Source organism: Pristiophorus japonicus, chromosome 17 (genome assembly GCF_044704955.1).
Source record: "Pristiophorus japonicus isolate sPriJap1 chromosome 17, sPriJap1.hap1, whole genome shotgun sequence".
Taxonomy (NCBI): domain Eukaryota; kingdom Metazoa; phylum Chordata; class Chondrichthyes; family Pristiophoridae; genus Pristiophorus; species Pristiophorus japonicus.
This window is the reverse complement of record NC_091993.1, coordinates 51,348,994-51,421,082: the sequence shown is the minus strand read 5'-3', so window position 1 is coordinate 51,421,082 and position 72,089 is coordinate 51,348,994.

Genomic DNA, 72,089 nt, shown 5'->3' with positions numbered 1-72,089 from the left:
CCCTTAGTGCCTTTAATACCCTTAATGCCCTTAATGCCCTTAATACCCTTAATGCCCTTAATCCCTTTAATGCCCTTCATACCCTTATTGCCCTTAATGCCCTTAATACCCTTAATGCCTTTAATACCCTTAATGCCCTTAATACCCTTAATGCCCTTATTGCCCTTAATGCCCTTAATACCCTTAATGCCTTTAATACCCTTAATACCCTCAATGCCCTTAATGCCCATCATACCCTTTATACCCTTAATACCCTGAATGCCCTTAATACCCTTAATGCCCTTATTGCCCTTAATGCCCTTAATACCCTTAATGCCTTTAATACCCTTAATACCTTCAATGCCCTTAATAACCGTAATGTCCTTAATACCCTTAATGCCCTTAATCCCCGTAATACCCTTAATGCCTTTAATGCCATTAATTTCCTTAATACCCTTAATACCCTTAATGCCCTTAATACCCTTAATGACTTTAATACCCTTAATACCCTTAATACCCTTAATGCACTTAATACCCTTAATACCCTTAATACCCTTAAAGCCCTTAATTCCCTTAATACCCTTAATGCCCTTAATACCGTTCATGCCTTTAATGCACTTAATACCCTTAATGCCCTTAATACCCTTAATACAATTAATAGCCTTAACACCGTTAATGCCCTTAACAACGTTAATGGCCTTAAAACCCTTAATACCCTTAATGACCTTAATGCCTTTAATGCCCTTAATACCCTTAATTCCCATAATATCCTTAATACCCTCAATGCCTTTAATGCCCATCATACACTTTATACCCTTAATACCCTTAATGCCCTTAATATCCTTAATGCCTTTAATGACCTTAATACCATTAATGCCCTTAATGCCCTTAATGCCCTAATTACCCTTAATGCCCTTAATAACCTTAAAGCCCTTAATGCCTTTAATACCCTTAATGCCCTTAATACCCTTAATACCCTCAATGTCCTTAATACCCTTAATGCCTTTAATACCCCTAATGCCCTTAATGCCCTTAATACCCTTAATGCCCTGAATGCCCTTAATACCCTTAATGCCCTTAATACCCTTAATGCTCTTAATGCCTTTAATACCCCTAATGCCCTTAATGCCCTTAATACCCTTAATGCCCTGAATGCCCTTAATACCCTTAATGCCCTTAATACCCTTAATGCTCTTAATGCCTTTAATACCCTTAATGCACTTAATACCCTTATTGACCTTAATGCCCTTAATACTCTTAATGCCCTGAATACCCTTAGTGCCTTTAATACCCTTAATGCCCTTAATGCCCTTAATACCCTTAATGCCCTTAATCCCTTTAATGCCCTTCATACCCTTATTGCCCTTAATGCCCTTAATACCCTTAATGCCTTTAATACCCTTAATGCCCTTAATACCCTTAATGCCCTTATTGCCCTTAATGCCCTTAATACCCTTAATGCCTTTAATACCCTTAATACCCTCAATGCCCTTAATGCCCATCATACCCTTTATACCCTTAATACCCTGAATGCCCTTAATACCCTTAATGCCCTTATTGCCCTTAATGCCCTTAATACCCTTAATGCCTTTAATACCCTTAATACCTTCAATGCCCTTAATGCCCATCATACCCTTTATACCCTTAATACCCTGAATGCCCTTAATGCGCTTAATACCCTTAATGCCCTTAATAACCTTAATGTCTTCAATACCCTTAATGCCCTTAATACCCTTAATGCCCTTAATACCCTTAATGCCTTTAATGCCTTTAATGCCCTTAATACCGTTAATGCCCTTAATACCCTTAATACAATTAATAGCCTTAACACCGTTAATGTCCTTAATACCGTTAATGCCCTTAATGCCCTTAACATCCCTTCATATCCTTAATGCCTTTAATACTCTTAATGCCTTTAATACCCTTAATACCCTTAACACCTCTAATACTCTTAATGCCCTTAATGCCCTTAATGACCTTAACAACTTCAATGCCCATAATATCTTTAATACCCTTAACACATTTAATTCCCTTAATATCCTTAATACCCTTAATGCCCTTAATACCCTTAATGCCCTTAACACCTTTAATGCCCTTAATACCCTGAATACCCTTAATGCCCTTAATGCCCATTATATCCTTAATAACCTTAATGTCCTTAATGCCCTAAATATCCTTAATGCCCTTAATACCCTTAATATCCTTAATGCCTTTAATGCCCTTAATACCCTTAATACCCTTAACACCGTTAATGCCCTTAATACCCTGAATGCCCTTAATGCCCTTAATACCCTGAATGTCCTTAATGCCCTTAATACCCTTAATACCCTTAATGCCCTTAATGCACTTAATACCCTTAATACCCTTAATACCCTTAATGCCCTTAATGCCCTTAATGCGCTTAATACCCTTAATGCCTTTAATGACCTTAATACCATTAATGCCCTTAATGCCCTTAATGCCCTAATTACCCTTAATGCCCTTAATAACCTTAATGCCCTTAATGCCCTTAATAACCGTAATGTCCTTAATACCCTTAATGCCCTTAATCCCCGTAATACCCTTAATGCCTTTAATGCCATTAATTTCCTTAATACCCTTAAGACCCTTAATGCCCTTAATACCCTTAATGACTTTAATACCCTTAATGCCCTTAATACCCTTAATGCACTTAATACCCTTAATACCCTTAATACCCTTAAAGCCCTTAATTCCCTTAATACCCTTAATGCCCTTAATACCGTTCATGCCTTTAATGCACTTAATACCCTTAATGCCCTTAATACCCTTAATACAATTAATAGCCTTAACACCGTTAATGCCCTTAACACCGTTAATGGCCTTAATACCCTTAATACCCTTAATGACCTTAATGCCTTTAATGCCCTTAATACCCTTAATTCCCATAATATCCTTAATACCCTCAATGCCTTTAATGCCCATCATACCCTTTATACCCTTAATACCCTTAATGCCCTTAATATGCTTAATGCCTTTAATGACCTTAATACCATTAATGCCCTTAATGCCCTTAATGCCCTAATTACCCTTAATGCCCTTAATAACCTTAAAGCCCTTAATGCCTTTAATACCCTTAATGCCCTTAATACCCTTAATACCCTCAATGTCCTTAATACCCTTAATGCCCTTAATGCCCTTAATACCCTTAATGCCCTTATACCATTAATGCCCTTAATACCTTTAATACCCCTAATGCCCTTAATGCCCTTAATACCCTTAATGCCCTGAATGCCCTTAATACCCTTAATGCCCTTAATACCCTTAATGCTCTTAATGCCTTTAATACCCCTAATGCCCTTAATGCCCTTAATACCCTTAATGCCCTGAATGCCCTTAATACCCTTAATGCCCTTAATACCCTTAATGCTCTTAATGCCTTTAATACCCTTAATGCCCTTAATACCCTTATTGACCTTAATGCCCTTAATACTCTTAATGCCCTGAATACCCTTAGTGCCTTTAATACCCTTAATGCCCTTAATGCCCTTAATACCCTTAATGCCCTTAATCCCTTTAATGCCCTTCATACCCTTATTGCCCTTAATGCCCTTAATACCCTTAATGCCTTTAATACCCTTAATGCCCTTAATACCCTTAATGCCCTTATTGCCCTTAATGCCCTTAATACCCTTAATGCCTTTAATACCCTTAATACCCTCAATGCCCTTAATGCCCATCATACCCTTAATACCCTGAATGCCCTTAATACCCTTAATGCCCTTATTGCCCTTAATGCCCTTATTGCCCTTAATGCCCTTAATACCCTTAATGCCCTCAATGCCCTTAATGCCCATCATACCCTTTATACCCTTAATACCCTGAATGCCCTTAATGCGCTTAGTACCCTTAATGCCCTTAATAACCTTAATGTCTTCAATACCCTTAATGCCCTTAATACCCTTAATGCCCTTAATACCCTTAATGCCTTTAATGCCTTTAATGCCATTAATACCCTTAATGCCCTTAATATCCTGAATGCCCTTAATACCCTTATTGCCCTTAATACCCTTAATGCTTTTAATGCCCTTAATACCCTTAATGTCCTTAATACCCTTAATGCCCTTAATGCCCTTATTACCCCTAATGCCCTTAATGCCCTTAATACCCTTAATGCTCTTAATGCCCTTAATACCCTTAATGCCCTTAATACCCTTAATGCCCTTAATACCCTTAATGCTCTTAATGCCTTTAATACCCTTAATGCCCTTAATACCCTTATTGCCCTTAATATCTTTAATGCCCTTCATGCATTTAATGCCCTTAATACCCTTAATTCCCTTAATACCCTTAATGCCTTTAATACTCTTAATGCCTTTAATACCCTTAATGCCCTCAATGCCCTTAATGCCCATCATACCCTTTATACCCTTAATACCCTGAATGCCCTTAATGCGCTTAGTACCCTTAATGCCCTTAATGCCCTTAATGCCCTTAATGCGCTTAATACCCTTAATGCCCTTAATAACCTTAATGCCCTTAATGCCTTCAATACCCTTAATGCCCTTAATACCCTTAAGGTCCTTAATACCCTTAATGCCCTTAATGCCCTTATTACCGCTAATGCCCTTAATGCCCTTAATACCCTTAATGCTCTTAATGCCCTTAATACCCTTAATGCCCTTAATACCCTTAATGCCCTTAATACCCTTAATGCTCTTAATGCCTTTAATACCCTTAATGCCCTTAATACCCTTATTGCCCTTAATATCTTTAATGCCCTTCATGCCTTTAATGCCCTTAATACCCTTAATATCCTTAATACCCTCAATGCCTTTAATGCCCATCATACTCTTCATACCCTTAATACCCTTAATGCCATTAATGCCCTTAATGCCCTTAATACCCTTAATGCCTTTAATGCCTTTAATGCCATTAATACCCTTAATGCCCTTAATATCCTGAATGCCCTTAATACCCTTATTGCCCTTAATAGCCTTAATACCCTTAATGCTCTTAATGCCATTAATACCCTTCATGCCTTTAATGCCATTAATGCCCTTAATACCCTTAACACCCTTAATACACTTAACACCTTTAATGCCCTTAATGTCCTTAATGCCTTTAATGCCCTGAATATCCTTAATATCCTTAATGCCCTTAATACTCTTAATACCCTTAATGCCTTTAATACCCTTCATGCCCTTAATACCCTTAATGCCCTTAATGCCATTAATGCCCTTAATACCCTAAATGCCCTTAACACCCTTAATACCCTTCACACCTTTAATGCCCTTAATATCCTTAATATCCTTAATGCCCTTAATACGCTTAATACCCTTAATGCCCTTAATACCCTTAATGCCCTTAATGCCCTTAATACCCCTAATGTCCTTAATGCCCTTAATACCCTTAATGCCCTTAATGCCCTTAATACCCTTAATGCCCTGAATACCCTTAATGCCTTCAATACCCTTAATGCCCTTAATGTCCTTAATGCCCTTAATGCCCTTAATGACCTTATTACCCCTAATGCCCTTAATGCCCTTAATACCCTTAATACCCTTAATGCCCTTAATACCCTTAATGCCCTTAATACCCTTATTGCCCTTAATGCCCTTAATGCCCTTAATACCCTTAATGCCCTTAATACCCTTAATTCCCTTAATATCCTTAATACCCTAAATGCCCTTATTACCCTTAATGCCCTTCATACCCTTAATTCCCTTAATATCCTTAATACCCTCAATGCCTTTAATTCCCATCATACCCTTTATACCCTTAATGTCCTTAATACCCTGAATGCCCTTAATGCCCTTATTACCCCTAATGCCCTTAATGCCCTTAATACCCTTAATACCCTTAATGCCCTTAATACCCTTAATGCCCTTAATACCCTTAATGCCCTTAATACCCTTAATGCTCTTAATGCCTTTAATACCCTTAATGCCCTTAATACCCTTATTGCCCTTAATGCCCTTAATACCCTTAATGCCCTTAATACCCTTAATTCCCTTAATATCCTTAATACCCTCAATGCCTTTAATGCCCATCATACCCTTTATACCCTTAATACCCTGAATGCCCTTAATGTGCTTAATACCCTTAATGCCCTTAATAACCTTAATGCCCTTAATGCCTTCAATACCCTTAATGCCCTTAATGTCCTTAACACCCTTAATGCCCATAATGCCCTTAATACCCTTAATGTCCTTAATATCATTAATGCTCTTAATGCCTATAATACCCTTAATGCCCTTAATACCCTTATTGCCCTTAATGCCCTTAATACCCTTAATGCCCTTAATACCCTTAATGCCCTTAATACCCTTAATGCCCTTAATGCCTTTAATGCCCTTAATACCCTTAATTCCCTTAATATCCTGAACACCCTCAATGCCTTTAATGCCCATCATACTCTTCATACCCTTAATACCCTTAATGCCATTAATGCCCTTAATGCCCTTAATACCCTTAATGCCTTTAATGCCTTTAATGCCATTAATACCCTTAATGCCCTTAATATCCTGACTGCCCTTAATACCCTTATTGCCCTTAATACCCTTAATACCCTTAATGCTCTTAATGCCATTAATACCCTTAATGCCTTTAATGCCATTAATGCCCTTAATACCCTTAATACCCTTAATGCCCTTAACACCCTTAATACCCTTAACACCTTTAATGCCCTTAATGTCCTTAATGCCTTTAATGCCCTGAATATCCTTAATATCCTTAATGCCCTTAATACTCTTAATACCCTTAATGCCTTTAATACCCTTAATGCCCTTAATGTCCTTAATACCCTTAATGCCCTTAATGCCATTAATGCCCTTAATACCCTTAATACCCTTAATGCCCTTAACACCCTTAATACCCTTAACACCCTTAATGCCCTTAATACCCTTAATGCCCTTAATGCCCTTAATACCCCTAATGCCCTTAATGCCCTTAATACCCTTAATGCCCTTAATGCCCTTAATACCCTTAATGCCCTTAGTACCCTTAATGCCCTTAATACCCTTAATGCTCTTAATGCTTTGAATACCCTTAATGCCCTTAATAGCCTTATTGCCCTTAATGCCCTTAATACCCCTAATATCCTTAATATCCTTAATGCCCTTAATATCGTTAATGCCCTTAATTCCCTTAATGCACTTAATGCCTTTAATGCACTTAATACCCTTATTGCCCTTAATGCCCTTAATACCCTAAATGCCCTTAATACCCTTAATGCCCTTAATACCCTTAATTCCCTTAATATCCTTAATACCCTCAATGCCTTTAATGCCCATCATACCCTTTATACCCTTAATACCCTGAATGCCCTTAATACCCTTAATGCCCTTAATATCCTTAATGCTCTTAATGCCTTGAATACCCTTAATGCCCTTAATAGCCTTATTGCCCTTAATGCCCTTAATACCCTTAATATCCTTAATACCCTTAATGCCCTTAATATTGTTAATGCCCTTAATTCCCTTAATGCCCTTAATGCCTTTAATGCCCTTAATACCCTTATTGCCCTTAATGCCCTTAATACCCTAAATGGCCTTAATGCCCTTAATACCCTTAATGTCCTTAATATCATTAATGCTCTTAATGCCTATAATACCCTTAATGCCCTTAATACCCTTATTGCCCTTAATGCCCTTAATACCCTTAATGCCCTTAATACCCTTAATGCCCTTAATACCCTTAATGCCCTTAATATCCTGAACACCCTCAATGCCTTTAATGCCCATCATACTCTTCATACCCTTAATACCCTTAATGCCATTAATGCCCTTAATGTCCTTAATACCCTTAATGCCTTTAATGCCTTTAATGCCATTAATACCCTTAATGCCCTTAATATCCTGAATGCCCTTAATACCCTTATTGCCGTTAATACCCTTAATACCCTTAATGCTCTTAATGCCATTAATACCCTTAATGCCTTTAATGCCATTAATGCCCTTAATACCCTTAATACCCTTAATGCCCTTAACACCCTTAATGCCTTTAATGTCCTTAATGCCTTTAATGCCCTGAATATCCTTAATATCGTTAATGCCCTTAATTCCCTTAATGCCCTTAATGCCTTTAATGCCCTTAATACCCTTATTGCCCTTAATGCCCTTAATACCCTAAATGCCCTTAATGCCTTTAATACCCTTAATGCCTTTAATACCCTTAATGCCCTTAATACCCTTAATGCCCTTAATGCGCTTAATACCCTGAATGCCCGTAATAACCTTAATGCCCTTAATGCCTTCAATAGCCTTAATGCCCTTAATACCCTTATTACCCCTAATGCCCTTAATACCCTTAATGCCCTTAATACCCTTAATGCCCTTAATACCCTTAATTCCCTTAATATCCTTAATACCCTCAATGCCTTTAATGCCCATCATACCCTTTATACCCTTAATACCCTGAATGCCCTTAATGCACTTAATACCCTTAATGCCCTTAATGCCTTCAATACCCTTAATGCCCTTAATACCCTTAATGTCCTTAATACCCTTAATGCCCTTAATGCCCTTATTACCCCTAATGCCCTTAATGCCCTTAATGCCCTTAATGCCCTTAATACCCTTAATACCCTCAATGCCTTTAATCCCCATCATACTCTTCATACCCTTAATACCCTTAATACCATTAATGCCCTTAATGCCTTTAATACCCTTAATGCCTTTAATGCCTTTAATGCCATTAATACCCTTAATGCCCTTAATATCCTGACTGCCCTTAATACCCTTATTGCCCTTAATACCCTTAATACCCTTATTGCCCTTAATACCCTTAATACCCTTAATGCTCTTAATGCCATTAATACCCTTAATGCCTTTAATGCCATTAATGCCCTTAATACCCTTAATACCCTTAATGCCCTTAACACCCTTAATACCCTTAATACCCTTAATGCCCTTAATGCCCTTAATGCCTTTAATGCCCTTAATACCCTTATTGCCCTTAATGCCCTTAATACCCTAAATGCCCTTAATACCCTTAATGCCCTTAATGCCCTTAATTCCCTTAATATCCTTAATACCCTCAATGCCTTTAATGCCCATCATACCCTTTATACCCTTAATACCCTGAATGCCCTTAATGCGCTTAATACCCTTAATGCCCTGAATAACCTTAATGCCCTTAATGCCTTCAATACCCTTAATGCCCTTAATGTCCTTAACACCCTTAATGCCCTTAATGCCCTTAATCCCCTTAATGCCCTTAATATCATTAATGCTCTTAATGCCTATAATACGCTTAATGCCCTTAATACCCTTATTGCCCTTAAATGCCCTTAATACCCTTAATGCCCTTAATACCCTTAATGCCCTTAATACCCTTAATGCCCCTAACACCCTTAATACCCTTAACACCTTTAATGCCCTTAATATCCTTAATATCCTTAATGCCCTTAATACGCTTAATACCCTTAATGCCCTTAATGCCCTTAATACCCCTAATGCCGTTAATGCCCTTAATACCCTTAATGCCCTTAATAGCCTTATTGCCCTTAATGCCCTTAATACCCTTAATATCCTTAATACCCTTAATGCCCTTAATATCGTTAATGCCCTTAATTCCCTTACTGCCCTTAATGCCTTTAATGCCCTTAATGCCCTTAATATCGTTAATGCCCTTAATTCCCTTAATGCCCTTAATGCCTTTAATGCCCTTAATACCCTTATTGCCCTTAATGCCCTTAATACCCTAAATGCCCTTAATGCCCTTAATACCCTTAATGCCCTTAATGCCCTTAATTCCCTTAATATCCTTAATACCCTCAATGCCTTTAATGCCTATCATACCCTTTATACCCTTAATACCCTGAATGCCCTTAATGCGCTTAATACCCTTAATGCCCTTAATAACCTTAATGCCCTTAATGCCCTTAATGCCCTTATTACCCCTAATGCACTTAATACCCTTAATGCCCTTAATACCCTTAATGCCCTTAATACCCTTAATGCCCTTAATACCCTTAATACCCTAAATGCCCTCAATGCCCTTAATACGCTTAATGCCCTTAATACCCTTAATTCCCTTAATATCCTTAATACCCTAAATGCCCTTAATACCCTCAATGCCCTTAATACCCTTAATTTCCTTAATATCCTTAATACCCTCAATGCCTTTAATGCCCATCATACCGTTTATACACTTAATGTCCTTAATACCCTTAATGCCCTTAATGCCCGTAATGCCCCCTAATGCCCTCAATGCCCTTAATACCCTTAATGCCCTTAATGTCCTTAATACCCTTAATGCCCTTAATACCCTTAATGCTCTTAATGCCTTTAATACCCTTAATGCCCTTAATACCCTTATTGCCCTTAATGCCCTTAATACCCTTAATGCCCTTAATACCCTTAATTCCCTTAATATCCTTAATACCCTCAATGCCTTTAATGCCCATCATACCCTTTATACCCTTAATATCCTGAATGCCCTTAATGCGCTTAATACCCTTAATGCCCTTAATCAACGTTAATGCCCTTCATGCCTTCAATACCCTTAATGCCAATGTCCTTAACACCCTTAATGCCCTTAATGCCCTTAATAACCTTAATGCCCTTAATATCATTAATGCTCTTAATGCCTATAATACGCTTAATGCCCTTAATACCCTTATTGCCCTTAATGCCCTTAATACCCTTAATGCCCTTAATACCCTTAATGCCCTTAATACCCTTAATGCCCTTAATGCCTTTAATGCCCTTAATACCCTTAATTCCCTTAATATCCTTAACACCCTCAATGCCTTTAATGCCCATCATACTCTTCATACCCTTAATACCCTTAATGCCATTAATGCCCTTAATGCCCTTAATACCCTTAATGCCTTTAATGCCTTTAATGCCATTAATACCCTTAATGCCCTTAATACCCTTATTGCCCTTAATACCCTTAATACCCTTAATGCTCTTAATGCCATTAATACCCTTAATGCCTTTAATGCCATTAATGCCCTTAATACCCTTAATACCCTTAATGCCCTTAACACCCTTAATACCGTTAACACCTTTAATGCCCTTAATGTCCTCAATGCCTTTAATGCCCATCATACTCTTCATACCCTTAATACCCTTAATACCCTTAATGCCCTTAATGCCCTTAATACCCTTAATGCCCTTAATACCCTTAATGCTCTTAATGCCTTTAATACCCTTAATGCCCTTAATACCCTTATTGCCCTTAATGCCCTTAATACCCTTAATGCCCTTAATACCCTTAATTCCCTTAATATCCTTAATACCCTCAATACCTTTAATGCCCATCATACCCTTTATACCCTTAATACCCTGAATGCCCTTAATGCGCTTAATACCCTTAATGCCCTTAATAACCTTAATGCCCTTAATGCCTTCAATACCCTTAATGCCCTTAATGTCCTTAACACCCTTAATGCCCTTAATGCCCTTAATACCCTTAATGCCCTTAATATCATTAATGCTCTTAATGCCTATAATACGCTTAATGCCCTTAATACCCTTATTGCCCTTAATGCCCTTAATACCCTTAATGCCCTTAATACCCTTAATGCCCTTAATACCCTTAATGCCCTTAATGCCCTTAATGCCCTTAATACCCTTAATTCCCTTAATATCCTTAACACCCTCAATGCCTTTAATGCCCATCATACTCTTCATACCCTTAATACCCTTAATGCAATTAATGCCCTTAATGCCCTTAATGCCCTTAATACCCTTAATGCCTTTAATGCCTTTAATGCCATTAATACCCTTAATGCCCTTAATATCCTGAATGCCCTTAATACCCTTATTGCCCTTAATACCCTTAATACCCTTAATGCTCTTAATGCAATTAATACCCTTAATGCCTTTAATGCCATTAATGCCCTTAATACCCTTAATACCCTTAATGCCCTTAACACCCTTAATACCCTTAACACCTTTAATGCCCTTAATGTCCTCAATGCCTTTAATGCCCATCATACTCTTCATACCCTTAATACCCTTAATACCCTTAATGCCCTTAATGCCCTTAATACCCTTAATGCCCTTAATACCCTTAATGCTCTTAATGCCTTTAATACCCTTAATGCCCTTAATACCCTTATTGCCCCTAATGCACTTAATACCCTTAATGCCCTTAATACCCTTAATGCCCTTAATACCCTTAATGCCCTTAATACCCTTAATACCCTAAATGCCCTTAATGCCCTTAATACCCTTAATGCCCTTAATACCCTTAATTCCCTTAATATCCTTAATACCCTAAATGCCCTTAATACCCTTAATGCCCTTAATACCCTTAATTCCCTTAATATCCTTAATACCCTCAATGCCTTTAATGCCCATCATACCGTTTATACACTTAATGTCCTTAATACCCTTAATGCCCTTAATGCCCGTAATGCCCCCTAATGCCCTTAATGCCCTTAATACCCTTAATGCCCTTAATGCCCTTAATACCCTTAATGCCCTTAATACCCTTAATGCCCTTAATACCCTTAATGCTCTTAATGCCTTTAATACCCTTAATGCCCTTAATACGCTTATTGCCCTTAATGCCCTTAATACCCTTAATGCCCTTAATACCCTTAATTCCCTTAATATCCTTAATACCCTCAATGCCTTTAATGCCCATCATACCCTTTATACCCTTAATATCCTGAATGCCCTTAATGCGCTTAATACCCTTAATGCCCTTAATAACCTTAATGCCCTTCATGCCTTCAATACCCTTAATGCCAATGTCCTTAACACCCTTAATGCCCTTAACACCCTTAATGCCTTTAATGTCCTTAATGCCTTTAATGCCCTGAATATCCTTAATATCGTTAATGCCCTTAATTCCCTTAATGCCCTTAATGCCTTTAATGCCCTTAATACCCTTATTGCCCTTAATGCCCTTAATACCCTAAATGCCCTTAATGCCTTTAATACCCTTAATGCCCTTAATACCCTTAATGCCCTTAATGCGCTTAATACCCTGAATGCCCGTAATAACCTTAATGCCCTTAATGCCTTCAATAGCCTTAATGCCCTTAATACCCTTATTACCCCTAATGCCCTTAATACCCTTAATGCCCTTAATACCCTTAATGCCCTTAATACCCTTAATTCCCTTAATATCCTTAATACCCTCAATGCCTTTAATGCCCATCATACCCTTTATACCCTTAATACCCTGAATGCCCTTAATGCACTTAATACCCTTAATGCCCTTAATGCCTTCAATACCCTTAATGCCCTTAATACCCTTAATGTCCTTAATACCCTTAATGCCCTTAATGCCCTTATTACCCCTAATGCCCTTAATGCCCTTAATGCCCTTAATGCCCTTAATACCCTTAATACCCTCAATGCCTTTAATCCCCATCATACTCTTCATACCCTTAATACCCTTAATACCATTAATGCCCTTAATGCCTTTAATACCCTTAATGCCTTTAATGCCTTTAATGCCATTAATACCCTTAATGCCCTTAATATCCTGACTGCCCTTAATACCCTTATTGCCCTTAATACCCTTAATACCCTTATTGCCCTTAATACCCTTAATACCCTTAATGCTCTTAATGCCATTAATACCCTTAATGCCTTTAATGCCATTAATGCCCTTAATACCCTTAATACCCTTAATGCCCTTAACACCCTTAATACCCTTAATACCCTTAATGCCCTTAATGCCCTTAATGCCTTTAATGCCCTTAATACCCTTATTGCCCTTAATGCCCTTAATACCCTAAATGCCCTTAATACCCTTAATGCCCTTAATGCCCTTAATTCCCTTAATATCCTTAATACCCTCAATGCCTTTAATGCCCATCATACCCTTTATACCCTTAATACCCTGAATGCCCTTAATGCGCTTAATACCCTTAATGCCCTGAATAACCTTAATGCCCTTAATGCCTTCAATACCCTTAATGCCCTTAATGTCCTTAACACCCTTAATGCCCTTAATGCCCTTAATCCCCTTAATGCCCTTAATATCATTAATGCTCTTAATGCCTATAATACGCTTAATGCCCTTAATACCCTTATTGCCCTTAAATGCCCTTAATACCCTTAATGCCCTTAATACCCTTAATGCCCTTAATACCCTTAATGCCCCTAACACCCTTAATACCCTTAACACCTTTAATGCCCTTAATATCCTTAATATCCTTAATGCCCTTAATACGCTTAATACCCTTAATGCCCTTAATGCCCTTAATACCCCTAATGCCGTTAATGCCCTTAATACCCTTAATGCCCTTAATAGCCTTATTGCCCTTAATGCCCTTAATACCCTTAATATCCTTAATACCCTTAATGCCCTTAATATCGTTAATGCCCTTAATTCCCTTACTGCCCTTAATGCCTTTAATGCCCTTAATGCCCTTAATATCGTTAATGCCCTTAATTCCCTTAATGCCCTTAATGCCTTTAATGCCCTTAATACCCTTATTGCCCTTAATGCCCTTAATACCCTAAATGCCCTTAATGCCCTTAATACCCTTAATGCCCTTAATGCCCTTAATTCCCTTAATATCCTTAATACCCTCAATGCCTTTAATGCCTATCATACCCTTTATACCCTTAATACCCTGAATGCCCTTAATGCGCTTAATACCCTTAATGCCCTTAATAACCTTAATGCCCTTAATGCCCTTAATGCCCTTATTACCCCTAATGCACTTAATACCCTTAATGCCCTTAATACCCTTAATGCCCTTAATACCCTTAATGCCCTTAATACCCTTAATACCCTAAATGCCCTCAATGCCCTTAATACGCTTAATGCCCTTAATACCCTTAATTCCCTTAATATCCTTAATACCCTAAATGCCCTTAATACCCTCAATGCCCTTAATACCCTTAATTTCCTTAATATCCTTAATACCCTCAATGCCTTTAATGCCCATCATACCGTTTATACACTTAATGTCCTTAATACCCTTAATGCCCTTAATGCCCGTAATGCCCCCTAATGCCCTCAATGCCCTTAATACCCTTAATGCCCTTAATGCCCTTAATACCCTTAATGCCCTTAATACCCTTAATGCTCTTAATGCCTTTAATACCCTTAATGCCCTTAATACCCTTATTGCCCTTAATGCCCTTAATACCCTTAATGCCCTTAATACCCTTAATTCCCTTAATATCCTTAATACCCTCAATGCCTTTAATGCCCATCATACCCTTTATACCCTTAATATCCTGAATGCCCTTAATGCGCTTAATACCCTTAATGCCCTTAATCAACGTTAATGCCCTTCATGCCTTCAATACCCTTAATGCCAATGTCCTTAACACCCTTAATGCCCTTAATGCCCTTAATAACCTTAATGCCCTTAATATCATTAATGCTCTTAATGCCTATAATACGCTTAATGCCCTTAATACCCTTATTGCCCTTAATGCCCTTAATACCCTTAATGCCCTTAATACCCTTAATGCCCTTAATACCCTTAATGCCCTTAATGCCTTTAATGCCCTTAATACCCTTAATTCCCTTAATATCCTTAACACCCTCAATGCCTTTAATGCCCATCATACTCTTCATACCCTTAATACCCTTAATGCCATTAATGCCCTTAATGCCCTTAATACCCTTAATGCCTTTAATGCCTTTAATGCCATTAATACCCTTAATGCCCTTAATACCCTTATTGCCCTTAATACCCTTAATACCCTTAATGCTCTTAATGCCATTAATACCCTTAATGCCTTTAATGCCATTAATGCCCTTAATACCCTTAATACCCTTAATGCCCTTAACACCCTTAATACCGTTAACACCTTTAATGCCCTTAATGTCCTCAATGCCTTTAATGCCCATCATACTCTTCATACCCTTAATACCCTTAATACCCTTAATGCCCTTAATGCCCTTAATACCCTTAATGCCCTTAATACCCTTAATGCTCTTAATGCCTTTAATACCCTTAATGCCCTTAATACCCTTATTGCCCTTAATGCCCTTAATACCCTTAATGCCCTTAATACCCTTAATTCCCTTAATATCCTTAATACCCTCAATACCTTTAATGCCCATCATACCCTTTATACCCTTAATACCCTGAATGCCCTTAATGCGCTTAATACCCTTAATGCCCTTAATAACCTTAATGCCCTTAATGCCTTCAATACCCTTAATGCCCTTAATGTCCTTAACACCCTTAATGCCCTTAATGCCCTTAATACCCTTAATGCCCTTAATATCATTAATGCTCTTAATGCCTATAATACGCTTAATGCCCTTAATACCCTTATTGCCCTTAATGCCCTTAATACCCTTAATGCCCTTAATACCCTTAATGCCCTTAATACCCTTAATGCCCTTAATGCCCTTAATGCCCTTAATACCCTTAATTCCCTTAATATCCTTAACACCCTCAATGCCTTTAATGCCCATCATACTCTTCATACCCTTAATACCCTTAATGCAATTAATGCCCTTAATGCCCTTAATGCCCTTAATACCCTTAATGCCTTTAATGCCTTTAATGCCATTAATACCCTTAATGCCCTTAATATCCTGAATGCCCTTAATACCCTTATTGCCCTTAATACCCTTAATACCCTTAATGCTCTTAATGCAATTAATACCCTTAATGCCTTTAATGCCATTAATGCCCTTAATACCCTTAATACCCTTAATGCCCTTAACACCCTTAATACCCTTAACACCTTTAATGCCCTTAATGTCCTCAATGCCTTTAATGCCCATCATACTCTTCATACCCTTAATACCCTTAATACCCTTAATGCCCTTAATGCCCTTAATACCCTTAATGCCCTTAATACCCTTAATGCTCTTAATGCCTTTAATACCCTTAATGCCCTTAATACCCTTATTGCCCCTAATGCACTTAATACCCTTAATGCCCTTAATACCCTTAATGCCCTTAATACCCTTAATGCCCTTAATACCCTTAATACCCTAAATGCCCTTAATGCCCTTAATACCCTTAATGCCCTTAATACCCTTAATTCCCTTAATATCCTTAATACCCTAAATGCCCTTAATACCCTTAATGCCCTTAATACCCTTAATTCCCTTAATATCCTTAATACCCTCAATGCCTTTAATGCCCATCATACCGTTTATACACTTAATGTCCTTAATACCCTTAATGCCCTTAATGCCCGTAATGCCCCCTAATGCCCTTAATGCCCTTAATACCCTTAATGCCCTTAATGCCCTTAATACCCTTAATGCCCTTAATACCCTTAATGCCCTTAATACCCTTAATGCTCTTAATGCCTTTAATACCCTTAATGCCCTTAATACGCTTATTGCCCTTAATGCCCTTAATACCCTTAATGCCCTTAATACCCTTAATTCCCTTAATATCCTTAATACCCTCAATGCCTTTAATGCCCATCATACCCTTTATACCCTTAATATCCTGAATGCCCTTAATGCGCTTAATACCCTTAATGCCCTTAATAACCTTAATGCCCTTCATGCCTTCAATACCCTTAATGCCAATGTCCTTAACACCCTTAATGCCCTTAATGCCCTTAATACCCTTAATGCCCTTAATATCATTAATGCTCTTAATGCCTATAATACGCTTAATGCCCTTAATACCCTTATTGCCCTTAATGCCCTTAATACCCTTAATGCCCTTAATACCCTTAATGCCCTTAATACCCTTAATGCCCTTAATGCCTTTAATGCCCTTAATACCCTTAATTCCCTTAATATCCTTAACACCCTCAATGCCTTTAATGCCCATCATACTCTTCATACCCTTAATACCCTTAATGCCATTAATGCCCTTAATGCCCTTAATACCCTTAATGCCTTTAATGCCTTTAATGCCATTAATACCCTTAATGCCCTTAATACCCTTATTGCCCTTAATACCCTTAATACCCTTAATGCTCTTAATGCCATTAATACACTTCATGCCTTTAATGCCATTAATGCCCTTAATACCCTTAATACCCTTAATGCCCTTAACACCCTTAATACCGTTAACACCTTTAATGCCCTTAATGTCCTCAATGCCTTTAATGCCCATCATACTCTTCATACCCTTAATACCCTTAATACCCTTAATGCCCTTAATGCCCTTAATACCCTTAATGCCCTTAATACCCTTAATGCTCTTAATGCCTTTAATACCCTTAATGCCCTTAATACCCTTATTGCCCTTAATGCCCTTAATACCCTTAATGCCCTTAATACCCTTAATTCCCTTAATATCCTTAATACCCTCAATACCTTTAATGCCCATCATACCCTTTATACCCTTAATAGCCTGAATGCCCTTAATGCGCTTAATACCCTTAATGCCCTTAATAACCTTAATGCCCTTAATGCCTTCAATACCCTTAATGCCCTTAATGTCCTTAACACCCTTAATGCCCTTAATGCCCTTAATACCCTTAATGCCCTTAATATCATTAATGCTCTTAATGCCTATAATACGCTTAATGCCCTTAATACCCTTATTGCCCTTAATGCCCTTAATACCCTTAATGCCCTTAATACCCTTAATGCCCTTAATACCCTTAATGCCCTTAATGCCCTTAATGCCCTTAATACCCTTAATTCCCTTAATATCCTTAACACCCTCAATGCCTTTAATGCCCATCATACTCTTCATACCCTTAATACCCTTAATGCCATTAATGCCCTTAATGCCCTTAATGCCCTTAATACCCTTAATGCCTTTAATGCCTTTAATGCCATTAATACCCTTAATGCCCTTAATATCCTGAATGCCCTTAATACCCTTATTGCCCTTAATACCCTTAATACCCTTAATGCTCTTAATGCAATTAATACCCTTAATGCCTTTAATGCCATTAATGCCCTTAATACCCTTAATACCCTTAATGCCCTTAACACCCTTAATACCCTTAACACCTTTAATGCCCTTAATGTCCTCAATGCCTTTAATGCCCATCATACTCTTCATACCCTTAATACCCTTAATACCCTTAATGCCCTTAATGCCCTTAATGCTCTTAATGCCTTTAATACCCTTAATGCCCTTAATACCCTTATTGCCCTTAATGCCCTTAATACCCTTAATGCCCTTAATACCCTTAATTCCCTTAATATCCTTAATACCCTCAATGCCTTTAATGCCCATCATACCCTTTATACCCTTAATACCCTGAATGCCCTTAATGCGCTTAATACCCTTAATGCCCTTAATAACCTTAATGCCCTTAATGCCTTCAATACCCTTAATGCCCTTAATGTCCTTAACACCCTTAATGCCCTTAATGCCCTTAATACCCTTAATGCCCGTAATATCATTAATGCTCTTAATGCCTATAATACGCTTAATGCCCTTAATACCCTTATTGCCCTTAATGCCCTTAATACCCTTAATGCCCTTAATACCCTTAATGCCCTTAATACCCTTAATGCCTTTAATGCCCTTAATACCCTTAATTCCCTTAATATCCTTAACACCCTCAATGCCTTTAATGCCCATCATACTCTTCATACCCTTAATACCCTGAATGCCATTAATGCCCTTAATGCCCTTAACACCCTTAATACCGTTAACACCTTTAATGCCCTTAATGTCCTCAATGCCTTTAATGCCCATCATACTCTTCATACCCTTAATACCCTTAATGCCATTAATGCCCTTAATGCCCTTAATACCCTTAATGCCCTTAATACCCTTAATGCTCTTAATGCCTTTAATACCCTTAATGCCCTTAATACCCTTATTGCCCTTAATGCCCTTAATACCCTTAATGCCCTTAATACCCTTAATTCCCTTAATATCCTTAATACCCTCAATACCTTTAATGCCCATCATACCCTTTATACCCTTAATACCCTGAATGCCCTTAATGCGCTTAATACCCTTAATGCCCTTAATAACCTTAATGCCCTTAATGCCTTCAATACCCTTAATGCCCTTAATGTCCTTAACACCCTTAATGCCCTTAATGCCCTTAATCCCCTTAATGCCCTTAATATCATTAATGCTCTTAATGCCTATAATACGCTTAATGCCCTTAATACCCTTATTGCCCTTAAATGCCCTTAATACCCTTAATGCCCTTAATACCCTTAATGCCCTTAATACCCTTAATGCCCCTAACACCCTTAATACCCTTAACACCTTTAATGCCCTTAATATCCTTAATATCCTTAATGCCCTTAATACGCTTAATACCCTTAATGCCCTTAATGCCCTTAATACCCCTAATGCCCTTAATGCCCTTAATACCCTTAATGCCCTTAATAGCCTTATTGCCCTTAATGCCCTTAATACCCTTAATATCCTTAACACCCTCAATGCCTTTAATGCCCATCATACTCTTCATACCCTTAATACCCTTAATACCCTTAATGCCCTTAATGCCCTTAATACCCTTAATACCCTTAATACCCTTAATGCCCTTAATACCCTTAATGCCCTTAATGCCCTTAATGCCCTTAATACCCTTAATTCCCTTAATATCCTTAACACCCTCAATGCCTTTAATGCCCATCATACTCTTCATACCCTTAATACCCTTAATGCCATTAATGCCCTTAATGCCCTTAATACCCTTAATGCCTTTAATGCCTTTAATGCCATTAATACCCTTAATGCCCTTAATATCCTGAATGCCCTTAATACCCTTATTGCCCTTAATACCCTTAATACCCTTAATACCCTTAATGCTCTTAATGCAATTAATACCCTTAATGCCTTTAATGCCATTAATGCCCTTAATACCCTTAATACCCTTAATGCCCTTAACACCCTTAATACCCTTAACACCTTTAATGCCCTTAATGTCCTCAATGCCTTTAATGCCCATCATACTCTTCATACCCTTAATACCCTTAATACCCTTAATGCCCTTAATGCCCTTAATACCCTTAATGCCCTTAATACCCTTAATGCTCTTAATGCCTTTAATACCCTTAATGCCCTTAATACCCTTATTGCCCCTAATGCACTTAATACCCTTAATGCCCTTAATACCCTTAATGCCCTTAATACCCTTAATGCCCTTAATACCCTTAATACCCTAAATGCCCTTAATGCCCTTAATACCCTTAATGCCCTTAATACCCTTAATTCCCTTAATATCCTTAATACCCTAAATGCCCTTAATACCCTTAATGCCCTTAATACCCTTAATTCCCTTAATATCCTTAATACCCTCAATGCCTTTAATGCCCATCATACCGTTTATACACTTAATGTCCTTAATACCCTTAATGCCCTTAATGCCCGTAATGCCCCCTAATGCCCTTAATGCCCTTAATACCCTTAATGCCCTTAATGCCCTTAATGCCCTTAATACCCTTAATGCCCTTAATACCCTTAATGCTCTTAATGCCTTTAATACCCTTAATGCCCTTAATACCCTTATTGCCCTTAATGCCCTTAATACCCTTAATTCCCTTAATATCCTTAATACCCTAAATGCCCTTAATACCCTTAATGCCCTTAATACCCTTAATTCCCTTAATATCCTTTACCCTCAATGCCTTTAATGCCCATCATACCGTTTATACACTTAATGTCCTTAATACCCTTAATGCCCTTAATGCCCGTAATGCCCCCTAATGCCCTTAATGCCCTTAATACCCTTAATGCCCTTAATGCCCTTAATGCCCTTAATACCCTTAATGCCCTTAATACCCTTAATGCTCTTAATGCCTTTAATACCCTTAATGCCCTTAATACCCTTATTGCCCTTAATGCCCTTAATACCCTTAATGCCCTTAATACCCTTAATTCCCTTAATATCCTTAATACCCTCAATGCCTTTAATGCCCATCATATCCTTTATACCCTTAATACCCTGAATGCCCTTAATGCGCTTAATACCCTTAATGCCCTTAATAACCTTAATGCCCTTAATGCCTTCAATACCCTTAATGCCCTTAATGTCCTTAACACCCTTAATGCCCTTAATGCCCTTAATACCCTTAATGCCCTTAATATAATTAATGCTCTTAATGCCTATAATACGCTTAATGCCCTTAATACCCTTATTGCCCTTAATGCCCTTAATACCCTTAATGCCCTTAATATCATTAATGCTCTTAATGCCTATAATACGCTTAATGCCCTTAATACCCTTATTGCCCTTAATGCCCTTAATACCCTTAATGCCCTTAATACCCTTAATGCCCTTAATACCCTTAATGCCCTTAATGCCTTTAATGCCCTTAATACCCTTAATTCCCTTAATATCCTTAACACCCTCAATGCCTTTAATGCCCATCATACTCTTCATACCCTTAATACCCTTAATGCCATTAATGCCCTTAATGCCCTTAATACCCTTAATGCCCTTAATGCCTTTAATGCCATTAATACCCTTAATGCCCTTAATATCCTGAATGCCCTTAATACCCTTATTGCCCTTAATACCCTTAATACCCTTAATGCTCTTAATGCCATTAATACCCTTAATGCCTTTAATGCCATTAATGCCCTTAATACCCTTAATACCCTTAATGCCCTTAACACCCTTAATACCCTGAACACCTTTAATGCCCTTAATGTTCTCAATGCCTTTAATGCCCATCATACTCTTCATACCCTTAATACCCTTAATGTCCTTAATGCCTTTAATGCCCTGAATATCCTTAATATCCTTAATGCCCTTAATACTCTTAATACCCTTAATGCCTTTAATACCCTTAATGCCCTTAATGTCCTTAATACCCTTAATGACCTTAATATCATTAATGCTGTTAATGCCTATAATACGCTTAATGCCCTTAATACCCTTATTGCCCTTAAATGCCCTTAATACCCTTAATGCCCTTAATACCCTTAATGCCCTTAATACCCTTAATGCCCCTAACACCCTTAATACCCTTAACACCTTTAATGCCCTTAATATCCTTAATATCCTTAATGCCCTTAATACGCTTAATACCCTTAATGCCCTTAATGCCCTTAATACCCCTAATGCCCTTAATGCCCTTAATACCCTTAATGCCCTTAATAGCCTTATTGCCCTTAATGCCCTTAATACCCTTAATATCCTTAACACCCTCAATGCCTTTAATGCCCATCATACTCTTCATACCCTTAATACCCTTAATACCCTTAATGCCCTTAATGCCCTTAATACCCTTAATACCCTTAATGCCCTTAATACCCTTAATGCCCTTAATGCCCTTAATGCCCTTAATACCCTTAATTCCCTTAATATCCTTAACACCCTCAATGCCTTTAATGCCCATCATACTCTTCATACCCTTAATACCCTTAATGCCATTAATGCCCTTAATGCCCTTAATACCCTTAATGCCTTTAATGCCTTTAATGCCATTAATACCCTTAATGCCCTTAATATCCTGAATGCCCTTAATACCCTTATTGCCCTTAATACCCTTAATACCCTTAATGCTCTTAATGCAATTAATACCCTTAATGCCTTTAATGCCATTAATGCCCTTAATACCCTTAATACCCTTAATGCCCTTAACACCCTTAATACCCTTAACACCTTTAATGCCCTTAATGTCCTCAATGCCTTTAATGCCCATCATACTCTTCATACCCTTAATACCCTTAATACCCTTAATGCCCTTAATGCCCTTAATGCCCTTAATACCCTTAATGCCCTTAATACCCTTAATGCTCTTAATGCCTTTAATACCCTTAATGCCCTTAATACCCTTATTGCCCCTAATGCACTTAATACCCTTAATGCCCTTAATACCCTTAATGCCCTTAATACCCTTAATGCCCTTAATACCCTTAATACCCTAAATGCCCTTAATGCCCTTAATACCCTTAATGCCCTTAATACCCTTAATTCCCTTAATATCCTTAATACCCTAAATGCCCTTAATACCCTTAATGCCCTTAATACCCTTAATTCCCTTAATATCCTTAATACCCTCAATGCCTTTAATGCCCATCATACCGTTTATACACTTAATGTCCTTAATACCCTTAATGCCCTTAATGCCCGTAATGCCCCCTAATGCCCTTAATGCCCTTAATACCCTTAATGCCCTTAATGCCCTTAATGCCCTTAATACCCTTAATGCCCTTAATACCCTTAATGCTCTTAATGCCTTTAATACCCTTAATGCCCTTAATACCCTTATTGCCCTTAATGCCCTTAATACCCTTAATTCCCTTAATATCCTTAATACCCTAAATGCCCTTAATACCCTTAATGCCCTTAATACCCTTAATTCCCTTAATATCCTTAATACCCTCAATGCCTTTAATGCCCATCATACCGTTTATACACTTAATGTCCTTAATTCCCTTAATGCCCTTAATGCCCGTAATGCCCCCTAATGCCCTTAATGCCCTTAATACCCTTAATGCCCTTAATGCCCTTAATGCCCTTAATACCCTTAATGCCCTTAATACCCTTAATGCTCTTAATGCCTTTAATACCCTTAATGCCCTTAATACCCTTATTGCCCTTAATGCCCTTAATACCCTTAATGCCCTTAATACCCTTAATTCCCTTAATATCCTTAATACCCTCAATGCCTTTAATGCCCATCATATCCTTTATACCCTTAATACCCTGAATGCCCTTAATGCGCTTAATACCCTTAATGCCCTTAATAACCTTAATGCCCTTAATGCCTTCAATACCCTTAATGCCCTTAATGTCCTTAACACCCTTAATGCCCTTAATGCCCTTAATACCCTTAATGCCCTTAATATCATTAATGCTCTTAATGCCTATAATACGCTTAATGCCCTTAATACCCTTATTGCCCTTAATGCCCTTAATACCCTTAATGCCCTTAATATCATTAATGCTCTTAATGCCTATAATACGCTTAATGCCCTTAATACCCTTATTGCCCTTAATGCCCTTAATACCCTTAATGCCCTTAATACCCTTAATGCCCTTAATACCCTTAATGCCCTTAATGCCTTTAATGCCCTTAATACCCTTAATTCCCTTAATATCCTTAACACCCTCAATGCCTTTAATGCCCATCATACTCTTCATACCCTTAATACCCTTAATGCCATTAATGCCCTTAATGCCCTTAATACCCTTAATGCCCTTAATGCCTTTAATGCCATTAATACCCTTAATGCCCTTAATATCCTGAATGCCCTTAATACCCTTATTGCCCTTAATACCCTTAATACCCTTAATGCTCTTAATGCCATTAATACCCTTAATGCCTTTAATGCCATTAATGCCCTTAATACCCTTAATACCCTTAATGCCCTTAACACCCTTAATACCCTGAACACCTTTAATGCCCTTAATGTTCTCAATGCCTTTAATGCCCATCATACTCTTCATACCCTTAATACCCTTAATGTCCTTAATGCCTTTAATGCCCTGAATATCCTTAATATCCTTAATGCCCTTAATACTCTTAATACCCTTAATGCCTTTAATACCCTTAATGCCCTTAATGTCCTTAATATCCTTAATGACCTTAATGCCATTAATGCCCTTAATACCCTTAATACCCTTAATGCCCTTATCACCCTTAATACCTTAACACCTTTAATGCCCTTAATATCCTTAATATCCTTAATGCCCTTAATACTCTTAATACCCTGAATGCCCTTAATACCCTTAATGCCCTTAATACCCCTAATGCCCTTAATGCCCTTAATACCCTTAATGCCCTTAATGCCCTTAATACCCTTAATGCCCTTAATACCCTTAATGCTCTTAATGCCTTGAATACTCTTAATACCCTTAATAGCCTTATTGCCCTTAATGCCCTTAATACCCTTAATATCCTTAATACCCTTAATGCCCATAATATCGTTAATGCCCTTCATTCCCTTAATGCCCTTAATGCCCTTAATGCCCTTAATACCCTTAATGCCCTTAATACCCTTAATGCTCTTAATGCCTTTAATACCCTCAATGCCCTTAATACCCTTATTGCCCTTAATGCCCTTAATACCCTTAATGCCCTTAATACCCTTAATTCCCTTAATATCCTTAATACCCTCAATACCTTTAATGCCCATCATACCCTTTATACCCTTAATACCCTGAATGCCCTTAATGCGCTTAATACCCTTAATGCCCTTAATAACCTTAATGCCCTTAATGCCTTCAATACCCTTAATGCCCTTAATGTCCTTAACACCCTTAATGCCCTTAATGCCCTTAATCCCCTTAATGCCCTTAATATCATTAATGCTCTTAATGCCTATAATACGCTTAATGCCCTTAATACCCTTATTGCCCTTAAATGCCCTTAATACCCTTAATGCCCTTAATACCCTTAATGCCCTTAATACCCTTAATGCCCCTAACACCCTTAATACCCTTAACACCTTTAATGCCCTTAATATCCTTAATATCCTTAATGCCCTTAATACGCTTAATACCCTTAATGCCCTTAATGCCCTTAATACCCCTAATGCCCTTAATGCCCTTAATACCCTTAATGCCCTTAATAGCCTTATTGCCCTTAATGCCCTTAATACCCTTAATATCCTTAACACCCTCAATGCCTTTAATGCCCATCATACTCTTCATACCCTTAATACCCTTAATACCCTTAATGCCCTTAATGCCCTTAATACCCTTAATACCCTTAATACCCTTAATGCCCTTAATACCCTTAATGCCCTTAATGCCCTTAATGCCCTTAATACCCTTAATTCCCTTAATATCCTTAACACCCTCAATGCCTTTAATGCCCATCATACTCTTCATACCCTTAATACCCTTAATGCCATTAATGCCCTTAATGCCCTTAATACCCTTAATGCCTTTAATGCCTTTAATGCCATTAATACCCTTAATGCCCTTAATATCCTGAATGCCCTTAATACCCTTATTGCCCTTAATACCCTTAATACCCTTAATGCTCTTAATGCAATTAATACCCTTAATGCCTTTAATGCCATTAATGCCCTTAATACCCTTAATACCCTTAATGCCCTTAACACCCTTAATACCCTTAACACCTTTAATGCCCTTAATGTCCTCAATGCCTTTAATGCCCATCATACTCTTCATACCCTTAATACCCTTAATACCCTTAATGCCCTTAATGCCCTTAATACCCTTAATGCCCTTAATACCCTTAATGCTCTTAATGCCTTTAATACCCTTAATGCCCTTAATACCCTTATTGCCCCTAATGCACTTAATACCCTTAATGCCCTTAATACCCTTAATGCCCTTAATACCCTTAATGCCCTTAATACCCTTAATACCCTAAATGCCCTTAATGCCCTTAATACCCTTAATGCCCTTAATACCCTTAATTCCCTTAATATCCTTAATACCCTAAATGCCCTTAATACCCTTAATGCCCTTAATACCCTTAATTCCCTTAATATCCTTAATACCCTCAATGCCTTTAATGCCCATCATACCGTTTATACACTTAATGTCCTTAATACCCTTAATGCCCTTAATGCCCGTAATGCCCCCTAATGCCCTTAATGCCCTTAATACCCTTAATGCCCTTAATGCCCTTAATGCCCTTAATACCCTTAATGCCCTTAATACCCTTAATGCTCTTAATGCCTTTAATACCCTTAATGCCCTTAATACCCTTATTGCCCTTAATGCCCTTAATACCCTTAATTCCCTTAATATCCTTAATACCCTAAATGCCCTTAATACCCTTAATGCCCTTAATACCCTTAATTCCCTTAATATCCTTAATACCCTCAATGCCTTTAATGCCCATCATACCGTTTATACACTTAATGTCCTTAATACCCTTAATGCCCTTAATGCCCGTAATGCCCCCTAATGCCCTTAATGCCCTTAATACCCTTAATGCCCTTAATGCCCTTAATGCCCTTAATACCCTTAATGCCCTTAATACCCTTAATGCTCTTAATGCCTTTAATACCCTTAATGCCCTTAATACCCTTATTGCCCTTAATGCCCTTAATACCCTTAATGCACTTAATACCCTTAATTCCCTTAATATCCTTAATACCCTCAATGCCTTTAATGCCCATCATATCCTTTATACCCTTAATACCCTGAATGCCCTTAATGCGCTTAATACCCTTAATGCCCTTAATAACCTTAATGCCCTTAATGCCTTCAATACCCTTAATGCCCTTAATGTCCTTAACACCCTTAATGCCCTTAATGCCCTTAATACCCTTAATGCCCTTAATATCATTAATGCTCTTAATGCCTATAATACGCTTAATGCCCTTAATACCCTTATTGCCCTTAATGCCCTTAATACCCTTAATGCCCTTAATATCATTAATGCTCTTAATGCCTATAATACGCTTAATGCCCTTAATACCCTTATTGCCCTTAATGCCCTTAATACCCTTAATGCCCTTAATACCCTTAATGCCCTTAATACCCTTAATGCCCTTAATGCCTTTAATGCCCTTAATACCCTTAATTCCCTTAATATCCTTAACACCCTCAATGCCTTTAATGCCCATCATACTCTTCATACCCTTAATACCCTTAATGCCATTAATGCCCTTAATGCCCTTAATACCCTTAATGCCCTTAATGCCTTTAATGCCATTAATACCCTTAATGCCCTTAATATCCTGAATGCCCTTAATACCCTTATTGCCCTTAATACCCTTAATACCCTTAATGCTCTTAATGCCATTAATACCCTTAATGTCTTTAATGCCTTTAATGCCCTTAATACCCTTAATACCCTTAATGCCCTTAACACCCTTAATACCCTGAACACCTTTAATGCCCTTAATGTTCTCAATGCCTTTAATGCCCATCATACTCTTCATACCCTTAATACCCTTAATGTCCTTAATGCCTTTAATGCCCTGAATATCCTTAATATCCTTAATGCCCTTAATACTCTTAATACCCTTAATGCCTTTAATACCCTTAATGCCCTTAATGTCCTTAATACCCTTAATGACCTTAATATCATTAATGCTCTTAATGCCTATAATACGCTTAATGCCCTTAATACCCTTATTGCCCTTAAATGCCCTTAATACCCTTAATGCCCTTAATACCCTTAATGCCCTTAATACCCTTAATGCCCCTAACACCCTTAATACCCTTAACACCTTTAATGCCCTTAATATCCTTAATATCCTTAATGCCCTTAATACGCTTAATACCCTTAATGCCCTTAATGCCCTTAATACCCCTAATGCCCTTAATGCCCTTAATACCCTTAATGCCCTTAATAGCCTTATTGCCCTTAATGCCCTTAATACCCTTAATATCCTTAACACCCTCAATGCCTTTAATGCCCATCATACTCTTCATACCCTTAATACCCTTAATACCCTTAATGCCCTTAATGCCCTTAATACCCTTAATACCCTTAATACCCTTAATGCCCTTAATACCCTTAATGCCCTTAATGCCCTTAATGCCCTTAATACCCTTAATTCCCTTAATATCCTTAACACCCTCAATGCCTTTAATGCCCATCATACTCTTCATACCCTTAATACCCTTAATGCCATTAATGCCCTTAATGCCCTTAATACCCTTAATGCCTTTAATGCCTTTAATGCCATTAATACCCTTAATGCCCTTAATATCCTGAATGCCCTTAATACCCTTATTGCCCTTAATACCCTTAATACCCTTAATGCTCTTAATGCAATTAATACCCTTAATGCCTTTAATGCCATTAATGCCCTTAATACCCTTAATACCCTTAATGCCCTTAACACCCTTAATACCCTTAACACCTTTAATGCCCTTAATGTCCTCAATGCCTTTAATGCCCATCATACTCTTCATACCCTTAATACCCTTAATACCCTTAATGCCCTTAATGCCCTTAATACCCTTAATGCCCTTAATACCCTTAATGCTCTTAATGCCTTTAATACCCTTAATGCCCTTAATACCCTTATTGCCCCTAATGCACTTAATACCCTTAATGCCCTTAATACCCTTAATGCCCTTAATACCCTTAATGCCCTTAATACCCTTAATACCCTAAATGCCCTTAATGCCCTTAATACCCTTAATGCCCTTAATACCCTTAATTCCCTTAATATCCTTAATACCCTAAATGCCCTTAATACCCTTAATGCCCTTAATACCCTTAATTCCCTTAATATCCTTAATACCCTCAATGCCTTTAATGCCCATCATACCGTTTATACACTTAATGTCCTTAATACCCTTAATGCCCTTAATGCCCGTAATGCCCCCTAATGCCCTTAATGCCCTTAATACCCTTAATGCCCTTAATGCCCTTAATGCCCTTAATACCCTTAATGCCCTTAATACCCTTAATGCTCTTAATGCCTTTAATACCCTTAATGCCCTTAATACCCTTATTGCCCTTAATGCCCTTAATACCCTTAATTCCCTTAATATCCTTAATACCCTAAATGCCCTTAATACCCTTAATGCCCTTAATACCCTTAATTCCCTTAATATCCTTAATACCCTCAATGCCTTTAATGCCCATCATACCGTTTATACACTTAATGTCCTTAATACCCTTAATGCCCTTAATGCCCGTAATGCCCCCTAATGCCCTTAATGCCCTTAATACCCTTAATGCCCTTAATGCCCTTAATGCCCTTAATACCCTTAATGCCCTTAATACCCTTAATGCTCTTAATGCCTTTAATACCCTTAATGCCCTTAATACCCTTATTGCCCTTAATGCCCTTAATACCCTTAATGCCCTTAATACCCTTAATTCCCTTAATATCCTTAATACCCTCAATGCCTTTAATGCCCATCATATCCTTTATACCCTTAATACCCTGAATGCCCTTAATGCGCTTAATACCCTTAATGCCCTTAATAACCTTAATGCCCTTAATGCCTTCAATACCCTTAATGCCCTTAATGTCCTTAACACCCTTAATGCCCTTAATGCCCTTAATACCCTTAATGCCCTTAATATCATTAATGCTCTTAATGCCTATAATACGCTTAATGCCCTTAATACCCTTATTGCCCTTAATGCCCTTAATACCCTTAATGCCCTTAATATCATTAATGCTCTTAATGCCTATAATACGCTTAATGCCCTTAATACCCTTATTGCCCTTAATGCCCTTAATACCCTTAATGCCCTTAATACCCTTAATGCCCTTAATACCCTTAATGCCCTTAATGCCTTTAATGCCCTTAATACCCTTAATTCCCTTAATATCCTTAACACCCTCAATGCCTTTAATGCCCATCATACTCTTCATACCCTTAATACCCTTAATGCCATTAATGCCCTTAATGCCCTTAATACCCTTAATGCCCTTAATGCCTTTAATGCCATTAATACCCTTAATGCCCTTAATATCCTGAATGCCCTTAATACCCTTATTGCCCTTAATACCCTTAATACCCTTAATGCTCTTAATGCCATTAATACCCTTAATGCCTTTAATGCCATTAATGCCCTTAATACCCTTAATACCCTTAATGCCCTTAACACCCTTAATACCCTGAACACCTTTAATGCCCTTAATGTTCTCAATGCCTTTAATGCCCATCATACTCTTCATACCCTTAATACCCTTAATGTCCTTAATGCCTTTAATGCCCTGAATATCCTTAATATCCTTAATGCCCTTAATACTCTTAATACCCTTAATGCCTTTAATACCCTTAATGCCCTTAATGTCCTTAATACCCTTAATGACCTTAATGCCATTAATGCCCTTAATACCCTTAATACCCTTAATGCCCTTATCACCCTTAATACCTTAACACCTTTAATGCCCTTAATATCCTTAATATCCTTAATGCCCTTAATACTCTTAATACCCTGAATGCCCTTAATACCCTTAATGCCCTTAATACCCCTAATGCCCTTAATGCCCTTAATACCCTTAATGCCCGTAATGCCCTTAATACCCTTAATGCCCTTAATACCCTTAATGCTCTTAATGCCTTGAATACTCTTAATACCCTTAATAGCCTTATTGCCCTTAATGCCCTTAATACCCTTAATATCCTTAATACCCTTAATGCCCATAATATCGTTAATGCCCTTCATTCCCTTAATGCCCTTAATGCCTTTAATGCCCTTAATACCCTTATTGCCCTTAATGCCCTTAATACCCTAAATGCCCTTAATGCCTTTAATACCCTTAATGCCCTTAATTCCCTTAATATCCTTAATACCCTCAATGCCTTTAATGCCCATCATACTCTTCATAAGCTAAATAGCCTTAATGCCATTAATGCCCTTAATGCCCTTAATGCCCTTAATGCCCTTAATACCCTTAATGCCCTTAATACCCTTAATGTCCTTAATACCCTTAATGCTATTAATGCCTTTAATACCCTTAATGCCCTTAATACCCTTATTGACCTTAATGCCCTTAATACCCTTAATGCCCTGAATACCCTTAGCGCCTTTAATACCCTTGATTCCCTTAACGCCCTTAATACCCTTAATGCCCTTAATGCCCTTAATGCCCTTAATACCCTTAATGCCCTGAATACCCTTAATGCCTTTAATACCCTTAATACCCTTAATGCCCTTAATGCGCTTAATACCCTGAATGCCCTTAATAACCTTAATGCCCTTAATGCCTTCAATAGCCTTAATGCCCTTAATACCCTTATTACCCCTAATGCCCTTAATACCCTTAATGCCCTCAATACCCTTAATGCCCTTAATACCCTTAATGCTCTTAATGCCTTTAATACCCTTAATGCCCTCAATACCCTTATTGCCCTTAATGCCCTTAATACCCTTAATGCCCTTAATACCCTTAATTACCTTAATATCCTTAATACCCTCAATGACTTTAATGCCCATCATACCCTTTATACCCTTAATACCCTGAATGCCCTTAATGCGCTTAATACCCTTAATGCCCTTAATAACCTTAATGCCTTCAATACCCTTAATGCCCTTAATACCCTTAATGTCCTTAATACCCTTAATGCCCTTAATGCCCTTATTACCCCTAATGCCCTTAATGCCCTTAATGCCCTTAATACCCTTAATACCATCAATGCCTTTAATCCCCATCATACTCTTCATACCCTTAATACCCTTAATACCATTAATGCCCTGAATGCCTTTAATACCCTTAATGCCTTTAATGCCTTTAATGCCATTAATACCCTTAATGCCCTTAATATCCTGACTGCCCTTAATACCCTTATTGCCCTTAATACCCTTAATACCCTTAATGCTCTTAATGCCATTAATACCCTTAATGCCTTTAATGCCATTAATGCCCTTAATACCCTTAATACCCTTAATGCCCTTAACACCCTTAATACCCTTAACACCTTTAATGCCCTTAATGTCCTTAATGCCTTTAATGCCCTGAATATCCTTAATATCCTTAATGCCTTTAATACTCTTAATACCCTTAATGCCTTTAATACCCTTAATGCCCTTAATGTCCTTAATGCCCTTAATGCCCTTAATGCCATTAATGCCCTTAATACCCTTAATACCCTTAATGCCCTTAACACCCTTAATTCCCTTAATATCCTTAATACCCTCAATGCCTTTAATGCCCATCATACCCTTTATACCCTTAATACCCTGAATGCCCTTAATGCGCTTAATACCCTTAATGCCCTTAATAACCTTAATGCCCTTAATGCCTTCAATACCCTTAATGCCCTTAATGTCATTAACACCCTTAATGCCCTTAATGCCCTTAATACCCTTAATGCCCTTAATATCATTAATGCTCTTAATGCCTATAATACGCTTAATGCCCTTAATACCCTTATTGCCCTTAATGCCCTTAATACCCTTAATGCCCTTAATACCCTTAATGCCCTTAATACCCTTAATGCCCTTAATGCCTTTAATGCCCTTAATACCCTTAATTCCCTTAATATCCTTAACACCCTCAATGCCTTTAATGCCCATCATACTCTTCATACCCTTAATACCCTTAATGCCATTAATGCCCTTAATGCCCTTAATACCCTTAATGCCTTTAATGCCTTTAATGCCATTAATACCCTTAATGCCCTTAATATCCTGAATGCCCTTAATACCCTTATTGCCCTTAATACCCTTAATGCCCTTAATGCTCTTAATGCCATTAATACCCTTAATGCCTTTAATGCCATTAATGCCCTTAATACCCTTAATACCCTTAATGCCCTTAACACCCTTAATACCCTTAACACCTTTAATGCCCTTAATGTCCTCAATGCCTTTAATGCCCATCATACTCTTCACACCCTTAATACCCTTAATGCCATTAATGCCCTTAATGCCCTTAATACCCTTAATGCCTTTAATGCCTTTAATGCCATTAATACCCTTAATGCCCTTAATATCCTGAATGCCCTTAATACCCTTATTGCCCTTAATACCCTTAATACCCTTAATGCTCTTAATGCCATTAATACCCTTAATGCCTTTAATGCCATTAATGCCCTTAATACCCTTAATACCCTTAATGCCCTTAACACCCTTAATACCCTTAACACCTTTAATGCCCTTAATGTCCTTAATGCCTTTAATGTCCTGAATATCCTTAATATCCTTAATGCCCTTAATACTCTTAATACCCTTAATGCCTTTAATACCCTTAATGCCCTTAATGTCCTTAATACCCTTAATGCCCTTAATGCCATTAATGCCCTTAATACCCTTAATACCCTTAATGCCCTTATCACCCTTAATACCCTTAACACCTTTAATGCCCTTAATATCCTTAATATCCTTAATGCCCTTAATACTCTTAATACCCTGAATGCCCTTAATACCCTTAATGCCCTTAATACCCCTAATGCCCTTAATGCCCTTAATACCCTTAATGCCCTTAATGCCCTTAATACCCTTAATGCCCTTAATACCCTTAATGCTCTTAATGCCTTGAATACCCTTAATACCCTTAATAGCCTTATTGCCCTTAATGCCCTTAATACCCTTAATGCCCTTAATACCCTTATTGCCCTTAATGCCCTTAATACCCTAAATGCCCTTAATGCCTTTAATACCCTTAATGCCCTTAATTCCCTTAATATCCTTAATACCCTCAATGCCTTTAATGCCCATCTTACTCTTCATAAGCTAAATAGCCAATGCCATTAATGCCCTTAATGCCCTTAATGCCCTTAATGCCCTTAATACCCTTAATGCCCTTAATACCCTTAATGCTATTAATGCCTTTAATACCCTTAATGCCCTTAATACCCTTATTGACCTTAATGCCCTTAATACCCTTAATGCCCTGAATACCCTTAGCGCCTTTAATACCCTTGATTCCCTTAACGCCCTTAATACCCTTAATGCCCTTAATACCCTTAATGCCCTTAATGCCTTTAATGCCCTTAATACCCTTATTGCCCTTAATGCCCTTAATACCCTTAATGCCTTTAATACCCTTAATGCCCTTAATACCCTTAATGCCCTTAATACCCTTAATGCCTTTAATACCCTTAATACCCTTAATGCCCTTAATGCGCTTAATACCCTGAATGCCCTTAATAACCTTAATGCCCTTAATGCCTTCAATAGCCTTAATGCCCTTAATACCCTTATTACCCCTAATGCCCTTAATACCCTTAATGCCCTCAATACCCTTAATGCCCTTAATACCCTTAATGCTCTTAATGCCTTTAATACCCTTAATGCCCTTAATACCCTTATTGCCCTTAATGCCCTTAATACCCTTAATGCCCTTAATACCCTTAATTCCCTTAATATCCTTAATACCCTCAATGCCTTTAATGCCCATCATACCCTTTATACCCTTAATACCCTGAATGCCCTTAATGCGCTTAATACCCTTAATGCCCTTAATAACCTTAATGCCTTCAGTACCCTTAATGCCCTTAATACCCTTAATGTCCTTAATACCCTTAATGCCCTTAATGCCCTTATTACCCCTAATGCCCTTAATGCCCTTAATGCCCTTAATACCCTTAATACCCTCAATGCCTTTAATCCCCATCATACTCTTCATACCCTTAATACCCTCAATACCATTAATGCCCTTAATGCCTTTAATACCCTTAATGCCTTTAATGCCTTTAATGCCATTAATACCCTTAATGCCCTTAATATCCTGACTGCCCTTAATACCCTTATTGCCCTTAATACCCTTAATACCCTAAATGCTCTTAATGCCATTAATACTCTTAATGCCTTTAATGCCATTAATGCCCTTAATACCCTTAATACCCTTAATGCCCTTAACACCCTTAATACCCTTAACACCTTTAATGCCCTTAATGTCCTTAATGCCTTTAATGCCCTGAATATCCTTAATATCCTTAATGCCCTTAATACTCTTAATACCCTTAATGCCTTTAATACCCTTAATGCCCTTAATGTCCTTAATACCCTTAATGCCCTTATTGCCATTAATGCCCTTAATACCCTTAATACCCTTAATGCCCTTAATACCCTTAATTCCCTTAATATCCTTAATACCCTCAATGCCTTTAATGCCCATCATACCCTTTATACCCTTAATACACTGAATGCCCTTAATGCGCTTAATACCATTAATGCCCTTAATAACCTTAATGTCTTCAATACCCTTAATGCCCTTAATACACTTAATGTCCTAAATACCCTTAATGCCCTTAATGCCCTTATTACCCCTAATGCCCTTAATGCCCTTAATGCCCTTAATGCCCTTAATACCCTTAATACCCTCAATGCCTTTAATCCCCATCATACTCTTCATACCCTTAATACCCTTAATACCATTAATGCCCTTAATGCCTTTAATACCCTTAATGCCTTTAATGCCTTTAATGCCATTAATACCCTTAATGCCCTTAATATCCTGAATGCCCTTAATACCCTTATTGCCCTTAATACCCTTAATACCCTTAATGCTCTTAATGCCATCAATACCCTTAATGCCTTTAATGCCATTAATGCCCTTAATACCCTTAATACCCTTAATGCCCTTAACACCCTTAATACCCTTAACACCTTTAATGCCCTTAATGTCCTCAATGCCTTTAATGCCCATCATACTCTTCATACCCTTAATACCCTTAATGCCATTAATGCCCTTAATGCCCTTAATACCCTTAATGCCTTTAATGCCTTTAATGCCATTAATACCCTTAATGCCCTTAATATCCTGAATGCCCTTAATACCCTTATTGCCCTTAATACCCTTAATACCCTTAATGCTCTTAATGCCATTAATACCCTTAATGCCTTTAATGCCATTAATGCCCTTAATACCCTTAATACCCTTAATGCCCTGAACACCCTTAATACCCTTAACACCTTTAATGCCCTTAATGTCCTTAATGCCTTTAATGCCCTGAATATCCTTAATATCCTTAATGCCCTTAATACTCTTAATACCCTTAATGCCTTTAATACCCTTAATGCCCTTAATGTCCTTAATACCCTTAATGCCATTAATGCCCTTAATACCCTTAATACCCTTAATGCCCTTATCACCCTTAATACCCTTAACACCTTTAATGCCCTTAATATCCTTAATATCCTTAATGCCCTTAATATTCTTAATACCCTGAATGCCATTAATACCCTTAATGCCTTTAATGCCATTAATGCTCTTAATGCCTTTAATACCCTTAATACCCTTATTGCCCTTAATGCCCTTAATACCCTTAATGCCCTTAATACCCTTAATGCCCTTAATACCCTTAATGCCCTTAATACCCTTAATGCCCTTAATGCCTTTAATGCCCTTAATACACTTAATTCCCTTAATATCCTTAATACCCATCATACTCTTCATACACTTAATACCCTTAATGCCATTAATGCCCTTAATGCCCTTAATACCCTTAATGCCTTTAATGCCTTTAATGCCATTAATACCCTTAATGCCCTTAATATCCTGAATGCCCTTAATACCCTTATTGCCCTTAATACCCTTAATACCCTTAATGCTCTTAATGCCATTAATACCCTTAATGCCTTTAATGCCATTAATGCCCTTAATACCCTTAATACCCTTAATGCCCTTAACACCCTTAATACCCTGAACACCTTTAATGCCCTTAATGTCCTTAATGCCATTAATGCCCTTAATACCCTTAACACCCTTAATACCCTTAACACCTTTAATGCCCTTAATGTCCTTAATGCCTTTAATGCCCTGAATATCCTTAATATCCTTAATGCCCTTAATACTCTTAATACCCTTAATGCCTTTAATACCCTTAATGCCCTTAATACCCTTAATGCCCTTAATGCCATTAATGCCCTTAACACCTTTAATGCCCTTAATATCCTTAATATCCTTAATGCCCTTAATACGCTTAATACCCTTAATGCCCTTAATACCCTTAATGCCCTTAATGCCCTTAATACCCCTTATGCCCTTAATGCCCTTAATACCCTTAATGCCCTTAATGCCCTTAATACCCTTAATGCCCTTAATGCCCTTAATACCCTTAATACCCTTAATGCCTTCAATACCCTTAATGCCCTTAATGCCTTTAATGCCCTTAATACCCTTATTGCCCTTAATGCCCTTAATACCCTAAATGCCCTTAATGCCCTTAATACCCTTAATGCCCTTAATACCCTTAATTCCCTTAATATCCTTAATACCCTCAATGCCTTTAATGCCCATCATACCCTTTATACCCTTAATACCCTGAATGCCCTTAATGCGCTTAATACCCTTAATGCCCTTAATACCCTTAATGTCTTTAATACCCTTAATGCCCTTAATACCCTTAATGCCCTTAATACCCTTAATGCTCATAATGCCTTTAATACCCTTAATGCCCTTAATACCCTTATTGCCCTTAATGCCTTTAATACCCTTAATGCCTTTAATACTCTTAATGCCTTTAATACCCTTAATGCCCTTAATGCCCTTAATGCGCTTAATACCCTTAATGCCCTTAATAACCTTAATGCCCTCAATGCCTTCAATACCCTTAATGCCCTTAATACCCTTAATGTCCTTAATACCCTTAATGCCCTTAATGCCCTTATTACCCCTAATGCCCTTAATGCCCTTAATGCCCTTAATACCCTGAACACCCTCAATGCCTTTAATGCCCATCATACTCTTCATACCCTTAATACCCTTAATGCCATTAATGCCCTTAATGCCCTTAATACCCTTAATGCCTTTAATGCCTTTAATGCCAATAATACCCTTAACGCCCTTAATATCCTGAATGCCCTTAATACCCTTATTGCCCTTAATACCCTTAATACCCTTAATGCTCTTAATGCCATTAATACCCTTAATGCCTTTAATGCCATTAATGCCCTTAATACCCTTAATACCCTTAATGCCCTCAACACCCTTAATACCCTTAACACCTTTAATGCCCTTAATGTCCTTAATGCCTTTAATGCCCTGAATATCCTTAATATCCTTAATGCCCTTAATACTCTTAATACCCTTAATGCCTTTAATACCCTTAATGCCCTTAATGCCCTTAATGCCCTTAATACCCTTAATGCCCTTAATACCCTTAATGCCCTTAATACCCTTAATGCTCTTAATGCCTTGAATACCCTTAATGCCCTTAATGCCTTTAATGCCCTTAATACCCTTATTGCCCTTAATGCCCTTAATACCCTAAATGCCCTTAATGCCCTTAATACCCTTAATGCCCTTAATACCCTTAATTCCCTTAATACCCTTAATACCCTCAATGCCTTTAATCCCCATCATACTCTTCATACCCTTAATACCCTTAATACCATTAATGCCCTTAATGCCTTTAATACCCTTAATGCCTTTAATGCCTTTAATGCCATTAATGCCATTAATACCCTTAATGCCGTTAATATCCTGACTGCACTTAATACCCTTATTGCCCTCAATACCCTTAATAACCTTAATGCTCTTAATGCCATTAATACCCTTAATGCCTTTAATGCCATTAATGCCCTCAATACCCTTAATACCCTTAATGCCCTTAACACCCTTAATACCCTTAACACCTTTAATGCCCTTAATGTCCTTAATGCCTTTAATGCCCTGAATATCCTTAATATCCTTAATGCCCTTAATACTCTTAATACCCTTAATGCCTTTAATACCCTTAATGCCCTTAATGTCCTTAATACCCTTAATGCCCTTAATGCCATTAATGCCCTTAATACCCTTAATACCCTTAATGCCCTTAACACCCTTAATACCCTTAACACCTTTAATGCCCTTAATATCCTTAATATCCTTAATGCCCTTAATACGCTTAATACCCTTAATGCCCTTAATGCCCTTAATACCCCTAATGCCCTTAATGCCCTTAATACCCTTAATGCCCTTAATGCCCTTAATGCCCTTAATACCCTTATTGCCCTTAATGCCCTTAATACCCTAAATGCCCTTAATGCCCTTAACACCCTTAATACCCTTAACACCTTTAATGCCCTTAATGTCCTTAATGCCTTTAATGCCCTGAATATCCTTAATATCCTTAATGCCCTTAATACTCTTAATACCCTTAATGCCTTTAATACCCTTAATGCCCTTAATGTCCTTAATACCCTTAATGCCCTTAATGCCATTAATGCCCTTAATACCCTTAATGCTCTTAATGCCATCAATACCCTTAATGCCTTTAATGCCATTAATGCCCTTAATACCCTTAATACCCTTAATGCCCTTAACACCCTTAATACCCTTAACACCTTTAATGCCCTTAATGTCCTCAATGCCTTTAATGCCCATCATACTCTTCATACCCTTAATACCCTTAATGCCATTAATGCCCTTAATGCCCTTAATACCCTTAATGCCTTTAATGCCTTTAATGCCATTAATACCCTTAATGCCCTTAATATCCTGAATGCCCTTAATACCCTTATTGCCCTTAATACCCTTAATACCCTTAATGCTCTTAATGCCATTAATACCCTTAATGCCTTTAATGCCATTAATGCCCTTAATACCCTTAATACCCTTAATGCCCTGAACACCCTTAATACCCTTAACACCTTTAATGCCCTTAATGTCCTTAATGCCTTTAATGCCCTGAATATCCTTAATATCCTTAATGCCCTTAATACTCTTAATACCCTTAATGCCTTTAATACCCTTAATGCCCTTAATGTCCTTAATACCCTTAATGCCATTAATGCCCTTAATACCCTTAATACCCTTAATGCCCTTATCACCCTTAATACCCTTAACACCTTTAATGCCCTTAATATCCTTAATATCCTTAATGCCCTTAATATTCTTAATACCCTGAATGCCCTTAATACACTTAATGCCCTTAATACCCCTAATGCCCTTAATGCCCTTAATACCCTTAATGCCCTTAATGCCCTTAATACCCTTAATGCCCTTAATACCCTTAATGACCTTAATACCCTTAATGCTCTTAATGCCTTGAATACCCTTAATACCCTTAATAGCCTTATTGCCCTTAATGCCCTTAATACCCTTAATATCCTTAATACCCTTAATGCCCTTAATATCATTAATGCCCTTAATTCCCTTAATGCCCTTAATGCCTTTAATGCCCTTAATACCCTTATTGCCCTTAATGCCCTTAATACCCTAAATGCCCTTAATGCCTTTAATACCCTTAATGCCCTTAATTCCCTTAATATCCTTAATACCCTCAATGCCTTTAATGCCCATCATACTCTTCATACCCTAAATAGCCTTAATGCCATTAATGCCCTTAATGCCCTTAATGCCCTTAATGCCCTTAATGCCCTTAATACCCTTAATGCCCTTAATACCCTTAATGTCCTTAATACCCTTAATGCTATTAATGCCTTTAATACCCTTAATGCCCTTAATACCCTTATTGACCTTAATGCCCTTAATACCCTTAATGCCCTGAATACCCTTAGCGCCTTTAATACCCTTGATTCCCTTAACGCCCTTAATACCCTTAATGCCCTTAATACCCTTAATGCCCTTAATGCCTTTAATGTCCTTAATACCCTTAATGCCCTTAATGCCCTTATTACCCCTAATGCCCTTAATGCCCTTAATGCCCTTAATGCCCTTAATACCCTTAATACCCTCAATGCCTTTAATCCCCATCATACTCTTCATACCCTTAATACCCTCAATACCATTAATGCCCTTAATGCCTTTAATACCCTTAATGCCTTTAATGCCTTTAATGCCATTAATACCCTTAATGCCCTTAATATCCTGACTGCCCTTAATACCCTTATTGCCCTTAATACCCTTAATACCCTTAATGCTCTTAATGCCATTAATACCCTAAATGCCTTTAATGCCATTAATGCCCTTAATACCCTTAATACCCTTAATGCCCTTATCACCCTTAATACCCTTAACACCTTTAATGCCCTTAATGTCCTTAATGCCTTTAATGCCCTGAATATGCTTAATACCCCTTATGCCCTTAATATCCTTAATATCCTTAATGCTCTTAATACTCTTAATAGCCTTAATGCCCTAAATATCCTTAATGTCCTTAATGCCCTTAATGCCTTTATTACCGTTAATACCCTTAATACCCTTAATATCCTTAATGCCCTTAATACCCTTAATACACTTAATGCCCTTAATACCCTTAATACCCTTAATGCTCTTAATGCCTTTAATACACTTAATGCCCTTAATACCCTTATTGCTCTTAATGCCCTTAATAACCTTAATGCCCTTAATACCCTTAATTCCCTTAATATCCTTAATACCCTCAATGCCTTTAATGCCCATCATACCCCTTATACCCTTAATACCCTGATTGTCCTTAATGCGCATAATACCCTTAATGCCCTTAATAACCTTAATGCCCTTAATGCCTTCAATACCCGTAATGCCCTTAATGTCCTTAACACCCTTAATGCCCTTAATACCCTTAATGCCCTTAATACCCTTAATGCTCTTAATGCCTTTAATACCCTTAATACCCTTATTGCCCTTAATGCCCTTAATACCCTTAATGCCCTTAATACCCTTAATGCCCTTAATACCCTTAATGCCCTTAATACCCTTAATGCCCTTAATGCCTTTAATGCCCTTAATACACTTAATTCCCTTAATATCCTTAATACCCATCATACTCTTCATACACTTAATACCCTTAATGCCATTAATGCCCTTAATGCCCTTAATACCCTTAATGCCTTTAATGCCTTTAATGCCATTAATACCCTTAATGCCCTTAATATCCTGAATGCCCTTAATACCCTTATTGCCCTTAATACCCTTAATACCCTTAATGCTCTTAATGCCATTAATACCCTTAATGCCTTTAATGCCATTAATGCCCTTAATACCCTTAATACCCTTAATGCCCTTAACACCCTTAATACCCTTAACACCTTTAATGCCCTTAATGTCCTTAATGCCATTAATGCCCTTAATACCCTTAACACCCTTAATACCCTTAACACCTTTAATGCCCTTAATGTCCTTAATGCCTTTAATGCCCTGAATATCCTTAATATCCTTAATGCCCTTAATACTCTTAATACCCTTAATGCCTTTAATACCCTTAATGCCCTTAATACCCTTAATGCCCTTAATGCCATTAATGCCCTTAACACCTTTAATGCCCTTAATATCCTTAATATCCTTAATGCCCTTAATACGCTTAATACCCTTAATGCCCTTAATACCCTTAATGCCCTTAATGCCCTTAATACCCCTTATGCCCTTAATGCCCTTAATACCCTTAATGCCCTTAATGCCCTTAATACCCTTAATGCCCTTAATGCCCTTAATACCCTTAATACCCTTAATGCCTTCAATACCCTTAATGCCCTTAATGCCTTTAATGCCCTTAATACCCTTATTGCCCTTAATGCCCTTAATACCCTAAATGCCCTTAATGCCCTTAATACCCTTAATGCCCTTAATACCCTTAATTCCCTTAATATCCTTAATACCCTCAATGCCTTTAATGCCCATCATACCCTTTATACCCTTAATACCCTGAATGCCCTTAATGCGCTTAATACCCTTAATGCCCTTAATACCCTTAATGTCTTTAATACCCTTAATGCCCTTAATACCCTTAATGCCCTTAATACCCTTAATGCTCTTAATGCCTTTAATACCCTTAATGCCCTTAATACCCTTATTGCCCTTAATGCCTTTAATACCCTTAATGCCCTTAATACCCTTAATGCCCTCAATGTCCTTAATACCCTTAATGCCCTTAATGCCCTTAATACCCTTAATGCCCTTATACCATTAATGCCCTTAATGCCTTTAATACCCCTAATGCCCTTAATGCCCTTAATACCCTTAATGCCCTGAATGCCCTTAATACCCTTAATGCCCTTAATGCCCTTAATGCGCTTAATACCCTTAATGCCCTTAATAACCTTAATGCCCTCAATGCCTTCAATACCCTTAATGCCCTTAATACCCTTAATGTCCTTAATACCCTTAATGCCCTTAATGCCCTTATTACCCCTAATGCCCTTAATGCCCTTAATGCCCTTAATCCCCTGAACACCCTCAATGCCTTTAATGCCCATCATACTCTTCATACCCTTAATACCCTTAATGCCATTAATACCCTTAATGCCTTTAATGCCTTTAATGCCAATAATACCCTTAACGCCCTTAATATCCTGAATGCCCTTAATACCCTTATTGCCCTTAATACCCTTAATACCCTTAATGCTCTTAATGCCATTAATACCCTTAATGCCTTTAATGCCATTAATGCCCTTAATACCCTTAATACCCTTAATGCCCTTAACACCCTTAATACCCTTAACACCTTTAATGCCCTTAATGTCCTTAATGCCTTTAATGCCCTGAATATCCTTAATATCCTTAATGCCCTTAATACTCTTAATACCCTTAATGCCTTTAATACCCTTAATGCCCTTAATGCCCTTAATGCCCTTAATACCCTTAATGCTCTTAATGCCTTGAATACCCTTAATGCCCTTAATAGCCTTATTGCCCTTAATGCCCTTAATACCCTTAATATCCTTAATACCCTTAATGCCCTTAATATCGTTAATGCCCTTAATTCCCTTAATGCCCTTAATGCCTTTAATGCCCTTAATACCCTTATTGCCCTTAATGCCCTTAATACCCTAAATGGCCTTAATACCCTTAATGCCCTTAATACCCTTAATTCCCTTAATATCCTTAATACCCTCTATGCCTTTAATGCCCATCATACCCTTTATACCCTTAATACCCTGAATGCCCTTAATACCCTTAATGCCCTTAATATCCTTAATACCCTCAATGCCTTTAATGCCCATCATACCCTTTATACCCTTAATGTCCTTAATACCCTTAATGCCCTTAATGCCCTTATTACCCCTAATGTCCTTAATGCCCTTAACACCCTTAATACCCTTAATGCCCTTAATGCCCTTAATACCCTTAATGCACTTAATACCCTTAATGCCCTTAATACCCTTAACGCTCTTAATGCCCTTAATACCCTTATTGCCCTTAATGCCCTTAACACTCTTAATGCCCTTAATACCCTTAATTACCTTAATATCCTTAATACCCTCAATGCCTTTAATGCCCATCATACCCTTTATACCCTTAATACCCTGAATGCCCTTAATGCGCTTAATACCCTTAATGCCCTTAATAACCTTAATGCCCTTAATGCCTTCAATACCCTTAATGCCCTTAATACCCTTAATACCCTTAATGCCCTTAACACCCTTAATACCCTTAACACCTTTAATGCCCTTAATGTCCTTAATGCCTTTAATGCCCTGAATATCCTTAATATCCTTAATGCCCTTAATACTCTTAATACCCTTAATGCCTTTAATACCCTTAATGCCCTTAATGTCCTTAATACCCTTAATGCCCTTAATGCCATTAATGCCCTTAATACGCTTAATGCCCTTAATACCCTTATTGCCCTTAATGCCCTTAATACCCTTAATGCCCTTAATACACTTAATTCCCTTAATATCCTTAATACCTTAATGCCTTTAATGCCCATCATACTCTTCATACCCTTAATACCCTTAATGCCATTAATGCCCTTAATGCCCTTAATACCCTTAATGCCTTTAATGCCTTTAATGCCATTAATACCCTTAATGCCCTTAATATCCTGAATGCCCTTAATACCCTTATTGACCTTAATACCCTTAATACCCTTAATGCTCTTAATGCCATTAATACCCTTAATGCCTTTAATGCCATTAATGCCCTTAATACCCTTAATACCCTTAATGCCCTTAACACCCTCAATACCCTTAATGCTCTTAATGCCATTAATACCCTTAATGCCTTTAATGCCATTAATGCCCTTAATACCCTTAATACCCTTAATGCCCTTAACACCCTTAATACCCTTAACACCTTTAATGCCCTTAATGTCCTTAATGCCTTTAATGCCCTGAATATCCTTAATATCCTTAATGCCCTTAATACTCTTAATACCCTTAATGCCTTTAATACCCTTAATGCCCTTAATGCCCTTAATACCCTTAATGCCCTTAATGCCATTAATGCCCTTAATACCCTTAATACCCTTAATGCCCTTAATGCCTTTAATGCCCTTAATACCCTTATTGCCCTTAATGCCCTTAATACCCTAAATGCCCTTAATGCTCTTAATACCCTTAATGCCCTTAATACCCTTAATTCCCTTAATATCCTTAATACCCTCAATGCCTTTAATGCCCATCATACCCTTTATACCCTTAATACCCTGAATGCCCTTAATGCGCTTAATACCCTTAATGCCCTTAATGCCCTTAATGCGCTTAATGCCCTTAATGCCCTTAATAACCTTAATGCCCTTAATGCCTTCAATACCCTTAATGCCCTTAATACCCTTAATGTCCTTAATACCCTTAATGCCCTTAATGCCCTTAACACCCTTAATACCCTTAACACCTTTAATGCCCTTAATGTCCTTAATGCCTTTAATGCCCTGAATATCCTTAATACCCCTAATGCCCTTTATATCCTTAATATCCTTAATGCCCTTTATACTCTTAATAGCCTTAATGCCCTAAATATCCTTAATGTCAATGCCCTTAATACCCTTAATGCCTTTATTACCGTTAATACCCTTAATACCCTTAATATCCTTAATGCCCTTAATACCCTTAATACCCTTAATGCCCTTAATACCCTTAATACCCTTAATGCTCTTAATGCCTTTAATACCCTTAATGCCCTTAATTCCCTTATTGCCCGTAATGCCCTTAATACCCTTAATGCCCTTAATACCCTTAATTCCCTTAATATCCTTAATACCCTCAATGCCTTTAATGCCCATCATACCCTTTATAACCTTAATAGCCTGAATGCCCTTAATGCGCTTAATACTCTTAATGCCCTTAATAACCTTAATGCCCTTAATGCCTTCAATACCCTTAATGCCCTTAATGTCCTTAACACCCTTAATGCCCTTAATGCCCTTAATACCCTTAATGCCCTTAATACCCTTAATGCTCTTAATGCCTTTAATACTCTTAATACCCTTATTGCCCTTAATGCCCTTAATATCCTTAATGCCCTTAATACCCTTAATGCCCTTAATACCCTTAATGCCCTTAATACCCTTAATGCCCTTAATACCCTTAATTCCCTTAATATCCTTAATACCTTAATGCCTTTAATGCCCATCATACTCTTCATACCCTTAATACCCTTAATGCCATTAATGCCCTTAATGCCCTTAATACCCTTAATGCCTTTAATGCCTTTAATGCCATTAATACCCTTAATGCCCTTAATATCCTGAATGCCCTTAATACCCTTATTGCCCTTAATACCCTTAATACCCTTAATGCTCTTAATGCCATTAATACCCTTAATGCCTTTAATGCCATTAATGCCCTTAATACCCTTAATACCCTTAATGCCCTTAACACCCTTAATACCCTTAACACCTTTAATGCCCTTAATGTCCTTAATGCCTTTAATGCCCTGAATATCCTTAATACCCTCAATGCCTTTAATGCCCATCATACCCTTTATACCCTTAATACCCTGAATGCCCTTAATGCGCTTAATACCCTTAATGCCCTTAATGCCCTTAATGCGCTTAATACCCTTAATGCCCTTAATAACCTTAATGCCCTTAATGCCTTCAATACCCTTAATGCCCTTAATACCCTTAATGTCCTTAATACCCTTAATGCCCCTAATGCCCTTATTACCCCTAATGCACTTAATGCCCTTAATGCCCTTAATACCCTTAATGCACTTAATACCCTTAATGCCCTTAATACCCTTAATGCTCTTAATGCCTTTAATACCCTTAATGCCCTTAATACCCTTATTGCCCTTAATGCCCTTAATACCCTTAATGCCCTTAATACCCTTAATGCCTTTAATACCCTTAATGCCCTTAATACCTTTATTGCCCATAATGCCCTTAATACCCTTAATGCCCTTAATACCCTTAATGCCCTTAATACCCTTATTGCCCTTAATACCCTTAATACCCTTAATGCTCTTAATGCCATTAATACCCTTAATGCCTTTAATGCCATTAATGCCCTCAATACCCTTAATACCCTTAATGCCCTTAACACCCTTAATACCCTTAACACCTTTAATGCCCTTAATGTCCTTAATGCCTTTAATGCCCTGAATATCCTTAATATCCTTAATGTCCTTAATACTCTTAATACCCTTAATGCCTTTAATACCCTTAATGCCCTTAATGCCCTTAATACCCTTAATGCCCTTAATGCCATTAATGCCCTTAATACCCTTAATACCCTTAATGCCCTTAACACCCTTAATACCCTTAACACCTTTAATGCCCTTAATGCCCTGAATACCCTTAGTGCCTTTAATACCCTTAATTCCCTTAACGCCCTTAATACCCTTAATGCCCTTAATACCCTTAATGCCCTTAATGCCTTCAATACCCTTAATGCCCTTAATACCCTTAATGTCCTTAATACCCTTAATGCCCTTAATGCCCTTATTACCCCTAATTCCCTTAATACCCTTAATGCCCTTAATACCCTTAATGCCCTTAATACCCTTAATGCACTTAATGCCCTTAATACCCTTAATGCCCTTAATACCCTTATTGCCCTTAATGCCCTTAATACCCTTAATGCCCTTAATACCCTTAATTCCCTTAATATCCTTAATACCCTCAATGCCTTTAATGCCCATCATACTCTTCATACCCTTAATAGCCTTAATGCCATTAATGCCCTCAATGCCCTTAATGCCCTTAATACCCTTAATGCCCTTAATGCCCTTAATACCTTTAATGCCCTTAATACCCTTATTGCCCTTAATGCCCTTAATGCCTTTAATACCCTTAATGCCCTTAATACCCTTAATGCCCTTAATGCCCTTAATGCGCTTAATACCCTGAATGCCCTTAATAACCTTAATGCCCTTAATGCCTTCAATACCCTTAATGCCCTTAATACCCTTAATGTCCTTAATACCCTTAATGCCCTTAATGCCCTTAATGCCCTTATTACCCCTAATGCCCTTAATGCCCTTAATACCCTTAATGCCCTTAATACCCTTAATGCCCTTAATACCCTTAATGCTCTTAATGCCTTTAATACCCTTAATGCCCTTAATACCCTTATTGCCCTTAATGCCCTTAATACCCTTAATGCCCTTAATACCCTTAATTCCCTTAATATCCTTAATACCCTCAATGCCTTTAATGCCCATCATACCCTTTATACCCTTAATACCCTGAATGCCCTTAATGCGCTTAATACCCTTAATGCCCTTAATAACCTTAATGCCTTCAATACCCTTAATGCCCTTAATACCCTTAATGTCCTTAATACCCTTAATGCTCTTAATGCCTTTAATACCCTTAATGCCCTTAATACCCTTATTGCCCTTAATGCCCTTAATACCCTTAATGCCTTTAATACTCTTAATTCCCTTAATATCCTTAATACCCTCAATGCCTTTAATGCCCATCATACTCTTCATACCCTTAATGCCCTTAATGCCCTTAATGCCCTTATTACCCCTAATGCCCTTACTGCCCTTAATACCCTTAATGCCCTTAATACCCTTAATACCCTCAATGCCTTTAATGCCCATCATACCCTTTATACCCTTAATACCCTTAATGCCCTTAATACCCTTAATGCCCTTAATACCCTTATTGCCCTTAATGCCCTTAATACCCTTAATGCCCTTAATACCCTTAATGCCTTTAATACCATTAATACCCTTAATGCCCTTAATACCCTTAATGCCCTTAATACCCGTAATGCCCTTAATGCCTTTAATGCCCTTAATACCCTTAATTCCCTTAATATCCTTAATACCCTCAATGCCTTTAATGCCCATCATACTCTTCATACCCTTAATGCCATTAATGCCCTTAATGCCCTTAATACCCTTAATACCCTCAATGCCTTTAATGCCCATCATACCCTTTATACCCTTCATACCCTTAATGCCCTTAATACCTTTAATGCCCTTAATACCCTTATTGCCCTTAATGCCCTTAATACCCTTAATGCCCTTAATACCCTTAATGCCTTTAATACCATTAATACCCTTAATGCCCTTAATACCCTCAATGCCCTTAATACCCGTAATGCCCATAATGCCTTTAATGCCCTTAATACCCTTAATTCCCTTAATATCCTTAATACCCTCAATGCCTTTAATGCCCATCATACTCTTCATACCCTTAATACCCTTAATGCCATTAATGCCCTTAATGCCCTTAATACCCTTAATGCCTTTAATGCCTTTAATGCCATTAATACCCTTAATGCCCTTAATATCCTGAATGCCCTTAATACCCTTATTGACCTTAATACCCTTAATACCCTTAATGCTCTTAATGCCATTAATACCCTTAATGCCTTTAATGCCATTAATGCCCTTAATACCCTTTATACCCTTAATGCCCTTAATACCCTTAACATCCTTATTGCCCTTAATGTCCTTAATGCCTTTAATGCCCTGAATATCTTTAATATCCTTAATACCCCTAATGCCCTTAATATCCTTAATATCCTTAATGCCATTAATACCCTTAATCCCCTTAATGCCCTTAATACCCTTAATGCCCTTAATACCCTTAATGCCCTTAATGCCTTGAATACCCTTAATGCCCTTAATAGCCTTATTGCCCTTAATGCCCTTAATACCCTTAATATCCTTAATACCCTTAATGCCCTTAATATCGTTAATGCCCTTAATTCCCTTAATGCCCTTAATGCCTTTAGTGCCCTTAATACCCTTATTGCCCTTAATGCCCTTACTACCCTAAATGCCCTTAATACCCTTAATGCCTTCAATACCCTGAATGCCCTTAATACCCTTAATGCCCTTAATACCCTTAATGCCTTTAATACCCTTAATGCCCTTAATACCCTTAATGACCTTAATACTCTTAATACCCTTAATGCCCTTAATGCCTTTAATGCCCTTAATACACTTACTTCCCTTAATATCCTTAATACCCTCAATGCCTTTAATGCCCATCATACCCTTTATACCCTTTATACCCTTAATGCCTTTAATGCGCTTAATACCCTTAATGCCTTTAATGACCTTAATACCATTAATGCCCTTAATGCCCTAATAACCCTTAATGCCCTTAATAACCTTAATGCCCTTAATGCCCTTAATAACCTTAATGCCCTTAATATCCTTAATGCCCTTAATCCCCGTAATACCCTTAATGCCTTTAATGCCATTAATTCCCTTAATACTCTTAATACCCTTAATGCCCTTAATACCCTTAATGCCTTTAATACCCTTAATACCCTTAATACCCTTAATGCACTTAATACCCTTAATACCCTTAATACCCTTAAAGCCCTTAATTTCCTTAATACCCTTAATACCCTTAATACCCTTAATGCCCTTAATACCCTTAATACAATTAATAGCCTTAACACCGTTAATGCCCTTAATACCGTTAATGCCCTTAATGCCCTTAACATCCCTTCATAACCTTAATGCCTTTAATACTCTTAATGCCTTTAATACCTTTAATACCCTTAACACCTCTAATACTCTTAATGCCCTTAATGCCCTTAATGCCCTTAACAACTTCAATGCCCTTAATATCCTTAATACCCTTAACACATTTAATTCCCTTAATATTCTTAATACCCTTAATGCCCTTAATACCCTTAATGCCCTTAACACCTTTAATGCCCTTAATACCCTGAATACCCTTAATGCCCTTAATGCCCATTATATCGTTAATAACCTTAATGTCCTTAATGCCCTAAATATCCTTAATGCCCTTAATACCCTTAATATCCTTAATGCCTTTAATGCCCTTAAAACCCTTAATACCCTTAACACCGTTAATGCCCTTAATACCCTGAATGCCCTTAATGCCCTTAATACCCTGAATGTCCTTAATGCCCTTAATACCCTTAATACCCTTAATGCCCTTAATACCCTTCCCATAATACCCTTAATGCCTTTAATGCAATTAATTCCCTTAATACCCTTAATACCCTTATTGCCCTTAATGCCCTTAATACCCTTAATGCCCTTAATACCCTTAATTCCCTTAATATCCTTAATACCCTCAATGCCTTTAATGCCCATCATACCCTTTATACCCTTAATACCCTGAATGCCCTTAATGCGCTTAATACCCTTAATGCCCTTAATAACCTTAATGCCTTCAATACCCTTAATGCCCTTAATACCCTTAATGTCCTTAATACCCTTAATGCTCTTAATGCCTTTAATACCCTTAATGCCCTTAATACCCTTATTGCCCTTAATGCCCTTAATACCCTTAATGCCTTTAATACTCTTAATTCCCTTAATATCCTTAATACCCTCAATGCCTTTAATGCCCATCATACTCTTCATACCCTTAATGCCCTTAATGCCCTTAATGCCCTTATTACCCCTAATGCCCTTACTGCCCTTAATACCCTTAATGCCCTTAATACCCTTAATACCCTCAATGCCTTTAATGCCCATCATACCCTTTATACCCTTAATACCCTTAATGCCCTTAATACCCTTAATGCCCTTAATACCCTTATTGCCCTTAATGCCCTTAATACCCTTAATGCCCTTAATACCCTTAATGCCTTTAATACCATTAATACCCTTAATGCCCTTAATACCCTTAATGCCCTTAATACCCGTAATGCCCTTAATGCCTTTAATGCCCTTAATACCCTTAATTCCCTTAATATCCTTAATACCCTCAATGCCTTTAATGCCCATCATACTCTTCATACCCTTAATGCCATTAATGCCCTTAATGCCCTTAATACCCTTAACACCCTCAATGCCTTTAATGCCCATCATACCCTTTATACCCTTCATACCCTTAATGCCCTTAATACCTTTAATGCCCTTAATACCCTTATTGCCCTTAATGCCCTTAATACCCTTAATGCCCTTAATACCCTTAATGCCTTTAATACCATTAATACCCTTAATGCCCTTAATACCCTCAATGCCCTTAATACCCGTAATGCCCGTAATGCCTTTAATGCCCTTAATACCCTTAATTCCCTTAATATCCTTAATACCCTCAATGCCTTTAATGCCCATCATACTCTTCATACCCTTAATACCCTTAATGCCATTAATGCCCTTAATGCCCTTAATACCCTTAATGCCTTTAATGCCTTTAATGCCATTAATACCCTTAATGCCCTTAATATCCTGAATGCCCTTAATACCCTTATTGACCTTAATACCCTTAATACCCTTAATGCTCTTAATGCCATTAATACCCTTAATGCCTTTAATGCCATTAATGCCCTTAATACCCTTTATACCCTTAATGCCCTTAATACCCTTAACATCCTTATTGCCCTTAATGTCCTTAATGCCTTTAATGCCCTGAATATCTTTAATATCCTTAATACCCCTAATGCCCTTAATATCCTTAATATCCTTAATGCCATTAATACCCTTAATCCCCTTAATGCCCTTAATACCCTTAATGCCCTTAATACCCTTAATGCCCTTAATGCCTTGAATACCCTTAATGCCCTTAATAGCCTTATTGCCCTTAATGCCCTTAATACCCTTAATATCCTTAATACCCTTAATGCCCTTAATATCGTTAATGCCCTTAATTCCCTTAATGCCCTTAATGCCTTTAGTGCCCTTAATACCCTTATTGCCCTTAATGCCCTTACTACCCTAAATGCCCTTAATACCCTTAATGCCTTCAATACCCTGAATGCCCTTAATACCCTTAATGCCCTTAATACCCTTAATGCCTTTAATACCCTTAATGCCCTTAATACCCTTAATGACCTTAATACTCTTAATACCCTTAATGCCCTTAATGCCTTTAATGCCCTTAATACACTTACTTCCCTTAATATCCTTAATACCCTCAATGCCTTTAATGCCCATCATACCCTTTATACCCTTTATACCCTTAATGCCTTTAATGCGCTTAATACCCTTAATGCCTTTAATGACCTTAATACCATTAATGCCCTTAATGCCCTAATAACCCTTAATGCCCTTAATAACCTTAATGCCCTTAATGCCCTTAATAACCTTAATGCCCTTAATATCCTTAATGCCCTTAATCCCCGTAATACCCTTAATGCCTTTAATGCCATTAATTCCCTTAATACTCTTAATACCCTTAATGCCCTTAATACCCTTAATGCCTTTAATACCCTTAATACCCTTAATACCCTTAATGCACTTAATACCCTTAATACCCTTAATACCCTTAAAGCCCTTAATTTCCTTAATACCCTTAATACCCTTAATACCCTTAATGCCCTTAATACCCTTAATACAATTAATAGCCTTAACACCGTTAATGCCCTTAATACCGTTAATGCCCTTAATGCCCTTAACATCCCTTCATAACCTTAATGCCTTTAATACTCTTAATGCCTTTAATACCTTTAATACCCTTAACACCTCTAATACTCTTAATGCCCTTAATGCCCTTAATGCCCTTAACAACTTCAATGCCCTTAATATCCTTAATACCCTTAACACATTTAATTCCCTTAATATTCTTAATACCCTTAATGCCCTTAATACCCTTAATGCCCTTAACACCTTTAATGCCCTTAATACCCTGAATACCCTTAATGCCCTTAATGCCCATTATATCGTTAATAACCTTAATGTCCTTAATGCCCTAAATATCCTTAATGCCCTTAATACCCTTAATATCCTTAATGCCTTTAATGCCCTTAAAACCCTTAATACCCTTAACACCGTTAATGCCCTTAATACCCTGAATGCCCTTAATGCCCTTAATACCCTGAATGTCCTTAATGCCCTTAATACCCTTAATACCCTTAATGCCCTTAATACCCTTCCCATAATACCCTTAATGCCTTTAATGCAATTAATTCCCTTCATACCCTTAATACCCTTATTGCCCTTAATGCCCTTAATACCCTTAATGCCCTTAATACCCTTAATTCCCTTAATATCCTTAATACCCTCAATGCCTTTAATGCCCATCATACCCTTTATACCCTTAATACCCTGAATGCCCTTAATGCGCTTAATACCCTTAATGCCCTTAATAACCTTAATGCCTTCAATACCCTTAATGCCCTTAATACCCTTAATGTCCTTAATACCTTTAATACTCTTAATACCCTTATTGCCCTTAATGCCCTTAATATCCTTAATGCCCTTAATACCCTTAATGCCCTTAATACCCTTAATGCCCTTAATACCCTTAATGACCTTAATACCCTTAATTCCCTTAATATCCTTAATACCTTAATGCCTTTAATGCCCATCATACTCTTCATACCCTTAATACCCTTAATGCCATTAATGCCCTTAATGCACTTAATACCCTTAATGCCTTTAATGCCTTTAATGCCATTAATACCCTTAATGCCCTTAATATCCTGAATGCCCTTAATACCCTTATTGCCCTTAATACCCTTAATACCCTTAATGCTCTTAATGCCATTAATACCCTTAATGCCTTTAATGCCATTAATGCCCTTAATACCCTTAATACCCTTAATGCCCTTAACACCCTTAATACCCTTAACACCTTTAATGCCCTTAATGTCCTTAATGCCTTTAATGCCCTGAATATCCTTAATACCCTCAATGCCTTTAATGCCCATCATACCCTTTATACCCTTAATACCCTGAATGCCCTTAATGCGCTTAATACCCTTAATGCCCTTAATGCCCTTAATGCGCTTAATACCCTTAATGCCCTTAATAACCTTAATGCCCTTAATGCCTTCAATACCCTTAATGCCCTTAATACCCTTAATGTCCTTAATACCCTTAATGCCCCTAATGCCCTTATTACCCCTAATGCACTTAATGCCCTTAATGCCCTTAATACCCTTAATGCACTTAATACCCTTAATGCCCTTAATACCCTTAATGCTCTTAATGCCTTTAATACCCTTAATGCCCTTAATACCCTTATTGCCCTTAATGCCCTTAATACCCTTAATGCCCTTAATACCCTTAATGCCTTTAATACCCTTAATGCCCTTAATACCTTTATTGCCCATAATGCCCTTAATACCCTTAATGCCCTTAATACCCTTAATGCCCTTAATACCCTTATTGCCCTTAATACCCTTAATACCCTTAATGCTCTTAATGCCATTAATACCCTTAATGCCTTTAATGCCATTAATGCCCTCAATACCCTTAATACCCTTAATGCCCTTAACACCCTTAATACCCTTAACACCTTTAATGCCCTTAATGTCCTTAATGCCTTTAATGCCCTGAATATCCTTAATATCCTTAATGTCCTTAATACTCTTAATACCCTTAATGCCTTTAATACCCTTAATGCCCTTAATGCCCTTAATACCCTTAATGCCCTTAATGCCATTAATGCCCTTAATACCCTTAATACCCTTAATGCCCTTAACACCCTTAATACCCTTAACACCTTTAATGCCCTTAATATCCTTAATATCCTTAATGCCCTTAATACTCTGAATGCCCTTAATACCCTTAATACTCTTATTGCCCTTAATGCCCTTAATACCGTAAATGCCCTTATTGCCTTTAATACCCTTAATGCCCTTAATTCCCTTAATATCCTTAATACCCTCAATGCCTTTAATGCCCATCATACTCTTCATACCCTTAATAGCCTTAATGCCATTAATGCCCTTAATGCCCTTAATACCCTTAATGCCCTTAATGCCCTTAATACCTTTAATGCCCTTAATACCCTTAATACCCTTAATGCTATTAATGCCTTTAATACCCTTAATGCCCTTAATACCCTTATTGATCTTAATGCCCTTAATACCCTTAATGCCCTGAATACCCTTAGTGCCTTTAATACCCTTAATTCCCTTAACGCCCTTAATACCCTTAATGCCCTTAATACCCTTAATGCCCTTAATGCCTTCAATACCCTTAATGCCCTTAATACCCTTAATGTCCTTAATACCCTTAATGCCCTTAATGCCCTTATTACCCCTAATTCCCTTAATACCCTTAATGCCCTTAATACCCTTAATGCCCTTAATACCCTTAATGCTCTTAATGCCCTTAATACCCTTAATGCCCTTAATACCCTTATTGCCCTTAATGCCCTTAATACCCTTAATGCCCTTAATACCCTTAATTCCCTTAATATCCTTAATACCCTCAATGCCTTTAATGCCCATCATACTCTTCATACCCTTAATAGCCTTAATGCCATTAATGCCCTCAATGCCCTTAATGCCCTTAATACCCTTAATGCCCTTAATGCCCTTAATACCTTTAATGCCCTTAATACCCTTATTGCCCTTAATGCCCTTAATGCCTTTAATACCCTTAATGCCCTTAATACCCTTAATGCCCTTAATGCCCTTAATGCGCTTAATACCCTGAATGCCCTTAATAACCTTAATGCCCTTAATGCCTTCAATACCCTTAATGCCCTTAATACCCTTAATGTCCTTAATACCCTTAATGCCCTTAATGCCCTTAATGCCCTTATTACCCCTAATGCCCTTAATGCCCTTAATACCCTTAATGCCCTTAATACCCTTAATGCCCTTAATACCCTTAATGCTCTTAATGCCTTTAATACCCTTAATGCCCTTAATACCCTTATTGCCCTTAATGCCCTTAATACCCTTAATGCCCTTAATACCCTTAATTCCCTTAATATCCTTAATACCCTCAATGCCTTTAATGCCCATCATACCCTTTATACCCTTAATACCCTGAATGCCCTTAATGCGCTTAATACCCTTAATGCCCTTAATAACCTTAATGCCTTCAATACCCTTAATGCCCTTAATACCCTTAATGTCCTTAATACCCTTAATGCTCTTAATGCCTTTAATACCCTTAATGCCCTTAATACCCTTATTGCCCTTAATGCCCTTAATACCCTTAATGCCTTTAATACTCTTAATTCCCTTAATATCCTTAATACCCTCAATGCCTTTAATGCCCATCATACTCTTCATACCCTTAATGCCCTTAATGCCCTTAATGCCCTTATTACCCCTAATGCCCTTACTGCCCTTAATACCCTTAATGCCCTTAATACCCTTAATACCCTCAATGCCTTTAATGCCCATCATACCCTTTATACCCTTAATACCCTTAATGCCCTTAATACCCTTAATGCCCTTAATACCCTTATTGCCCTTAATGCCCTTAATACCCTTAATGCCCTTAATACCCTTAATGCCTTTAATACCATTAATACCCTTAATGCCCTTAATACCCTTAATGCCCTTAATACCCGTAATGCCCTTAATGCCTTTAATGCCCTTAATACCCTTAATTCCCTTAATATCCTTAATACCCTCAATGCCTTTAATGCCCATCATACTCTTCATACCCTTAATGCCATTAATGCCCTTAATGCCCTTAATACCCTTAATACCCTCAATGCCTTTAATGCCCATCATACCCTTTATACCCTTCATACCCTTAATGCCCTTAATACCTTTAATGCCCTTAATACCCTTATTGCCCTTAATGCCCTTAATACCCTTAATGCCCTTAATACCCTTAATGCCTTTAATACCATTAATACCCTTAATGCCCTTAATACCCTCAATGCCCTTAATACCCGTAATGCCCATAATGCCTTTAATGCCCTTAATACCCTTAATTCCCTTAATATCCTTAATACCCTCAATGCCTTTAATGCCCATCATACTCTTCATACCCTTAATACCCTTAATGCCATTAATGCCCTTAATGCCCTTAATACCCTTAATGCCTTTAATGCCTTTAATGCCATTAATACCCTTAATGCCCTTAATATCCTGAATGCCCTTAATACCCTTATTGACCTTAATACCCTTAATACCCTTAATGCTCTTAATGCCATTAATACCCTTAATGCCTTTAATGCCATTAATGCCCTTAATACCCTTTATACCCTTAATGCCCTTAATACCCTTAACATCCTTATTGCCCTTAATGTCCTTAATGCCTTTAATGCCCTGAATATCTTTAATATCCTTAATACCCCTAATGCCCTTAATATCCTTAATATCCTTAATGCCATTAATACCCTTAATCCCCTTAATGCCCTTAATACCCTTAATGCCCTTAATACCCTTAATGCCCTTAATGCCTTGAATACCCTTAATGCCCTTAATAGCCTTATTGCCCTTAATGCCCTTAATACCCTTAATATCCTTAATACCCTTAATGCCCTTAATATCGTTAATGCCCTTAATTCCCTTAATGCCCTTAATGCCTTTAGTGCCCTTAATACCCTTATTGCCCTTAATGCCCTTACTACCCTAAATGCCCTTAATACCCTTAATGCCTTCAATACCCTGAATGCCCTTAATACCCTTAATGCCCTTAATACCCTTAATGCCTTTAATACCCTTAATGCCCTTAATACCCTTAATGACCTTAATACTCTTAATACCCTTAATGCCCTTAATGCCTTTAATGCCCTTAATACACTTACTTCCCTTAATATCCTTAATACCCTCAATGCCTTTAATGCCCATCATACCCTTTATACCCTTTATACCCTTAATGCCTTTAATGCGCTTAATACCCTTAATGCCTTTAATGACCTTAATACCATTAATGCCCTTAATGCCCTAATAACCCTTAATGCCCTTAATAACCTTAATGCCCTTAATGCCCTTAATAACCTTAATGCCCTTAATATCCTTAATGCCCTTAATCCCCGTAATACCCTTAATGCCTTTAATGCCATTAATTCCCTTAATACTCTTAATACCCTTAATGCCCTTAATACCCTTAATGCCTTTAATACCCTTAATACCCTTAATACCCTTAATGCACTTAATACCCTTAATACCCTTAATACCCTTAAAGCCCTTAATTTCCTTAATACCCTTAATACCCTTAATACCCTTAATGCCCTTAATACCCTTAATACAATTAATAGCCTTAACACCGTTAATGCCCTTAATACCGTTAATGCCCTTAATGCCCTTAACATCCCTTCATAACCTTAATGCCTTTAATACTCTTAATGCCTTTAATACCTTTAATACCCTTAACACCTCTAATACTCTTAATGCCCTTAATGCCCTTAATGCCCTTAACAACTTCAATGCCCTTAATATCCTTAATACCCTTAACACATTTAATTCCCTTAATATTCTTAATACCCTTAATGCCCTTAATACCCTTAATGCCCTTAACACCTTTAATGCCCTTAATACCCTGAATACCCTTAATGCCCTTAATGCCCATTATATCGTTAATAACCTTAATGTCCTTAATGCCCTAAATATCCTTAATGCCCTTAATACCCTTAATATCCTTAATGCCTTTAATGCCCTTAAAACCCTTAATACCCTTAACACCGTTAATGCCCTTAATACCCTGAATGCCCTTAATGCCCTTAATACCCTGAATGTCCTTAATGCCCTTAATACCCTTAATACCCTTAATGCCCTTAATACCCTTCCCATAATACCCTTAATGCCTTTAATGCAATTAATTCCCTTAATACCCTTAATACCCTTATTGCCCTTAATGCCCTTAATACCCTTAATGCCCTTAATACCCTTAATTCCCTTAATATCCTTAATACCCTCAATGCCTTTAATGCCCATCATACCCTTTATACCCTTAATACCCTGAATGCCCTTAATGCGCTTAATACCCTTAATGCCCTTAATAACCTTAATGCCTTCAATACCCTTAATGCCCTTAATACCCTTAATGTCCTTAATACCCTTAATGCTCTTAATGCCTTTAATACCCTTAATGCCCTTAATACCCTTATTGCCCTTAATGCCCTTAATACCCTTAATGCCTTTAATACTCTTAATTCCCTTAATATCCTTAATACCCTCAATGCCTTTAATGCCCATCATACTCTTCATACCCTTAATGCCCTTAATGCCCTTAATGCCCTTATTACCCCTAATGCCCTTACTGCCCTTAATACCCTTAATGCCCTTAATACCCTTAATACCCTCAATGCCTTTAATGCCCATCATACCCTTTATACCCTTAATACCCTTAATGCCCTTAATACCCTTAATGCCCTTAATACCCTTATTGCCCTTAATGCCCTTAATACCCTTAATGCCCTTAATACCCTTAATGCCTTTAATACCATTAATACCCTTAATGCCCTTAATACCCTTAATGCCCTTAATACCCGTAATGCCCTTAATGCCTTTAATGCCCTTAATACCCTTAATTCCCTTAATATCCTTAATACCCTCAATGCCTTTAATGCCCATCATACTCTTCATACCCTTAATGCCATTAATGCCCTTAATGCCCTTAATACCCTTAACACCCTCAATGCCTTTAATGCCCATCATACCCTTTATACCCTTCATACCCTTAATGCCCTTAATACCTTTAATGCCCTTAATACCCTTATTGCCCTTAATGCCCTTAATACCCTTAATGCCCTTAATACCCTTAATGCCTTTAATACCATTAATACCCTTAATGCCCTTAATACCCTCAATGCCCTTAATACCCGTAATGCCCGTAATGCCTTTAATGCCCTTAATACCCTTAATTCCCTTAATATCCTTAATACCCTCAATGCCTTTAATGCCCATCATACTCTTCATACCCTTAATACCCTTAATGCCATTAATGCCCTTAATGCCCTTAATACCCTTAATGCCTTTAATGCCTTTAATGCCATTAATACCCTTAATGCCCTTAATATCCTGAATGCCCTTAATACCCTTATTGACCTTAATACCCTTAATACCCTTAATGCTCTTAATGCCATTAATACCCTTAATGCCTTTAATGCCATTAATGCCCTTAATACCCTTTATACCCTTAATGCCCTTAATACCCTTAACATCCTTATTGCCCTTAATGTCCTTAATGCCTTTAATGCCCTGAATATCTTTAATATCCTTAATACCCCTAATGCCCTTAATATCCTTAATATCCTTAATGCCATTAATACCCTTAATCCCCTTAATGCCCTTAATACCCTTAATGCCCTTAATACCCTTAATGCCCTTAATGCCTTGAATACCCTTAATGCCCTTAATAGCCTTATTGCCCTTAATGCCCTTAATACCCTTAATATCCTTAATACCCTTAATGCCCTTAATATCGTTAATGCCCTTAATTCCCTTAATGCCCTTAATGCCTTTAGTGCCCTTAATACCCTTATTGCCCTTAATGCCCTTACTACCCTAAATGCCCTTAATACCCTTAATGCCTTCAATACCCTGAATGCCCTTAATACCCTTAATGCCCTTAATACCCTTAATGCCTTTAATACCCTTAATGCCCTTAATACCCTTAATGACCTTAATACTCTTAATACCCTTAATGCCCTTAATGCCTTTAATGCCCTTAATACACTTACTTCCCTTAATATCCTTAATACCCTCAATGCCTTTAATGCCCATCATACCCTTTATACCCTTTATACCCTTAATGCCTTTAATGCGCTTAATACCCTTAATGCCTTTAATGACCTTAATACCATTAATGCCCTTAATGCCCTAATAACCCTTAATGCCCTTAATAACCTTAATGCCCTTAATGCCCTTAATAACCTTAATGCCCTTAATATCCTTAATGCCCTTAATCCCCGTAATACCCTTAATGCCTTTAATGCCATTAATTCCCTTAATACTCTTAATACCCTTAATGCCCTTAATACCCTTAATGCCTTTAATACCCTTAATACCCTTAATACCCTTAATGCACTTAATACCCTTAATACCCTTAATACCCTTAAAGCCCTTAATTTCCTTAATACCCTTAATACCCTTAATACCCTTAATGCCCTTAATACCCTTAATACAATTAATAGCCTTAACACCGTTAATGCCCTTAATACCGTTAATGCCCTTAATGCCCTTAACATCCCTTCATAACCTTAATGCCTTTAATACTCTTAATGCCTTTAATACCTTTAATACCCTTAACACCTCTAATACTCTTAATGCCCTTAATGCCCTTAATGCCCTTAACAACTTCAATGCCCTTAATATCCTTAATACCCTTAACACATTTAATTCCCTTAATATTCTTAATACCCTTAATGCCCTTAATACCCTTAATGCCCTTAACACCTTTAATGCCCTTAATACCCTGAATACCCTTAATGCCCTTAATGCCCATTATATCGTTAATAACCTTAATGTCCTTAATGCCCTAAATATCCTTAATGCCCTTAATACCCTTAATATCCTTAATGCCTTTAATGCCCTTAAAACCCTTAATACCCTTAACACCGTTAATGCCCTTAATACCCTGAATGCCCTTAATGCCCTTAATACCCTGAATGTCCTTAATGCCCTTAATACCCTTAATACCCTTAATGCCCTTAATACCCTTCCCATAATACCCTTAATGCCTTTAATGCAATTAATTCCCTTAATACCCTGAATACCCTTAATACCCTTAATGCCCTTAATTCCCTTAATGCCTTTAATGCCCTGAATACCCTTAATACCCTTAATACCCTTAATGGCCCTAATACCCTTTATTCCTTTAATGCCCTTAATACCCTTAATACCCTTAATACCCTTAATGCACTTAATACCCTTAATACCCTTAATACCCTTAATGCCCTTAATTCCCTTAATACCCTTAATGCCCTTAATGCCCTTAATGCGCTTAATACCCTTAATGCCTTTAATGACCGTAATACCATTAATGCCCTTAATGCTCTTAATGCCCTAATTACCCTTAATGCCCTTAATAACCTTAATGCCCTTAATGCCCTTAATAACCTTAATGCCCTTAATACCCTTAATGCCCTTAATCCCCGTAATACCCTTAATGCCTTTAATGCCATTAATTCCCTTAATACCCTTAATACCCTTAATGCCCTTAATACCCTTAATGCCTTTAATACCCTTAATACCCTCAATACCCTTAATGCACTTAATACCCTTAATACCCTTAATACCCTTAATGCCCTTAATACCCTTAATACCCTCAATGTCCTTAATACCCTTAATGCCCTTAATACCCTTAATGCCCTTAATGCCCTTATACCATTAATGCCCTTAATGCCTTTAATACCCCTAATGCCCTTAATGCCCTTAATACCCTTAATGCCCTTAATACCATTAATGGCCTTAATACCCTTAATGCCCTTAATACCCTTAATGCTCTCAATGCCCTTAATACCCTTAATGCTGTTAATGCCTTTAATACCCTTAATGCCCTTAATACCCTTAATGCCATTAATACCCTTAATGCCATTAATACCCTTAATGCCTTTAATACCCTTAATGCCCTTAATACCCTTAATACCCTTAATGCCCTTAATACCCTTAATACCCTTAATGCCCTTAATGCCTTTAATACCCTTAATTCCCTTAATATCCTTAATACCCTCAATGCCTTTAATGCCCATCATACCCTTGATGCCCTTAATAACCTTAATGCCCTTAATGCCTTTAATACCCTTAATGCCCTTAATGCCCTTAATGCCTTTAATACCCCTAATGCCCTTAATGCCCTTAATACCCTTAATGCCCTTAATGCCCTTAATACCCTTAATGCCCATAATACCCTTAATGTTCTTAATGCCTTTAATACCCTTAATGCCCTTAATACCCTTATTGACCTTAATGCCCTTAATACCCTTAATGCCCTGAATACCCTTAGTGCCTTTAATACCCTTAATGACCTTAATGCCCTCAATACCCTTAATACCCTTAATACCCTTAATGCCCTTAATGCCTTCAATACCCTTAATGCCCTTAATGTCCTTAACACCCTTAATGCCCTTAATGCCCTTAATACCCTTAATGCCCTTAATACCCTTAATGCTCTTAATGCCTTTAATACTCTTAATACCCTTATTGCCCTTAATGCCCTTAATATCCTTAATGCCCTTAATACCCTTAATGCCCTTAATACCCTTAATGCCCTTAATACCCTTAATTCCCTTAATATCCTTAATACCCTCAATGCCTTTAATGCCCATCATACTCTTCATACCCTTAATACCCTTAATGCCATTAATGCCCTTAATGCCCTTAATACCCTTAATGCCTTTAATGCCTTTAATGCCATTAATACCCTTAATGCCCTTAATATCCTGAATGCCCTTAATACCCTTATTGCCCTTAATACCCTTAATACCCTTAATGCTCTTAATGCCATTAATACCCTTAATGCCTTTAATGCCATTAATGCCCTTAATACCCTTAATACCCTTAATGCCCTTAACACCCTTAATACCCTTAACACCTTTAATGCCCTTAATGTCCTTAATGCCTTTAATGCCCTGAATATCCTTAATATCCTTAATGCCCTTAATACTCTTAATACCCTTAATGCCTTTAATACCCTTAATGCCCTTAATGCCCTTAATACCCTTAATGCCCTTAATGCCATTAATGCCCTTAATACCCTTAATACCCTTAATGCCCTTAATGCCTTTAATGCCCTTAATACCCTTATTGCCCTTAATACCCTAAATGCCCTTAATGCCCTTAATACCCTTAATGCCCTTAATACCCTTAATTCCCTTAATATCCTTAATACCCTCAATGCCTTTAATGCCCATCATACCCTTTATACCCTTAATACCCTGAATGCCCTTAATGCGCTTAATACCCTTAATGCCCTTAATACCCTTAATGTCTTTAATACCCTTAATGCCCTTAATACCCTTAATGCCCTGAATGCCCTTAATGCGCTTAATACCCTTAATGCCCTTAATAACCTTAATGCCCTTAATGCCTTCAATACCCTTAATGCCCTTAATACCCTTAATGTCCTTAATACCCTTAATGCTCTTAATGCCTTTAATACCCTTAATGCCCTTAATACCCTTATTGCCCTTAATGCCCTTAATACCCTTAATGCCCTTAATACCCTTAATTCCCTTAATATCCTTAATACCCTCAATGCCTTGAATGCCCATCATACCCTTTATACCCTTAATACCCTGAATGCCCTTAATGGCTTAATACCCTTAATGCCCTTAATAACCTTAATGCCCTTAATGCCTTCAATACCCTTAATGACCTTAATACCCTTAACACCCTTAATGCCCTTAATGCCCTTAATACCCTTAATGACCTTAATACCCTTAATGCCTTTAATACCCTTAATGCCCTTAATACCTTTATTGCCCTTAATGCCCTTAATACCCTTAATGCCCTTAATACCCTTAATGCCCTTAATGCCCTTAATGCCCTTAATACCCTTAATGCCCTTAATACCCTTAATGCCTTCAATACCCTTAATGTCCTTAATACCTTTATTGCCCTTAATGCCCTTAATACCCTTAATGCCCTTAATACCCTTAATGCCCTTAATGCCTTTAATGCCCTTAATAGCCTTAATTCCCTTAATATCCTTAACACCCTCAATGCCTTTAATGCCCATCATACTCTTCATACCCTTAATACCCTTAATGCCATTAATGCCTTTAATGCCCTTAATGCCTTTAATGCCTTTAATGCCATTAATACCCTTAATGCCCTTAATATCCTGAATGCCCTTAATACCCTTATTGCCCTTAATACCCTTAATACCCTTAATGCTCTTAATGCCATTAATACCCTTAATGCCTTTAATGCCATTAATGCCCTTAATACCCTTAATACCCTTAATACCCTTAATGCCCTTAACACCCTTAATACCCTTAACACCTTTAATGCCCTTAATGTCCTTAATGCCCTGAATATCCTTAATATCCTTAATGCCCTTAATACTCTTAATACCCTTAATGCCTTTAATACCCTTAATGCCCTTAATACCCTTAATGCCCTTAATGCCATTAATGCCCTTAATACCCTTAATACCCTTAATGCCCTTAACACCCTTAATACCCTTAACACCTTTAATGCCCTTAATATCCTTAATATCCTTAATGCCCTTAATACTCTTAATACCCTTAATGCCCTTAATACCCTTAATACTCTTATTGCCCTTAATGCCCTTAATACCGTAAATGCCCTTAATGCCTTTAATACCCTTAATGCCCTTAATTCCCTTAATATCCTTAATATCCTCAATGCCTTTAATGCCCATCATACTCTTCATACCCTTAATAGCCTTAATGCCCTTAATACCCTTAATGCCCTTAATGCCCTTAATACCCTTAATGCCCTTAATACCCTTAATACCCTTAATACCCTTAATGCTATTAATGCCTTTAATACCCTTAATGCCCTTAATACCCTTATTGATCTTAATGCCCTTAATACCCTTAATGCCCTGAATACTCTTAGTGCCTTTAATACCCTTAATTCCCTTAACGCCCTTAATACCCTTAATGCCCTTAATACCCTTAATGCCCTTAATGCCTTTAATGCCCTTAATACCCTTATTGCCCTTAATGCCCTTAATATCCTTAATGCCTTTAATACCCTTAATGCCCTTAACACCCTTAATGCCCTTAATGCCCTTAATGCCCTTATTACCCTTAATGCCCTTAATGCCCTTAATACCCTTAATGCCATTAATACCCTTAATGCCCTTAATACCCTTAATGCTCTTAATACCTTTAATACCCTTAATGCCCTTAATACCCTTATTGCCCTTAATGCCCTTAATGCCCTTAATGCCCTTATTACCCCTAATGCCCTTAATGCCCTTAATACCCTTAATGCCCTTAATACCCTTAATGCCCTTAATACCCTTAATGCTCTTAATGCCTTTAATACCCTTAATGCCCTTAATACCCTTATTGCCCTTAATGCCCTTAATACCCTTAATGCCCTTAATACCCTTAATTCCCTTAATATTCTTAATACCCTCAATGCCTTTAATGCCCATCATACCCTTTATACCCTTAATACCCTGAATGCCCTTAATGTGCTTAATACCCTTAATGCCCTTAATAACCTTAATGCCCTTAATGCCCTTAATGCCCTTATTACCCCTAATGCCCTTACTGCCCTTAATACCCTTAATACCCTCAATGCCTTTAATGCCCATCATACCCTTTATACCCTTAATACCCTTAATGCCCTTAATACCCTTAATGCCCTTAATATCGTTAATGCCCTTAATTCCCTTAATGCCCTTAATGCCTTTAATGCCCTTAATACCCTTATTGCCCTTAATGCCCTTAATACCCTAAATGGCCTTAATACCCTTAATGCCCTTAATATCCTGAATGCCCTTAATACCCTTATTGACCTTAATACCCTTAATACCCTTAATGCTCTTAATGCCATTAATACCCTTAATGCCTTTAATGCCTTTAATGCCATTAATGCCCTTAATACCCTTTATACCCTTAATGCCCTTAATACCCTTAACGTCCTTATTGCCCTTAATGTCCTTAATGCCTTTAATGCCCTGAATATCTTTAATATCCTTAATACCCCTAATGTCCTTAATATCCTTAATATCCTTAATGCCATTAATACCCTTAATGCCCTTAATGCCCTTAATACCCTTAATGCCCTTAATACCCTTAATGCCCTTAATGCCTTGAATACCCTTAATGCCCTTAATAGCCTTATTGCCCTTAATGCCCTTAATACCCTTAATATCCTTAATACCCTTAATGCCCTTAATATCGTTAATGCCCTTAATTCCCTTAATGCCCTTAATGCCTTTAATGCCCTTAATACCCATATTGCCCTTAATGCCCTTAATACCCTAAATGCCCTTAATACCCTTAATGCCTTCAATACCCTGAATGCCCTTATTACCCTTAATGCCCTTAATACCCTTAATGCCTTTAATACCCTTAATGCCCCTTTGCCCTTAATGCCCTTAATACCCTTAATACCCTTAATACCCTTAATTCCCTTAATATCCTTAATACCCTCAATGCCTTTAATGCCCATCATACCCTTTATACCCTTAATACACTGAATGCCCTTAATACGCTTAATACCCTTAATGCCCTTAATAACCTTAATGCCCTCAATGCCTTCAATACCCTTAATGCCCTTAATGTCCTTAACACCCTTAATGCCCTTAATGCCCTTAATACCCTTAATGCCCTTAATACCCTTAATGCCTTTAATACCCTTAATGCCCTTAATACCTTTATTGCCCTTAATGCCCTTAATACCCTTAATGCCCTTAATACCCTTAATGCCCTTAATGCCCTTAATACCCTTAATGCCCTTAATACCCTTAATGCCTTTAATACCCTTAATGCCCTTAATACCTTTATTGCCCTTAATGCCCTTAATACCCTTAATGCCCTTAATACCCTTAATGCCCTTAATGCCTTTAATGCCCTTAATAGCCTTAATTCCCTTAATATCCTTAACACCCTCAATGCCTTTAATGCCCATCATACTCTTCATACCCTTAATACCCTTAATGCCATTAATGCCCTTAATGCCCTTAATGCCTTTAATGCCTTTAATGCCATTAATACCCTTAATGCCCTTAATATCCTGAATGCCCTTAATACCCTTATTGCCCTTAATACCCTTAATACCCTTAATGCTCTTAATGCCATTAATACCCTTAATGCCTTTAATGCCATTAATGCCCTTAATACCCTTAATACCCTTAATACCCTTAATGCCCTTAACACCCTTAATACCCTTAACACCTTTAATGCCCTTAATGTCCTTAATGCCCTGAATATCCTTAATATCCTTAATGCCCTTAATACTCTTAATACCCTTAATGCCTTTAATACCCTTAATGCCCTTAATACCCTTAATGCCCTTAATGCCATTAATGCCCTTAATACCCTTAATACCCTTAATGCCCTTAACACCCTTAATACCCTTAACACCTTTAATGCCCTTAATATCCTTAATATCCTTAATGCCCTTAATACTCTTAATACCCTTAATGCCCTTAATACCCTTAATACTCTTATTGCCCTTAATGCCCTTAATACCGTAAATGCCCTTAATGCCTTTAATACCCTTAATGCCCTTAATTCCCTTAATATCCTTAATATCCTCAATGCCTTTAATGCCCATCATACTCTTCATACCCTTAATAGCCTTAATGCCCTTAATACCCTTAATGCCCTTAATGCCCTTAATACCCTTAATGCCCTTAATACCCTTAATACCCTTAATACCCTTAATGCTATTAATGCCTTTAATACCCTTAATGCCCTTAATACCCTTATTGATCTTAATGCCCTTAATACCCTTAATGCCCTGAATACTCTTAGTGCCTTTAATACCCTTAATTCCCTTAACGCCCTTAATACCCTTAATGCCCTTAATACCCTTAATGCCCTTAATGCCTTTAATGCCCTTAATACCCTTATTGCCCTTAATGCCCTTAATATCCTTAATGCCTTTAATACCCTTAATGCCCTTAACACCCTTAATGCCCTTAATGCCCTTAATGCCCTTATTACCCTTAATGCCCTTAATGCCCTTAATACCCTTAATGCCATTAATACCCTTAATGCCCTTAATACCCTTAATGCTCTTAATACCTTTAATACCCTTAATGCCCTTAATACCCTTATTGCCCTTAATGCCCTTAATGCCCTTAATGCCCTTATTACCCCTAATGCCCTTAATGCCCTTAATACCCTTAATGCCCTTAATACCCTTAATGCCCTTAATACCCTTAATGCTCTTAATGCCTTTAATACCCTTAATGCCCTTAATACCCTTATTGCCCTTAATGCCCTTAATACCCTTAATGCCCTTAATACCCTTAATTCCCTTAATATTCTTAATACCCTCAATGCCTTTAATGCCCATCATACCCTTTATACCCTTAATACCCTGAATGCCCTTAATGTGCTTAATACCCTTAATGCCCTTAATAACCTTAATGCCCTTAATGCCCTTAATGCCCTTATTACCCCTAATGCCCTTACTGCCCTTAATACCCTTAATACCCTCAATGCCTTTAATGCCCATCATACCCTTTATACCCTTAATACCCTTAATGCCCTTAATACCCTTAATGCCCTTAATATCGTTAATGCCCTTAATTCCCTTAATGCCCTTAATGCCTTTAATGCCCTTAATACCCTTATTGCCCTTAATGCCCTTAATACCCTAAATGGCCTTAATACCCTTAATGCCCTTAATATCCTGAATGCCCTTAATACCCTTATTGACCTTAATACCCTTAATACCCTTAATGCTCTTAATGCCATTAATACCCTTAATGCCTTTAATGCCTTTAATGCCATTAATGCCCTTAATACCCTTTATACCCTTAATGCCCTTAATACCCTTAACGTCCTTATTGCCCTTAATGTCCTTAATGCCTTTAATGCCCTGAATATCTTTAATATCCTTAATACCCCTAATGTCCTTAATATCCTTAATATCCTTAATGCCATTAATACCCTTAATGCCCTTAATGCCCTTAATACCCTTAATGCCCTTAATACCCTTAATGCCCTTAATGCCTTGAATACCCTTAATGCCCTTAATAGCCTTATTGCCCTTAATGCCCTTAATACCCTTAATATCCTTAATACCCTTAATGCCCTTAATATCGTTAATGCCCTTAATTCCCTTAATGCCCTTAATGCCTTTAATGCCCTTAATACCCATATTGCCCTTAATGCCCTTAATACCCTAAATGCCCTTAATACCCTTAATGCCTTCAATACCCTGAATGCCCTTATTACCCTTAATGCCCTTAATACCCTTAATGCCTTTAATACCCTTAATGCCCCTTTGCCCTTAATGCCCTTAATGCCCTTATTACCCCTAATGCCCTTACTGCCCTTAATACCCTTAATACCCTCAATGCCTTTAATGCCCATCATACCCTTTATACCCTTAATACCCTTAATGCCCTTAATACCCTTAATGCCCTTAATATCGTTAATGCCCTTAATTCCCTTAATGCCCTTAATGCCTTTAATGCCCTTAATACCCTTATTGCCCTTAATGCCCTTAATACCCTAAATGGCCTTAATACCCTTAATGCCCTTAATATCCTGAATGCCCTTAATACCCTTATTGACCTTAATACCCTTAATACCCTTAATGCTCTTAATGCCATTAATACCCTTAATGCCTTTAATGCCTTTAATGCCATTAATGCCCTTAATACCCTTTATACCCTTAATGCCCTTAATACCCTTAACGTCCTTATTGCCCTTAATGTCCTTAATGCCTTTAATGCCCTGAATATCTTTAATATCCTTAATACCCCTAATGTCCTTAATATCCTTAATATCCTTAATGCCATTAATACCCTTAATGCCCTTAATGCCCTTAATACCCTTAATGCCCTTAATACCCTTAATGCC